This window comes from Equus caballus, chromosome 8, assembly GCF_041296265.1.
Source record: "Equus caballus isolate H_3958 breed thoroughbred chromosome 8, TB-T2T, whole genome shotgun sequence".
In the NCBI taxonomy this organism is placed as follows: domain Eukaryota; kingdom Metazoa; phylum Chordata; class Mammalia; order Perissodactyla; family Equidae; genus Equus; species Equus caballus.
Genome location: NC_091691.1, coordinates 37,805 through 107,477, shown reverse-complemented (window position 1 = coordinate 107,477; position 69,673 = coordinate 37,805). Strand labels below are relative to the sequence as shown.

General features: G+C 52.1%; 2 protein-coding genes and 1 pseudogene across 10 annotated transcripts; 1 reads left to right on the top strand and 2 right to left on the bottom strand.

Annotated features, from left to right (window-relative positions):
* The first annotated feature begins 15,703 nt into the window (after positions 1-15,703).
* PRODH (proline dehydrogenase 1) lies at positions 15,704-36,757 on the top strand. 6 transcript variants are annotated; one of them, XM_001487926.5, is made up of 14 exons: positions 15,704-16,019; positions 20,512-20,720; positions 25,335-25,369; positions 25,781-25,930; positions 27,267-27,331; positions 27,537-27,653; positions 28,066-28,145; positions 28,852-28,933; positions 30,309-30,401; positions 30,493-30,639; positions 31,412-31,587; positions 32,930-33,028; positions 35,984-36,072; positions 36,143-36,757. In XM_001487926.5, exons 1-14 carry the CDS (start codon positions 15,750-15,752, stop codon positions 36,328-36,330), a joined length of 1,800 nt encoding a protein of 599 aa, XP_001487976.3. In that variant the 5' UTR covers positions 15,704-15,749; the 3' UTR covers positions 36,331-36,757. The 6 variants fall into 6 exon arrangements, with proteins under 6 accessions (XP_001487976.3, XP_070131235.1, XP_070131238.1 ...); XM_023646617.2 differs by lacking the exon at positions 15,704-16,019 and adding an exon at positions 17,618-18,272; XM_070275134.1 differs by having other exon boundaries at positions 15,716-16,019; positions 35,984-36,757.
* On the bottom strand, positions 35,356-44,104 carry DGCR6L (DiGeorge syndrome critical region gene 6 like). Of its 4 annotated transcripts, none has more exons than XM_023646620.2 (5): positions 43,384-44,104; positions 43,137-43,297; positions 39,134-39,234; positions 38,623-38,763; positions 35,356-38,101 (listed from the first exon to the last, which is right to left on the bottom strand). In XM_023646620.2, the coding sequence occupies exons 1-5, from the start codon at positions 43,491-43,493 to the stop codon at positions 38,018-38,020; spliced, it is 597 nt and encodes a 198-aa protein (XP_023502388.1). In that variant the 5' UTR covers positions 43,494-44,104; the 3' UTR covers positions 35,356-38,017. The 4 variants fall into 4 exon arrangements, with proteins under 4 accessions (XP_023502388.1, XP_023502387.1, XP_070131239.1 ...); XM_023646619.2 differs by having other exon boundaries at positions 38,623-38,909; positions 43,384-44,089; XM_070275138.1 differs by having other exon boundaries at positions 35,356-38,216; positions 43,384-44,081.
* Positions 63,137-63,928, bottom strand: OR14AD4P (olfactory receptor family 14 subfamily AD member 4, pseudogene; annotated as a pseudogene).

The window sequence follows — 69,673 nt, the reverse complement described above, 5'->3', positions numbered from 1 at the left end:
TGGCATCCAGCAGCCTCATCTTCCCCCCCAGCTCGCCCCTCACTGCCCACACCCTGTTCCCTGGGCCCCCAAGCGCAGGAAACTATATCTGGCGCCACGAGGGGGGACCTGACCCCCAAGACCTGGAGAGCAGTGCAGAAACCACCACCGTGGGGCAGAGATTTTATTTCACTTCCAGAAATATCTGAGCCCAGCCCAGTTGAGGGGAGACAGAGATGGAGGAGAGTGTCACGGCCTCGTGGTGCTTCCCTGAGCCCCCGGCAGCTCCTGCGCCCCCATCCCGGCAGGGAGCGTGCCCATCTCCTTTCCTGGTAAATGTCTTGATTGGGGTCCTATTTTGTGAAACTGGGGGAACCGCACTGAAAATTCAACACCAACACGTGCTGTGAGCCACACATGTGCCCTCTGCTTTGAGCCGAGGGAGGGACGTTGGAGGGCGCCCTCCCCTGTGTCCTCAGTTTAGTGAGGAGTCTCTCATGGCCTGAGAGGGGTTTGCAGGAAACGCTGGGTCCCCTCCACCCCAGACCTGCACTTGGCAGCACTGGGAAGCTGCCAGCCCTTTGAGAAACCAGAGCCTGAGACCCCTGGGGCCCGTCTGAGCTTTCATCCCCTCCACAACGTCCCCCAGCTCCTAGCCCCGAGCGCTGGCCCCAGGGCAATTTAGGGCAGCCTGGATGTTCCTCCCATCACCTCTGGAGACAACACCCCCTTCACTCCCACCACTGCCCCGAAACAGGCTGTCTGCCCCCCTGGCTGCCTGGTCAGCTGGGTGTCCCACATTCAACTTTGGGGTCTGAGCCCCGAGGCAGGAGCCCAGGCAGGACTGAGGGGAAAGGGAGGGGACAGGGGCTCGTATAGCACAGAGCCACACACTGCAGAGGAAGGTGGCCCAGGCAGGGCAGGCGGCTGGCTAAGCCCATTCTCCGACAGGCACCATGTCTGGAATGTCCCCTGGCCCCTCCACTCCAAAGATGGGACCCTCCAGCCCAGGGAGATGGGGAGATGTTCCTCTCCCCCAGAACGCATGGTCTGTGGCAACAAATGCCGTGCCTGGCTGTGGCCACGGCTCAGCCTGTGGGGCTCCAGCCCAGCTCCTCCGAAACAGGCCATGGCTGCTGTGAGGCTCCAGTCACGCTGAGGGCTTTCTCCTGCTGGGCTTTCCTTGTCATCTCGTTTCATCCCACGTCAGCTCCATTGTAAAGACGAGAAAACTGAGGGATCAGCAGGGGAATGAAGTTTGGGGTCAAACAGCTGGCAGAAGGGAGGCAGAGTTCAGGCGAGGCCGGCCTGACTGCAGAGGCTTCACGGGACCACCGATGAGGTTGGGACCCTGCCCTCCTAGCTGTGGTCGGGGGGGCCCTCGACACCGCCCAGGCCACGCCACATCCCGGCCGGCCTCTGTGTGACCAGACTCCCCGGCACAGCTGAGGCCCCCATGCCTCCGCTCCCCGAGCTGCTGCTAACCCAGGCTGGGCGCCCGGGGTGCCCTCTCCTCGTCCCTGAAGCGCTCTGCTCTGGGATGATCCTGGCACCTGGGAGACCCTGGTCCCTGCCCTGCCCCTTGCTGGGAAGGGGCACAAGCTGCGCCAGCTGGAGGCCTCAGTGCCCCTGCCAGCCTAAATCATGAGTGCCTGGGGAAGGGCACAGAAGAGCAGCCTCCAAGGATGGAGGAGATGAGGAAGTTCAGAAGCCCAGAGACAGGACGGGAGGCTGAGGCTGGCGCTGAGGGCAGGGGGGCACTTGGCCAGCTGGGGGATGGCAGGGCCACCTTGCCCAGCCAGAGAGCAGGGCCGGGTCATGGGGCCTCTGCTCTGCCCTGAGAGGGGCCGCGTGCTGGAGCTTGTGGCGGTGGCTCTATTTGATTTTTTCTAAGTGGGAAGGTGCTTCCATTAATCATCAAACTCTTTCATTACAAAATGCCCCCGGCCTTGAAAACGCTGTGCTGTGGGCGGAATGAGGGGAAGGAGGCTCAGCTCTGCCTCCTGTGGAGCGGGCCTGAGATGCCCACCCTGCCCGGCCCTCGCCTGTGGGGCTGCTCCTCGGGGAAGGCGACCTGAATCAGGCAGCGCCACCAGCAGCCCCCAGCCCAGCCGCAGACCCCGCACCGCACGCAGGGCTCATCAGGCCTGGCCTGGCTTCCTGGAGTTCCCATGTGGATTAGGGGGCTGCAGACTCTCGGTGTGGGCTCGTGAGGGCCGGTCACAGGGCACAGAGGGGCTGCAGGCCCCTGAGGACGAGGGTGTGGAACCAGGTGGGGCAGTGCCCAGGACCAGGGCCTGCGGGAGCCCTTCTGTGTGGACATGGTGTGGGGGCTGGAGGGGCTGCCTGGCCAGGGGGTGACAGGGAGGGAAGTGGGATGGTGGGGGTCCCCCTACAGTCTGGATCTGAGTGGGTTGAGGGCGTTCTCCTCTTGGGTGCAGCGACCTCCAGGGAGCATCCGCTCCGTCCATCTGTCCTTCAGGATCAGCGTCCCCCTTGGCCGGAGCTGGGCCCTCGGGGGCCACCAGGCATCTCGAGGGCCCACAGTGGGCAGCGTGATGGTTCTGAGGCCAGCACCGCCCAGCCCGCGCCTTGCCTGCCTCGTCCAGAGGCAGAGGGCCTTGCGAGGAGCTGCCGGGAGCCGATTATTCCCAAGGCGAACCGGCCACAGATATTTGGGAGGAGAACGAGGCGCGCTTGTGGAGTCGAGTGCCGGGTGCGTCTGCTGGCACCAGGACTCGGGGACTTGGTGGCTGGCTCCTGCGCCCCGCCGTCGGCCAGAGGAGGTGGTGTTTTCTTGGCAACTGAGATGTGGCCGAGTGGACGCCTTGGGACCCTGGAAGCGAAAATGGTGCTCCCCAACTCTCCTCCCCCACCTCCCAGAAGGCCTCTCTTCTCTTTCTCTGAGAAGCACAGTGGTCCTTAAACCTATAAGCGCCCCTCCCTGGTGGCGGGGATGCTTGCATCTGTCCTGTGGGCCACGGGGCCGCCGCCACCCCCACTCCCAGGCCCCCCGACTCCACTTGGGCAAGGGAAAAGAAATCCAAAACATAAGTTTCCTATTAGAACAGGTGGAACCTTCCTATCTAGGTCCTTGACACGGTCCCCCTGCAGTGTCACAACACCCCCTGCCCCAAAGAAGGGCATGGTCCAGCATGGGTGAGCCCTGGCGGAGTCTTGCCCCGGTGCTGTGCCAACCTGTGGGCCTGGGTGGGGGAACTGACAGAAGGGAACCCTCAACTGTGAACTCCAGAGCTCCAGGGGGGTGCGCTGCCCCCAGCCGGCCTTTCCTGCTGGGGATATGGCTCCCCGGGGCAGCTTGGGTCTCCTCCTCACCGATCTCCCTGAGGGGGAGGCTGTGGGTGGTGCAGACCCAGCTCGGTCCCCCCTCACCCCCAGCTTGCTGCATGAAAGCTGACTTGGGCACCCCAACTTGAGGCAGGGGTGAGGGATAAATGAGGAGCGACCAACACTTGGTAAGAAGACTGGTCAGGGCGGTGAGGGAGAGAGCATGGAGCCAGCCATGGTGGGGTCTCAGGGCACATTCAGGCAGGGGCAGTAAGGGCAAAGGTGTTACAGTGGGAGCTCACTGTGCTTGCTGCAGGAGTGGGAAGAAGCTCTGGGCTGGGGGAGGGGCGAGGTGGGGGTAGACATGGACCTTTGGCTCCAAGGAACAGAAAGCCCACTGGAAACTGGGTGAAGGGAATGTGGGCTGGTGTAACTGGGAAGAGTCACGACAGGGTGGACTTCAGGTGCTGTGTGATCAGGGCTCAGCTCTGCTCCTTGGGGTTCCCTTGGCCGTGCTGCCCTGTGGGCCTGCTTCACCTTCCTGGTAGCCCACAGTCTGTGCCTCCCACCCTAGCTGTCTGGTAGCCAGCCTGGGCTTCACCTTTATTGCACCAACCTGGACTATCACTATGCCTTGGGCAGGCCACAGCCACCTGGCTGGCCTGAATTCTGCCCGGTCCAGACCAGCTACAGTGGCAGGATCAAGTCTGTGCCAATGAGCTGAGCCAGCCAGGCCCCAGTCCTCAGCGGGAGAGGGCCTGCCCAGCTAGGTCACAGCTGCTGCAGCTGGGGTGGGAGTTGTGCCAGCCTGGCTGGGGGTGGGGGACAGCTGGGGCTGATTCTAAGTGCAGTGGGCAGCCCTGGGAGATTTCTCAACCATGAGTGCGGGAAGGAGGGCAGTTAGGGGCTTCTGTCCAGGGTGGACATTGGGGCCCACCAAGTCGGGTGAGGGAGTGGGGAGAGGAGGCCGGGGATGGGTGGGTGAAGGAGAATGAGGGTCGATGTCCCCAGGCCCAGTGTGCTGTTTGGTGGATGGAGAGGCGGTGCGGGGCTGGTTGTAGGCGTGTGGGGCCAACAGCGGGAGCTGGGCGCAGAGGTCGGGCCCGGGAGTGGCTGGCTGGACAGAGGGCAGTGTGCCCCACTAGTCAGAGCGGTGGATCCTCGCTGAGCCAAGACACTGGGTGTGTTCACCAGAGAGAGAATGTGGATGGTGAGGGAGGGGCCCAGGACGGAGGCGGCGCCGGCAGTGGGGGGAGGGAGGAGGAGGAGGGCTTGAGGGTGTGCAGGACAAGTTTGGAACGCCACCCCTGGGGCCGAGGGAGCTGACAGAGCCGAGCCTGGGCTGATGGGAAGAAGCTGTGGAAGGTCCTGGAACCAGCAGCCTTGAAGGAGTGAGCTCCCCATCACCAGAAGATGCAAAGGGACTGACCATCAGCCGAGGTACGGGGCTCTGCAGCTCTCAAGATGCTGGGCTCCAGGAAGCCTCGTGTGGGCTCGGTATGCGGTTAGCTCTGTTGGGAGAAGTCGGACCCTATGGATGCTTGGTCAGGCCCTGGAGGCCGAGTGTCGCTCTGTGAAGTTGCTGCCTCATCTATGGAGGAGGACTTCTCCCAGAGTGGCCGCTCCTCCTGTGTCCACGCTGACAGCCTGCCGTCCTGCATGCTGAGCAGGCGTCTCTGCTCTTCTGGGAGGCCCCCTTCAGGATGCACATGTTGTAAATGTGCTTTATGGCCCCTGGGATGCATTCATCACGAGCGCCACCCAGAACGTTCTGCAGGCTCACCCTATCCTCCGGGCCCAGAAGTGTAGGAGGGAGGCCCTGGGCTGGGCTCTGGGCTGGGCCAGGACAGTGTCCAGGAGGGTGACCCGTGGTGTCTGCGGTGGGGTGGTGAGGACAGGGTAGGGAGCCCTGTGCTGGGGGCAGGCAGCAGGAGAGATGCCTGAGGGGAGGTGGGGGAGTGGGAGGGGTGAGGATGACCTCCCCCTGCAGCAGCAGCAGGTCAGGGTCTGGGTGTCCTGGGGGTAGGACAAAGCTCCAGGAGGTGGGGAACTCAGCATGGATGGCTCCATAGGCCTCTGCTGCCCTCTGCTGACCGGCTCTGTCACTGCGGGCCCGGCCCCCTTGTCCCCCATGGGCCTGGACCCTCCAAGTCCTGGCTGGCCAGTGCCAGGAGCAGGCATGGGGTTGAATTCCCGAAGTCTGAGGGGGCCAGGAGCCTCTGCCAAGGCTTCTTCCCAGCCTCATCCCGGCCAGGAGCTCTCGGTGGATTCTCTCTTGGGGACAGCCTGGGGCCTTGCTCCAAGTGGCCTGCACCGTGGTTCCCCATTCTCCACCCTTGGAGGGTCTAAGGGACGCTAAGGGCAAGAACACCACCTGCCTCCTGCCTTCCGCCCCCAACTGCACCCTGAACACAGGCCAGCTCCCCGAGCTCCCTCTCAGCGTGAGGCTGAAGAGCTGCATGTTGAGGGGGAGCCTGTCTTTATGGTGGACCTCTCTCTGTGCACCCCAGGGAGCTGTACGTGAAACAATAATTCCATAAATTTTAATGGCATTTGATATGTGGTTAAAACAGACCCTTGGGTGGTTCTGGATGTCCATGACTTTGATGCCGACCCTGGTGCCCTGCACTGGCGAGAAGTGAGTGAGTGGTGGCCACTGTCACGAGGTGATGACCGGTATGTCTGTGGGGCTTGGTGGCTCTTGGAGGATGGGGGGCTAGCCCACAAAGTGCACTGCCGGGCCCAGGCTGTCTGCCTGCCTCCGGGCTTCCTGGCGCCCTACACGCAAATGAAAAAGTGGGCAGGTGGACAGGCAGGCCTACCGCGTGCAGACAGCAGCAACCGGAGACCAGGTCTCTGCCTGTGGGCACGGGGGGCTGTGAAGGGCTCAGGGCAAGAGCACTGTGGGTCCAACAGGTCCTGTTTGCTGAGAAGCCCTCGGTATCCAGGGCCTCCCTTGCAGCCTCCCTAGGCACCCAGGGGCTCTGCCCCTCCAAGACATCACCCAGAATCTGCCCGGCTCTTTGAAGGTCGGCCTGTTGGGTGTTCCTCATTGCATGTTCCTGATCCCACCCACCCTCTCTGGGTGCAGGCCACCCCCCACAGGCTGCTGGTGGGACAGTGCTGAAAGCGTCTCTCGGCTTCCCGGAGGCCTCTGCACCCACCGAGCAGCCGTGAGTGCGCTGGCTGTCCAGCACCCTGAGAACTTGTCCTCAGGTAGACGCACCACCGTGGCTTGTCCCACAGGCCCCCGTGAGGACACCGCTGCTCTGAGGGAGTGCCAGGAGTACAGGAGCTCGGGGCCAGGAGGGGTGGGAAGTTCCAGAAAGGAGGGAGAACATGGTTGGTGCTGGGAGGCAAGGCCTGGTACAAAGACATCACGGAGAATTGTGAGGAAAGGGGGACGTGCCTCCCAGGCAACACACAGGGGTCTGCTGTGCAGTGGCCTCGAGTGTAGGGTGAGTGTGCACACAAACATATGTGTAGGGCGGGCAAGAGTGCTGCGTGTGCGCATGTGGGTGTGCAGGGATCTATGCACACACGTGTGTCATGCCTGCAGAGAAAAGAGACGGGAGAGACACCCGAATTTCAGCTCTGGCTCCTGCCCTGAGTGCTGGGGTCTCAGACGACGATGTTCTGTCCCTTGCCCTTCCTTGCATTTGTCAAGTTGTCTACAAAAACGTGCACTAGTTCTACAGTCAGAGCGGGAATGAGCTTTGTCAAAACATCAAGTGGTGTTCAAAGCACAGAAGGCCTTTGAGAGCTGAGGGTGAGGCCTGGGTGGTCCGGAGTGAGGTTCCCGGGACCTAGAAGGTGGTTGAGGCAGAAGACAGGGTGGCACCAGGGCTGAGGGGCCCGCAGGGCCCTGGTTTAGAACCATGTGTTTGTGGGCTCCATCTCTCCACCAGCCCCACCCCCCCACAGCCTTGGGGCCGCCCCCCCAGCTCATGTCCTTATGACCTGGAGATGGGGCTTTCCCACTGCACCCTGTACCCTGCTGTGCCCTCTGGCACCCAGCCCAGTCCTTCCAGACCCGCCCCTGGACCAGGAGGATCTCACTGGGGCTCATATGGGTGGGCGCCCTCCCTCCCCAGGCTCAGACTCCAGAGAGGGCATGAGACCCCCAACATCTCCAGTCTCCTGCTTCCCCTTCAGCCTACCAGCTGGCAGCACCTGAGTGGGAAAGGGACACAGCTCTCCTCCCCGACTCTCCTCCTCCCCAGCCCCCCACCCTCCGCTCCCTCCTGGGTGCAGGGCAGAGCACAGATGCTGGGAAGGTGGCATCTTGGCTCCCTGTTTCTGTGGCATGGCCACTGCACACTTGGTCTGTCTCTTCTGGGTAGGGGTCTCAGGTAAGCTAGAGGTTGGAGCCCACCTGCTCTGCTCCCCGGCCACAGGGCTGGGTGTGCAGCAGCCTCTCTAGAAAGGCGGCAGGATGCACAGGAGGACGTCAGCCAAGTGCTCTGCAGGGGGTGGGGAGGCCAAGGTCAGCACCTGGGGGGACAGTGTGTACCACCATCAAAGCCGGGCCTGAGCGAGGAAGGAAGATCAATGTCAGGCTGAGGGACTAACTGCAGATGCATGGGGAGAGGACAGGGACGGTGGCTGGGGTGCTAGGCTGCCCTGGGTTCCACACACCCTGTGCGTCTGTCCACCTACTGTTGGACCTGCAGAAGGGGCAGGCTGCTGAGCAGCACTGGGGGGACGGGCCCCTTCGCTCTGGGCGTCCCCAGTGGGGGTCCAGTTCTGGAGCAGAGCTGCTGACCACGCACAGGTGTTCCCAGAGAGGAGCTGAAGCCCTCGAGCAGCAACCCAGAGCACTCCCAGCCAGGGCCAGCTGGGCCTGCTGAACCCGTCTGCGCAAGCGCTGGGGAGCAGGGTCGAAGGGCACCAGCCGCGGGCCTGCCTGCACCTGCCCGACTGTTTCATGCTCCAAGATAAGCTGAATTACTTTATGGAGTTATTACTTTTGTCAAAACTTATAAAAACTCTATAAAAAAGCAATTGATACAGAAACGTTACCATGAAAAACAAGTCAGAGGCCTGCCCAGCGGCGCAGCGGTTAAGTGTGCACGTTCTGCTTCGGCAGCCTGGGGTTCGCTGGTTCGGATCCCGGGTGCGGACATGGCGCCACTTGGCAAGCCATGCTGTGCTAGGCATCCCACATATAAAGTGGAGGAAGATGGGCATGGATGTTAGCTCAGGGCTAGTCTTCCTCAGCAAAGAGAGGAGGATTGGCAGCAGATGTTAGCTGAGGGCTAATCTTACTCAAAAAAAAAGATTGAAAAAAAAATTTAAAAATTAAAAAAAAAACAAGAGTCATCCTGAAGCCTGCCTTCCTCAGTTCACGTGCTCTTGGCCCACTACCACCCCTTTCTGTGGCCTTGGGGGGCACCCACCTTCCCCTGTGTGGGCATTCCCCTCCCTGTGTGTCAGAGACATGTGTCCCTGTGGCTAACACCCAAGAAGTTGCCCACCGTGTTATCGTGTTCTCACCACTGGACGCCCCATGATGCTCCAAGCCCATCAGCCCCTGTGGTGACATTTAAGGATGCCCTAAACCTTCCTTATCAGGGGGCTCAGGGTGAGGCCCCAACCCAAGACCCCACCCAGAGCCCAGAGTGCCAGGCCTGCTCTGACCTTGTGCCGGGCGACCCCCAGTGGCACCTGGGGCTGAATGCCTCCCACTCAGCCCAAGGAAATTGCCCTGCAGGAGGCCAGACCTCCCAAGAGGGCTGGGGCAGCAGGAGGGAGCGGAGCCTCCAGTCATGATGTGTGCTTGACCCCTACCCAAGGGAACCCATCTCGGTGACCCCAGTGGAAGTTCTGATGCACCTTCTGGAGGGCAGACAAGGAGGGAGCCCCCGACTTCAGTCCATGCCTGCCCAGACCCCCAGGAGAGGCTGTGGTTTGGTACCACCAATTTGGGAGCTGGGAGGAATGGGAGTGCACGGGCCCGGCTCATCCCTGCATGGCTGGAGGGAACGAGGGAGCGTGGGCGCCCCTGTGGTAAGGGCCGGAAGTCAGATGCAGAGGCTGCCAGGCCCCCTGACCCCAGGACACTCTGCTGGTTGGAGAGGCAGGATGGGGGTGCATCTGGCTGGGGGAGGAGGGCAGCCGGCCCCCTGTCTCTGGCTCAGTTGCACCGTGGCTCCCTGAGACTCGAGCTCTCCCACGAGCCAGGGGCCTCTGCTTCTCAGCTTAGCTGTCACCTTCTCCAGGAAGCTTCCAGCCCCTGCATGAGTGCCCAGGAAGCACAGCCAGCGGTGAGGCCCCTGCTGGCAGCCGGCTTGGCACACAGAGCCGGGTCAGGCTCTGGGAACACTGGACAAGCTCTTCCTTGCCCACTAGGGGCTGGCCACCTCAGGGGGACGGACTCCCATGCACAGGGAGCTGGGCGGGTCCTACCTGTACAAGGCACCTGTACGAGGGACATTTCCACCCGAGTCCAAAGCCACGAAGGGCAGTTGCACAGCCCTGAGCCCGGCCAGCCCTCGCGCGGCCAGGACTGCAGTCAGAGCTGCCATTTTGCCTTTGCTTTCGATGGCTATTATTTGCGCACTTAAAAAATATTTTTTATCACATGTTACATGCTTGCTGGGATAAAAAGCTCGAAGTGGACAGAGGTGTGTAGGGTAGCAAGTGTCTTGGTCTGTCCCCTGCACTCCTCCTGGGAGCCCCTCGCGGGCCTGGGGCACATGCAGAGACCACCAGAGCAGCTTGTCGCAGGCATCGTCCTGCATCCCACCCATGACTTGGGGAGAGGCCAGCTGGGTTCCCCAGAGAAGCCACAAGGGCCAGCCTGGCTCTGCTCCCTGGGGAGGTCTCCCCCAAGGTGGGGTGTCACCATCACTGGGCTGGAGCAGAGAGGACATGGCCAGCCCAGTGTCACCAAGTGTCTTGGCTCTCGGTCAACCCCACAGGACCCATGTGGCATGTCTCTGACATCCTGCCCTGGTCTGAGGGTGTCAGGTACCCAGGCTCACAGGGTGTGTGTGGGGGGTCCCCTAGGGAGGGCTGCAGGGAAACCAGAGTCACGGCTTCCCAGGATGGCCTTGATTCTGAGACAGCCCAGGACCTGTCGGCCCTGCACAAGGTCCAGGTACTTAGTGACGTGCCACTGCTCCCCAGGCAACCAGCCACCACCCAGGAAGGCTGTGCGGGGCGCTGCCCTGTCCACGTCTGTGGGCCTGATGCCAGCAGAGTACCACATTCCTCGTAGAGCCCCTGCCTGTAACCTGCGCACCTCTAAGCCCGCCTTGGCTTCTCCAAGGCGGCAGCCTGCAGGGGGCCTGCTCTCCTGAGGCCCGCTCAGCTCTCAGGTGCCCTGTGCAGGTGGCGAGAGCACAGCTCTGGTTTGTCAGGTGCTTAATGGGGGCCACGGCTTGTGCCTAACACTTCTGGTGCCCGTGGAGTCTTGGCAGTGACCCTGAGGGGGTGTTATCCTTCTTCTCACTTCCCCACAGAAGTCCCAAAGTCTTTCTGGTCCAAAGCTGCCGCCTGCAGCCTCGCTCTGCAGTCCGTGTGCTCCCAGCGCAGGGCCGAGCCCGGGGGCTGGGCTCGCTGCTGCTGCGATCACTGTCACCTTATTCCTGTCTTCACGTAGCGCACGCCCTCGCGGTCCTGTCAAAGGCGTCTCAAGCCCCGAGTCGGCCGCCTTCACGCAGAACTCCACTTCACTGACCCCAGAGATGCACGTGTTTATTCAGCCTCGGCCCCGGCAGCGGGCCCTCCCTGCCTTGTCAGGGGCCAAGGGTCCCTCCAGCTTGGCCCCCTTTCAAGGCCTGTGCACATGCTGAGCTCCCACATTCCTGCCTCCTCAGCTTGCAGACTCCCAGGATGCCGTCAGCCGGGGCTCGCCTGCTGCACCACCTGCGTCACTGAGGGGGCGGTGGGCTCCATGGACCTAGCACACACCTGGCAATTAGAAACGGTGGAAGAAGCCACCTGGGGACAGCAACCCTGGCTTCAAATCCTGCTGGGGGCCTTTGGCAAGTTGCTCCTCCTCTCTGAGCCTCAGTTTCTCTTGTATAAAATGGGGCAATAATTGTAGCTTCTATAGGGAAGGCTGTGCTCACCACACTTGTAGCACATAGAGTACACCGGATTTTACCAGGAAGGAATCTGGGGGGAAATCTGAACGCCTGTCCTCACACAGGCGCTGAAAGTGACCCTGTGATGCGGTGGGTGGCGGAGTGTGGCCGCCTCGTGGAGACGCAGCAGCATGTTCCGGGATCTAGCAATCTCAGCGTCTCAGGAAACGTAATCGTATTTTACTAGCTCTGAAGAGAATCAGTAAAAATACATAGCTAAACAGTGCTCAAGCCAAGCCTGTGAGTGCCGGCGTGGAACAGATAAGGGGATAACGTGCTGAGGAGGGATTAACGCGCCAGTAGAGCAAATACCGGCCTGTGTTTGGTGCAGGCTGATAACAGGAAGACAAGCCCCAAATTAAACAGATGTGAATGAATTCCTCTGCGTGCAGGCAGAGCAAATATATCAGTAAAAATGGGTACAGTGCAAGAGGCAAAATGGAATATATCAGAATGAATTTCGACGCAGGGAGTCACGATTCGGGCAGACAAATATTTAAGGAAATACGGGTAAGAGGCACAGGGCAAAATCATAACTTTGACAGAGTTCCAACGTCATGCTCACGGCCAAAGTGAAAACAAATACTTCACCAAGTATCCACATGAGACAGAACACGGGGGAACTTGGAGGCAAGGCTGTCTGCAAAGAGCTGCGCCACACAACTGCGGCAAAGGGCGTCTGTAAGTGACTGGGGTGGCCAGGCTGGCTGCCTAACGTATCCACAAAGTGGAGCAAACATCAGCACTATTTAGTTCCAGAACATTTTCATACCCAAACTCCATACCCATTGGCGGCCACTCCCCATTCCTCCCATCTCCCCTTCTCCAGGCAGCCACTAGTCTACCTTCTCTATAGAGTTGCCTGTTCTGGACACTTCACATAAGTAGGATCATCAAACATGTGGCCTGGGGCTGGCTGGTGGCGCAGTGATTAAGTTCACACACTCTGCCTTGGTGGCCTGGGGTTTGCGGGTGAGGATCCCGGGTGAGGATCTGGCACCGCTTGTCAAGCCATGCTGTGGCAACATCCTACATACAAAATAGAGGAAGATGGGCATGGATGTGAGCTCAGTGACACTCTCCCTCACCAAACATAAATAAATAAATAAATAAATAAATAAATAAAACATGTGGCCTCTTGTGTCTGGCTTCTTTCACACAGCACATTGTTTCCTAAGTTCATCCATGTTCTGTCATCCATCAGGACTGCATTCCTTTTTTATGGCTGAATAACATTCCATGGTATGAGTGCATCACAACTGGCTTCTCCATTCATGTATCGGTAGACACCTGGGTTGCTTCCACCTTTTGGATGTTGTGAATAGTGCTGCTATGAGCCAGGATCACTTGCCACTGTGCCCATGACTGCTTGCCCCAGGTTTGAGGGAGGGGTGATGGTAGGTGATTGCTAAATGTGGACATTGATGGAAATGGACTGAAATTTACCAGTTTATTCATCAAGCTGTTCTCTGGAGGTTGCAAGCAGTCTACTAGGATCCAGAGTTGCAAAATAGTTGCTTAAGACAGTTCCTTTGTGCTTGCTTGTTGCTCGGTGGATGCCTGGATCCCTGCAGCTCCTGCTCTACCGTCTTCACTGCCATCAACCCCAAGCCCTGTGCTTGCGAGCCACAGGCTATGGAGTGAACATTGTACTGCAAGACATGGGGCAAGGAACCCATGTGACCTCCCACCCACATGGGGCGGGACTAAGCACACCCCTGGGGACTGTCCAGGTGGCTGAGGTTCCCGTGCCAGGCTGGGCTCCAATGCCGATCACCATGTGACAACGCCATTGCATCTGTGAGCTCTACCTTGGCCTTGCCTTGGCCTTGTCAGCAGTGTATTGGCTTAGACTCCACCCCTCTATTTCCTAAGTCAGAGCAGCGATGGAGATGTCTGGCGTTTGTCATGAATGTCAGGGGAGAGGTGCCTGGGACAGTCAGCCCATGAGCTGACCTGACATTTCAGCGCTCAATCATTTTGCCAAAAGTGTGTGTGATGTGGATGGTTATCAGCCGTCTCCATTATCAGGGCACAGCTGGTGGTGCCAGAGGAACCCCCTCTCCCTGCACCTGGTGTGAGTGCCTTAGAGGGAGGTCACCAGGCAGGGGCAGAGGAGAGCAGCAGGATTATCCTGAAAATGAGCTGAGCACAGTACCGGCTCCTGATGGGGAGGGTTGGGGTCAGCTCTTCCCACCTTCTCCAGACCTGTGTGTCAGCTGGAAGCAGGTCACCACCACTGACTGGCGTGTGCACATGCCCTTGAAGCAGGATTGTGCCTGCCTCAGGTGCTCTATTTCTCCTGACACACGGTGCCTGAGCAGAGGCTGAGGACTGGGAACCAAGGTTCAATCCTGGTAATTGGGTGCAGATGCTCTTGGGGGAACGCAGCCCAGGGAGAGTAGAGAATGTGGCATTAAAGGTGTGTCTGCATGGGAAGCAGGAGCCAGGGTACTGGGCAAGGGCTGGGTGTGGTTCAGGGTGCCTCAGGGGTCAGGGTAGAGCTGGAGAATAAGTCTTGAACCTACAGTCTCCAGACTAGAGCCTGGGGTCAAACTTCCCACATCACACTTGCTCCTTCCTTCCTTCGTTCAATAAAGACACATTAAGGAGGCAATGTGGAGGACATGGCAAGTGGCTGCAATGTGGCAGTGCAAGAAGAAGGAGTTGTAACCAAGTCGGTGCCCAGCCAGGGACGTGCCTGCCAAACTGACCCTGGGGAGGAGGAGGAAGGAGGCTGGGAGCAGGCGGAGGGGCAGGTGCCCTTGAGCAGCATGCAAAGGACCCAGAGCTCAGAGGAGTGACCTGCAGAATGACCAGCATGGGTGAGAGGTATGGTGGGTGTGGGCAGGGGCCTGGCCACCGAGGGCCAATGAGCCAGGCTGAGCCATGCAACCTTGTCCAGATGGCAGTGGGGAGCCCCTGAAGGGTTTTCAGGTGGAGGGAAGTTCATCTATGAAAGGAAAATGGGGGAGTCTGGTGGCTGTGGCCAGCTGCCACGGCTGTGGTGTTCCCTTGGTGAGCTAAGTTTCTGAGGTACCAGAGGGACAGTGAGTTGCTGCCTCTGGGCCTCAGCTCTTGTGCCCCTTTTGTCTTTCCCTTTTTCTCTTCGACTCCAACAGGAGGAAAAGGGGCAGAAAGACTGTGACTGTGTCAGGAAGCTCCTCCCATGTAAGCAGTGGTGATGGTGTCCTCCAGAGGACATTAGCAAGGACTGGGGGAGGGGTGCTACTGGAATCTGGTGGGTAGAGGCCAGGGATGCTGATAAACATCCTGTGATGCACAGGAGCACCCCACAATAAAGAATTATTTGGCCCTAAACGTCAGGGTGTCCAATGCACTAAGGTGCATGGAGCACCTGGTGAACCAGGTAGGCAAGGAGGGTGAGGCAGGGAGTGAGGCTGCCCCCACAGCCACATCCAGCACCTGTGGGGGTGCAGGAGTGTCCTCAGGAGATGCACCGGGGGTGGAGGGGTGAGTGATGGGGACGTGGGCACTAGGGCAGGCAATCAGGGCAAGTCCCTCCCAGGAGGTGATACCTGGCACTCTAGCAACAGGTCACTCACAATGTTGGAAGGAAGGGCATCCGAGGCAGAGGCAGAGCGTGGGAAGGCCTTTAAGAGTGAAGAGAGGTCCGAGCGCAGTTGCAAAGCAGGTGGCTTTGCTATCAGCCCCAAGGGTGGCACTGAGGGCCTGTAGGGAAGGCTGCAAGGGGCATTGGAACCATGCGGGCTGTAGGAGTTCCACAGGGAGCCTGGAGGTCCGCGGCTGCCTGTTGGGCTGGCGGTGGGGCTGGGAAGACGGGGAGACGTTCAGAGTTGGACAAGCTCCTAAGGGGCCTCCTTCCCACAGTCGCGCTTTGGGCCCAGGGGAGAGGACGGATGGCTTCCCACACGCCCTTTAAATGAGAGAAGGGGGACTGCCTTCTGGCCTTCCCGGATTCTCCGCGGAGAGTTCGTGGGCTCAACGACCAGGGAGGAGCCCAGGTGTGCAGGTGTGCCATGGAGCTGACCGGCGGGCTCACCTGGCCAACTGGGCTACCTGGGAGGAAATCCTACACCCGATCGTCCGCTCAGTCCCGGGAGCGCGGGATCTCCTGCGGGGAAGGCGGAGCTGGGGGTGAGCAGCCAAGGACACAGGGTTTGGCTCGGGGGTGTGGCCACGGGCTGAGAAGGAGGATTTCAGGCGCACCTGGGGCTTCTCGGTGGGCGAGGCCTCCAGGGAGAGGCGTGGCTGCAGGGCGATGGGCGGGGCTTCCCGAGGAGCGGGCGCGGGGGCAGGGGCGGGGTGGGGCGGAGCTTCCCGGGGAGCGGGCGTGGCGGAGCGCGGGGCGGAGCCGACGTGCCGGGCGTACTTAAGCAGCCCCGAGACGCGCGCGGCCGCCCCACCATGGCTCTGAGGCGCGTTGTCTCCGCGCTGCGCCCCGGCCCCGCCCGCCTCGCCCGGCTGTCCACGGCGCCCGTGACCCGCGAGCAGCCCGCGGGCCCGAGGGCGGTGCCGGAACCCCGGGAGGCCGAGGCCGCGCGGCCGCCGGTGCCCGCCGTGGACTTCGGCAACGCGCAGGAGGCGTACCGCAGCCGGCGCAGCTGGGAGCTGGCGCGCAGCCTGCTGGTGCTGCGCCTGTGCGCCTCGCCCGCGCTGCTGGCGCGCCACGAGCAGGTGCGCGGGCGGGCGGCGGGCCGGGCGCGGCTCCTCTGCCCATCCCGGGACCCTTCGGAAGTTTCCGAGTGTAAAGCGGGGGCCCCTTGAGCGTCGCCTGTTGGGGGGCAAGTCAGCAAGGAAAGTGTTTCCTGCACTCCCTTTGGGCCGTGAATTTTGCTACATGTCAGTTACCACCAACTAAAAACAAAGACCAGTTTAATTTTTAAGCTATATACCCCTTGCAGTAATACAAAATTGTCACCTGAAATTTAAAATTAGGTGTCCTCCATGTTGCCCCCAGGGAAGTCTTGATATCGAACCTGAAGTGAGTTCCCTCACCCTGAGCGCAGCAAGCCGATCTCTGACGCTGGGTGTGGTGGAAGAAAGCAGGAATTTTATGGCAAAGCGCTGAGCAAGCAGAACCGGCAGCTAACGGCTGTCATTCCAAACTGCCCGAAAAGCTACAAGCAAGGGTTTTTATTTGGGGTTTTAGGTAGGGCAGGGGGAGCATATGGCCTTGGGGGCTGAAGTTGTAAGAGTCCACCGCACAGGTGTGACTCTGTGTGTTGCACGCGGGGGATTTTCAGTCTCTGACGTCTAAAGTTTACAGTCAGTCACTTCAGCTTTTCAGTGTTCCTGGGAGATGCTTAGTCAGGCAGGGCTGTCAGCAAGTTCCTCTCTCGTCAGCGGTCCTCCTGCTGTTCTGCGCAGCAGGCTCGGAAACTTGGGTTATTTTGTTTCCCATGTTAACCTTGTGGGTACAGGTCCAGTTTCACCCTAATCCAGGGAAATTTTAACTCCTGCATCCCGTTTCGGTTTGGTGGTAATTGAAGGGCTCATGGCCTAGGACTCCAGAGTTCTGGGAGGCTGTGGCCCGAGGGCTCCCCAGACATGGCCACTTCTAAAAGACAGCGTTGGGGGAAAAATGGGAAGCTGCTGAAACACCCAAATTTAAAAGTTTAACTTGGTAACAAAGTGTGAGGGCTTTGGGGAAAGTAAAGAGCAGAACACCGTTTTAGCTCCTGTCAGTTGGAGATATAGGGGTGATAGTTTTTTCAAGGTGTTCCTTGGGGACAGTTCGCAAGGGTCCGCTTGTCGGTGCCGAGGGTCTGGAAGGCTCCTCATGCAGGTGGTGTTGGTTTCTCAGGTGAGACCGTACTGAGGGCATTGTGCTGCCTCCCTCTGCCCCTGGGGGAGGTTGGACGAGAAGGAGCATCCAACCAGGTCCCAGGCTTAGGTGAAGGCTAGGCCATGGCAGGTGGGAGGTGAGGGCAGAGCCCCCCCAAGTCAGCGTCGGGCGGCTTTGAAGGAACTGTGAGGTCAGCAGAGCTACTGGCCTCGATTCCTCCCAAAGCTTCCTGGACAGATTCAGATTCGGAGCCGAGTGTGGGGGGAGGGGTGGAGGAGGAAGAGGCTGAACTGGGGAGGGAGGGGGAGAGGGCTTGGAATGGACCAAATTTCTCTAGGTGCAGCAGTGAGTTTTCTCCGGTTTCAAAACAAGCGGGAAAGCCAGCAGAGCTGGGGGTCCTGGGCTGCTGTGGGAGGGACGTGTCAGCCCCACTCTCTCTGGGGTGCCTGCCCGGGACAAGTGCCAGAGCGCAGGGACCATGCTGCGGGTGCCTGGAGGAGGTGAGAAGCTCTCGTTGTGTCCCTCTTGTGCCCTAGGGATGCCTCAAGGAGCGCCCTAATGGTGTGAGGTGCTGTGTGTGCCCCCTGTGGGACCTGTTCTACCGTTGTGATTGCTGTTGGTCCCACTGGTGACAGTGGCCTCGGTGCCTGGTGATGGAGGACATGGGGCAGGGCCAGACTGCAGAGTTCTGGGCCACCCAGCAGAACCGCTGGTCCTTCCCCGCCCTCTGGCCTGCGGTGAAAATTCCTCCTGCTGAGCCAGGGCCGGTCTGTGCATTTCCTGTCAAACCTGCTCCTGGCAGGTAGTGTCAGCCCGCAGGAGCCTGGTGTGAGCTACTATGCTGTCTGCGGACCCAGTGGGGGCCCACGCTTGCCAGAAGGCAGGCCTTTTTAAGAAGAGTTTAGAAAATCCAGGTCTTCCCTGACAGGTTTCTGTGCTTGGGTGTGAGCTGGAGCAGAAGCCGGTGAGTGGGCCCGTGGGGCAGGGCAGAAAACCAGCAGAGAACTGGCCGTACCTGTTCTTGCTCTGCAGGCGTCTTTCGTCTTTCGCAGTGGAAATGACAGGAGGTGTTACCCTTGCAAGTTTCTCGACCTGAGAAGAATGCCCCACCTGGAGAAGGGCTGAGGCTGCCCTCGTCTCAGGTAGTGCCACCCGGGGCACACCTGACACCAGGATGGTTTTAAAGGGGCTGCTTTGCTCTGAGTTGGCTTTCGAAGTGCCAGCCCGCCCCGTGTGCTTCCGCACCCCTCTGTGACAGGCCGGCCTCCCCTTGCCAGGGAGGCTGAGAGGGCGAGTGACTGGCTCGGGGACTTGGGTGGCCGTTCCCTCTGAGCCCTGCCTCCTCTTGGGGAGCAGGTGGTCAGCCCAGGTGCAGGATGTGTGAGAGCTTGCTAGCCCATGCCCTGGGCCAGATTCCAGCTGCTGTCTTTGTTCAGTTAGTGTTGGCTGTGGCTGCTTCTGCACTACAGCGGTAGAGTTGAGTAGTTCTACCAGAGGCCGCATGGCCTGCACAGCCTAAATTACAGTCATGCGCCCCATAATGATGTTCTGGTCAACGGTGAACCGCATATACAAAAGGGTCCCGTAAGATTAGTACCACAGAGCCTAGGTGTGTAGCAGGCTGTAGCACCTAGGTGTGTGTAAGTATGCTCTGTGATATTCAGATGACATATTCCCTAACGATGCATTTCTCAGAATGCATCCCCGTCATTGAGTGATGCACGACTGTGTTTACCATGTGGCTTGGCTGGGAAGGTTTGCCAGCCCGAGAGTAAGTCACCCACTTCACGGTGTGTTTCTGACAGTCCACAGAGCTGACGTGTGTGGTGTCAGGGGTTCTTTTCTAGAACCAAATGATGGTTTTCAGGTCCCCAGTTCTGCCTTGCCTGCCACTGGGTGATCCTTGATCTGTTTAAGACCTGGCTTTTCCTCTGGCCCCTGGGCTCCCTGAGTTTGGGCCCCAGCTCAGGGCGAGATGGGGAGGAGGCCTGCCCGTCTCCCATGTTGGCACTTTCATTTTCGTTTTCTAATCCTCTTTATAAAAACAACAAGATGCGAGAAAATCAGACACAGAGGCTGCAGTGAGGCGGAAGTGATGGCCTGGAAGCCCTTGTCCTTGGGGCGCCCGAGGTGTCCCTGCTGAGTGCCAGCCTGCACCCAGACCAGTGTGGGCCGCTCAGGATTGCTTTGGGCTGAGGGTGTTTGACTTGCTCGTACTTTTGCTTAGACTAGAGATTGTTCCCTGACACCCTGATCCCAAGAGACCTACCCCCCAAGAAAGGGGATTCTGTGAGCCGTCGGGCTTGAGAGACCTCCGCTTTCCTGTCTTGGAGCTGGAAGTGGCAGGCAGGGACGCAGGTGAATTCCCAGACAGCTGGTGGGCGTGCCCTCCCATCAGTATCCCTCCCAACCCCAGGGGCCTCTGGTTGTCCTCATTCCTTCCTGCCCTGTCTGTCCCCGCTGCAGGAGCTCCATGTCACCCCCCTCTCCTTGGCATGCACCCCTCCCCAGATCTAAGTTAGCAAACACATCCCACCCCCACCCGCCCTGGCAAGTGCTCCCTCATCCCGCATTCTGAATCAGTCAGTGGATCACTTGCTCCTTCCTGTTTCGGGGTCTCTCCCCAACTAGGCTGTGAGTTCCTTACCTTTTTTTGTTCAGCTTAGAATTGTGCTGGGCATGAAGTAGCTGCTCGGGACATTTGAATGAACGATGGCAGAAATTTGGCATGTGGCAAAATGTGATTGGAGGAGAAAGCTGAGTAGTTTATGGGCAGCTGTCTTCACGAAGGGCAGATCCATCGGAGCTGCTGGTCCGCTGTGGCCCTAGATGACTGTACCAAGTCCCCACTGGTCCCAGGGTGGGCTGTCATCTCACAGACCTTTGTAGCTGGTCACCTGGCTGATCGTCAGCCTGTGCCTTGCTGCCGCTGAACTTGCACGCATTCTGTGCTGTGGACGTGTTCATCAGTTCAGCAGCCATTGGAGGGCCGGCCCTTTGCCAGGCGCTGAGGTCTGGGTACAGGGGATGTTATGAACATGCCCATTGCTGTCCCTGGAGAGACCAGCCTTTCACTTCTTTATCCACCAAGTCATGGTCAGGCCCCCGCTGTGGCTGCTGGGGTCACCTGTGAGCGTGCAGGGAGGGAGGCAAGAGTGGCCACCCGGCATGAGGAATGGGTGATTGACAGTTGCTGCAAGCAGAGAAGCAAGCTGCTTCGGGTGGTCTCCACTATAAAATCAAGGCTGGGAGCCAAGTGTGGCCCTGGGGAGAGCATGTCATGGCTTTGTGGTTGGAGTGAAGGGGCTGGGAAGCGGGGAGTCCAGCTGGGGACAGGGGAGTCCAGGTAGCCCAGGACAGGCGCTTCCTTCTGCCTTTCAGCTGCTCCTTCTCGCCAGGAGGCTTCTGGGGCAAAGGCTGTTCGACAAGCTGATGAAGATGACCTTCTACGGGCAGTTTGTGGCTGGCGAGGACCAGGAATCCATCCAGCCTCTGATCCAGCACAACAGGGCCTTCGGCGTGGGCTCCATCCTGGATTATGGAGTGGAGGAGGACCTGAGCCCCGAGGAGGCAGAGCGCCAGGAGATGGAGTAAGGCCTGCACCGGCATCCAGTGGGAACCCCAGAGAGCCCTGGTGGCCAGCGGCTGCCTGCCACCTGGACGAGGAGCAGCCAAGGCTAGCAGACCCTGATGACCAGTGGCCCTCCTGGGCTCTGCCTGGGCTTCTTGCATTTTTGCGCCATGAGGACAGTTCTGGGCTTTCCCGGGAGGCCTCGTGTGCACGAGGCCAGAGGAGGGGTGAGGATGAAGTCGGCAAACCACAGTCCACAGCCTGTCCGGCCTGCCTTCCTGGTTTTGTGCAGTCTGCAGGCTGGCTTGTACATTTCTTAAATGGTTGAAACAAATCAGAACCAGGATATATGGTGATAATGTGAAAATTATGTGAAATTCAAATCGCTTTTGCCCTGCAGGGCAGAGTTGGGTAGCTGTGGCAGACACCGTGTGGGCCACAAGGCCGCAAAGAGGTGCTCCTGGCTGCCTGCAGAGCACGCTCAGTGACCCTATAGGAAGCGCTCTGGCTCCCTCTCTGCATCCCTCCTGGGGCTTCCCAGCCCGCTGGACGGCCTGCTGCCCCACCCTTACCCACTCTCCGAGACAGCTCTCTGATCTGCAAGTGGGCCCTGCCAGGAGCGTGCGGAGCCCGCCAGGCCTGGCGCCTGCCCAGGGCTCCACAGAGAACGGCCTGTGCGGCCAGGAGTGCTGTGGCACGCCAGCCTGGGAGCCTGCTCATGGGAGCCGCCACTGACATGCTGCAGGGCTCGAGTGTGGGGACAGACGGGCCCTCCCTGACCCACCCTCCTGGGCCTTAGGGCAGAATGACAGGACGAGGTCACCCTCTGCTTCCCAGAGTAGTGGCCTCATGGGAGGTCCAGGCAAGACCAGCTTTTCCTTTTTGTTTCGCAGGCTGGGCCCTCCCTTGCCTTTGGGGCCCCTGAGTCCTGACAGCAGCCGTGCCTGCCGTTAGGCCTGGGATAGGTCGTCTTGGGCCGCGGTGTTTGCTCTGGCATGGGGAGGGGAGGGGAGGGCAGAGGAAGGAAAGGCATCACGTGGGCCTCCTACCCTGGGAACGGAATGTCCTAGCGGGGCCTCAGTGCCGATTGGCCCAAGGGGCACAGCCCCTGCCTAGTGGTTCGCTGTCTGGAGGGCAGGGTTCTCCAGCTGGGCACCCCCTCTGTCCCCGTGGGGCTGTGGGCCAGGGCTGCAGCCTTCCCTGGGGCTGCCTGTTGAATTACGAAAGGGAACATGGGCCCTCTGTCCCCGCTGCCTCTCGGGGGCTGGGCAGTCTCACAATGGGACTCTCTCTCTCTGGTGTGAACAGACTTCTTTCCCAGGGCAGCCTCTTGGCTTCCTCCTTGCCCTGCAGGGGAGTGTTGGGAGGCGGGCCGCCCTCGCCCTCCTCCCTCCGTGGGGCCGTGGAGCCTGTGCCCCTGGGCCAGCCTGCGGTTGGCACCCCTCGTCCTGCAGGAGCACCAAGCTGGCAGGCTCTGGGATGTGAGTGGCCATCCTTCCCTGTCCTGACGGCCAGCAGCAGGAGTCGAGGACTCATGCCCAGCTCTGCTGCTGGCCGGCCTTGTGCCTTCAGAGGGGCCTGTGCCGAGGGGGCCAAGCCAGGCTGGCCAGCGCTGGGAGAATATCTACCCTGTCTGGTTGCCTGACTGGCTCACCAGCTGTTTCTGGCCTGGAGTGGCTCTAACCATGTAGCTCCCTGTGGAAACTGATTCTGTGTCCGGGGCGTGCCCAGAGATCTGTTCTCCTAATCCTGTCACAGGACCTGTAGACCCTCTTCTGGGGAGTGATGGAGAAGCCACTGCCCAAAATTAAGGCCATGGGAATGGGGGTGGGGGGTTGGGGGAGCACAGATGGTGCTGGGCCTGCCTGGGCAGAACTCTAAGAGGCACGGAAAGGATGGAGGCATCTGAATGTGCAGGAGGCCCAGCAGCCCTCCTGAGGGCATGAGGAGGGGACCCAGGAGGGCCTCCCAGGGTAGGAGGCAGAAGGTGGAAGGCCAGAGGTGCAGGAGGGAGAGAACGGCCACCCAGGGAGGGGTGGACGGCACTTTCTGGACACTTGTGAGAAGCAAGAGGCCAGGGCCACGTCCCGGGGGAGGAGCCCCGCGGGGTCCCTCAGTGGGCTGAGAGCTGCAGGGACAGGGAAAGGGGTTAGGACACCTCCTGATGACCGGCTGCAACAAGGACACCCCAGGGACAGTGTGGGCGGCAGGTGTGTCCATCCTGGCTGTGCAGACCCAGGGCTGCCCCGGCCTTGCTCCTCAGGGTGGCGGCCGCCCCCTGGGAGTGGTGTGCGCAGTGTCTCAGTGGGCCTGGAGTCAGGCCCTGGGGTGTGGGTGTGCGGGTGTGTGGGTGGGAGCAGGCTCTGTTGCGCTGTCTCCCCTCCTGCCGTGGGAGCTGGAGGGAGGATGTCTGGCATGCTCTCCCCTCGCTTTCTGCTTTTCTCTAAAAGGCATCAAGCCAACCAATTACCCAATGCAGCTGCTGAGAGCTGAGCTTGGGGTTGGCCGAGGTGGTGTTCGGGGTCTTCCTGCCCCCTCCGCAGATCCCGGGGCATTGTGTTCATTGTCCTCTGTCCCCCTGCCCCTGGGCATGCCCTCCTCCACCTTCTGGGCCATGCCCTGTGTGTGCGTACACGTGTTTGTGTGTGTGTGCATGCACACTGGGTGCTCCTTCCTCTCCCCCATGACGGCGTGACCCCCACTGTGCCTGGGAACTGACCTCTTGGTCTGCTTGTGACCCACCCACCAGGCCTGGTCCAGGGTGTGGCCCTGTCCCTGCCAGGTGCCGTCCGCTCTGAGACAGGCCTCTGGCCACTTGGTGGGGCTGGTCCGGCTTCTCTGCTTGGCCTATTTCTAAAGTGCTTCCTGTCTGTGCCCAGGAGGTTCAGGGGTGGAAATAGCCTGTAAATAGCCACGGCCTCCAGCTGCCTTCCTGCTGCTGAACCTGCTGGGAGCAAGAAAGGAGTGGCCCTTGCTTCCCTGTGCCCTTGGAGCCTGGCCGGGGCCAGCTGTGGAAACGCTGAGCAGGGACCTTGCGCATAATGGTTTCCCGTCTGCTGAAGGCGTCTGCCCAGGAGGCAGATAGCTGTGGGGTTACTGTGGTCATCGCTGTGCGCTTACGGGGCAGGCTTGCCCGGTCTCGCCCTCGAGGCGTTGCCTCCCCTGCAGTGGTGGCTTCCGCCTGGTTGTTCCTGGGCCACAGCTTGGAGGGCTGGGGTCTGGTCTTGCGGGTGCCCTTGCCCGGGGGCCTTGGGAGAGTCTGGGGAGCTCCTTGTTGCTGGCGGGGATGTCATGTGGGGAGCCAATGCCTCCCTCAAGTTACAGAGCCAGACTTATGTGACATCTCACCTTCTGTTGCCTCAGGCACATGCATCTGGTCACCACAAAGCGGCTGGAGCAGTGGCTGCCTGCCCAGCTCCCATCCCCAGGCCATGGCTGTGGGCTGTGCTGCTGCGTGGGGAGTCCCCGGCCTCTGTGGACTGGCCTGGCCTGGCTGCTGGCACTCCCCGGTCTTGACCTGGGTGTTCTTGTTCAAAGTCCCCAGATATGGATCTGGGGTCACACAGAAGCTGGGGCCTGGAGGGAGGGCTCCCTGGAGGCAGCTGGGCAGCAGGACTTGCTCTGGGAGCTGTGAGGTCTGAGCCCACCGTGGCCCGGACGTCACAGGTGTCGTACCTCTCATGGACTTCTCTGGCACCCCTGCGGAGAAGCTCTGTCCCTTCCCTGTGGGGCGGGGCAGAGCTGCAGGGGCCCCCGGGCGTCTGAGCATTGGGGAGGTCACTGATGTAAGAGGTTTTATGTACAAAGTCAGAGGATAGACACAGCTGCTGGGTGCGGCGCTCGGGCCGGCGGCCAGTGACGAGGGTCCCTTCATCTGAGTAGGCTTAGCCACAGCTCTTGTGTCCCAGACACCACAGCCCCAGTGAGGAGGAGGGTGGTGTCTGCTGTGATTCTGGCCGGGGTGCCAGGGCTGGTGGACACGGGTGGGGCAGCCAGGGCCATGGGCTGACCTCACTGTTGTGTCCTCATGAGGACTTGGAGTGTTATTCAGGTGCAATGGGAGGCCAGGGGATGGTTTGCATTTTAAAGGAAAAATTCTGGTTGCTGCTTGGAAAATAAGCCCGAGGGCCCAGAATGCAGTCGGCGCTGCGGGCGCTGGGGCCCTGTGTGCGGAGGTGGGCGTGGGGAGCAGAGGGTGAGCTCGCGGCTCCCATCCTCGTCCCCCTCAGCCTGCCTGGCCCCTGCTCCACCTCCCCGTCAGCAGCGGGAAGGCCTCAGCACTGGCTCAGGGCCTTCCTCCCGGCTGGTGGAGCCATCTCCTTCCCCTGAGTATCGCAGGGAGGGTCCACCACTCAGGCACCTGAGACTTCTCCAGGCACAGGGCTTGTAGGCCCGTTGGGGCGGGTCAGCGTGCAGCTGCCACCCTGCCAGCTCAGGGGTAATGGGGAGGGGCGGGGAAGGGATGCACACCCCCGCTGCTCACCACCCTCCCTCCATCACACACAGCCTCTGTCAGGCCAGGCGCTGGGCCTAGCCTCCCACTTCTCTCCCCTCTGCCTCCTCCATGGGAACACACGTGTCATTTGTGCCCGTGGTGGCCTGGCCTGACCTGCCCTCTTCTTCCGTCCTGTAGGTCCTGCACCTCGGCTGCAGAGAAGGAGGGCAGCGGTGAGTCAGAGGCGGCCGTTCCCAGCAGGCGCTCTCCCCCTACATGCATCCCCTGCTCGTGCGCCAGGCACCTGGGTGCAGGGACTCAGGCAAGCCTCAGGGCAAGGGGCCATGCGCGGCGCCTCCCTGGTCTGTGGGCACCCAGCCCACCGCTCCATGTGTGCTGACATGTCCCTGTGGCCCTCGGTGGTCTGGGCTCTGCCTTTCTGGGTTTGCCCCGTGACTAGGCCTCAGCCAGGGAGGAGGAGCAGTGAGTGCGGGGTGGGGAGCAGTGGGCAGCACAGTGCTGGGGTGTGGGGCGTCCACAGGGCCTGTGGGACACGGGGAAGCCCTGCGTGTGCCCGCAGAGGGGCTGGAGGCCGAAGCCCAGCACAGGGCCTGGGTGCTCAGGCCACGTGCCCACCTCTCCAGGCGCCAGCAAGAGGGAGAAGCAGTACCAGGCCCACCGGGCATTTGGGGACCGCAGGGACGGCGTCATCAGTGCCCGCACCTACTTCTATGCCAGTGAAGCCAAGTGTGACAGCCACATGGAGACCTTCCTGCGCTGCATCGAGGCTTCAGGTGGGGCCTGCTCTTTGCCGGCTGCCCTGCTGCTGGGCCTAGGCTGAGCCCTGGCTTGCGGAGAGCTGGTGGGTGACAAGAGGCCGGAGCGCACTCTCGGGACCTCCTTTCTGGGTAGACCGGATGGTTGTGGGGATGACCTATGGTGACTGTCAAGAGCCTCCAGGAAGGCGCTCCTCTCCCCGCTCCCAGGTACCAGGCACCTGGGTGTGGACCTTCAGGAAGGCTGTGGGGGCCCCCGAGTCCCAGGTGGGGGCTCTGCTCTTGTTAAATGTGGTTGCCACCGAGAGCTGTGCTGTTCTGGGAGCCGGTGCCACATCCTCTTTAGTGGAGAGACCCTCCCCGCACAGCCTCTGGGCGGGAGCGTTGGCTGAGGGAGGTGAGTTCAGCTGGGAGGTTGCTGAGGCTGCCTCATCCTTTGGGCCTTAGAAACCGTCAGCTCACAGCGCAGCCCCTGTGCATCCCCAGCAGCCTTCCCATGAGCTGGTCTCGCACCTACTTGACACTTTCAGGAATGGGAGTGAGTGGTGCTTAGAAGCAGCCTCCAAGAGCAGTGTGTGGGGACCCGGGCAGTGTCCAGTGCAAGGGCTGCCTCCTTGCCTCCCTGCCTGCTCTGACGGAGGGCACATCGATGGGGAGGGCCTGGCAGAAGCCGAGATGTGCATCGTGGGCTCCGGGAGCCGGAGGAGAGACAAATGTGGTGGTGCAGTGGCTTTTGTGCTGCAGCCCGTGCTCTGCTGCGCCTTCCTGGACCCACATGGCAAACTTGAACCCTCTGTGGTGGGGCATCAGGAGCAGCCGTGCACACGGGCGTTTACGGGCTGGGTAGGATGGTCCTTCTGCCCGCAGATGGTTAGCGGCCCAGGGCGTCAGGGTCCTCGGTGAGCTCGCCTCTCCCATTCAGGGCTGGAGGCTGGCAGGGGCCGGAGGGGGGGCCACCTGCCTCAGCCTGAGACTGCCGAGCAGTCACCAGACCTGTTTTCAGGGAGGGCCAGGCACACGAGCCAGGGCCCAGGCAGCTGCCGTGGCCATCCCTGCGGCCCCTGCTCAGGCGGGTGGGGAAGGGAGGAGGGGTCTGCTGGGGCCGCTGTACCCTCGGCAGTTTTGGTGACTGGATTGTTCAGCGCTTCCCACGGTCTCAGGCCCATCTTCGGGGTAGACCCGGTGCCCTGGGGGTTGTAGGGAACTCATGGGAAGAAGGATGAGCACCAGCCCCCTGCAGACTGTCACATGTCCGACGAGATGCATCCTAACTCTTGAGTGGCACCGACTCTGGGCGCAGGCTCCTGGCCTCCTACTCTGGGGACCTAAGGGCTCCTCTTGTGGCTTCTGACAGGCAGAGCCGGCGAGGACGGCTTCTCAGCCATCAAGCTCACTGCACTGGGGAGACCCCAGTTTCTGGTAAGTGGCAGAACCTTCCGCCTGAAGAGAGTTTGCGAGAACTTGGGGCTGCCGTGAGCATTAAAGGAAAGCTCCTCTGCTTGTACCGTGGGGCTAGGAGGCAGGGACACGGGCGGGCCAGGGAGGGGCCCAGGGGCCTTGCGGGGGTCCTGGGGCAGGGAGCGGGGTGTGTGGCCCAGGTGGTCACTCAGGCCTGCATGTACAGCTGCAGTTCTCGGATGTGCTCACGAAGTGGAGACGGTTCTTTCACCAAATGGCTGCAGAGCAAGGGAAGGCTGGGCTGGCTGCCATGGACACAAGGCTGGAGGTGGCCGCACTGCAGGTGGGACAGCCCTTCCCTGGGGTACTGTGGGGTCTTGGGAGGAGCCTTGCCTGGGAGGAACCAGCCAGGCAGTGTCTGAGGTAGGTTCCCAGAGCTGCTCCAGGGACTGCGGCCTGTTCACAGGTGCTGGGAAGGAATCTGAATAGAGACTGAGGATGCGCCGGCAGGAGGGTTGGATGGGGCTGGCCCTGCGGGTGGCGGAGCGCTGCGGAAGTGCAGGGGTGAGAAGGGGCATCAGGGACTCGCGGGCACAGACCTGTCTGTGGAGCAGACACAAGCCAGAACTGTTGTGTTCTCACGAACAATATAATAAAGTCAAAATAGCTTCTCAAACCAACGGGCGGGGGTGGCTGGAAATGTTAGTGAATGGGGCTGGGGACATTGCAGGACTGACACCTTCTCACCTCTCCAGGAAAGTGTGGCGAAGATGGGCATCGCGTCCAGGACGGAGATTGAGAACTGGTTCACTGCGGAGACCCTGGGCGTATCCGGGTAAGAGTACCCCCGGTGCTCCTCCCACTCCTGGCCGCCCTCCTAGGTGTGTGGGCCTCGGGGTGACAGTGCTGAAGGACCTGCTCCTCTGAGACATGCAGAGAAGGGGTTGACAGGGGGCTGGGCGGCAGTGTGGGTGCAGGGCCAGCCCCGACTCTGTACCCCTCCAGTGGCAGGGCTTCTGACAGAGTTCTTGGGGTGCTGGAGTGAGGGTGCACACCAAGCCCTTCCTGGGATCTGCATGGCAGGCAGGTGAAGGGTTGGGGCCGCTGAGACCTTGGAGAGCCCTCCACCTCATGCTGACGGCTGGCGCCGAGGTCACCAGGCCCCGCTGGCAGCAGTGTGCCGTCCCCTTGCACGCTGCGTCTGCCTCCTGCCTGTCTTCCGTGTTCGGCTCTCCCCCAAGCCCGACGTGGCCCGGGGTGGTCTTGGTGTGCGCCCTGGGTTTTTATAGCTGCCGCTGCCCCAGTGCAAGAAAGTTCGCGATTTGGTTTCCATTTTTAAACAGAGGACAACATTTACATTTTATCTATCTTAAAACTGAACTCGTAGGCGGGTTTTTGGGATTGGGTTTGGGGATGCTGTTGTAGGGACTGGGCTCATTTGGGACCTGGGCCCCCAACAGACCCTAGTGCCTGTGGGTCAAGCTGCGTGGCTGAATGGGGAAGCTGCCGCTGCCGCTGTGCTGACTCGCCTTCTCCCGCAGCACCCTGGACCTGCTGGACTGGGGCAGCCTCATCGACAGCAGGACCGAGCTCTCCAAGCACCTGGTGGTCCCTAACATGCAGGTGACTGCCCCCCTTGCCACTGAGCCCTGTCTCAAGGTGCTGGGTGGAGGAGGGAAATGCTCTCTGTCACCTATGCTGGCCCAGCAGCTGCGGGCACAGCGGGCCCAAGACCCCATCCTCCCTGGCCCCAGGAGATCCCTGTGGTCTGGGGGAGGAAGACAGACCCACTTAGTGCCCCACAGAGGGGGATGGGCACCCACAAGGAGAGGGGTGTCTAGGGGCCTTCCTTGTCATCTGTCCTTGTGAATTGGGTTACCACAAGCCTCAGTGGCCTGAAAGGACACCGGTCATCTTATGCTCCTCTTCACAGTTGGGCTGACAGGGCTTGGCTGGGCGGTTCTCGCTCAGGGTCTCCCGTGCAGTTGTACCGAGGCTGGCAGGCCTGGGTTGTTGTGGGGGTCCCAACGCACTGGGCCAGCCGTTGATGCTGGCTGTCAGCCAGGGCTTCCTCATGGAGTGGTGGCTGGGTTCCCAGTGCAAGTGTCCCCACGAGCCACGCAGAAGCTCCGTCACCTTTGCTAGCCTAGCCTGAGTCCCCGGGCGTCACTTCTGCTCAATTCTGTTTGTTAAAAGCGAGGCGCTAGGCCGGCCTGTGTGCAGGGGGAGTGGATTGAGACTCCGCCTGCTCGTGGGAGGGCGTCTCGGAGTGGGCTGCCGAGTTTGAAGCCGCCCCCTAAGCTGGGAGGTGAAGCAGCAGCAGAAGGGCCTTGGGAAAATATCCCCCAAACACTGCCTTCCACAAACTTCCACCCTGGCCGACTGAGGGCCAGCCCTGACACCGACACTGAGGCTGATGGAGGGACATGCCCTGGGCTGAGCAGAGGGCCTCAGTGCTGCACAGGCCCAGCCCCCTGCAGACCCCCGGCTCCTGAGGCCACCATCTGGGGAGGGCGACTCCACCTCTTGCTACGCGGTGGTCGGTGCTGCATGGCGGTCCTCGGCTGCCTGTGGCTGTGGTTCCTCCTCTGAGCCCTCTCCCTTCTAGGGGTGGAGCCTTTCCCAGCGATCGGATGGGTCGAGGGTCACTTCCTTAGCATTGTGTGGGAGCAGAAGGGTGCCACCCTGCTTTGAGGACCCTGGGGAGGCCGTTGGAACACACACCCTGGGCACACAGGCCTGACCTGGGCAGCGGGCCCTGTGACAGGAATGCCCTGACAGGCAGTGGGCTTCCAGGGTACCATGTGGCAGGCCCTCCTCAGGGTAGGGTGCTGATCTTCATATGACAACAGGGACAGGACAGGGGAGGTGGGGGCGAGGTGGCCTCGCTGGTCCTGGGGACCAGGCACCAGCTATTGGTGGGCCCTGCACATGGGGAGGGAGGGTGCCCATGGGCAAGGGCATGCTCTGCTGTGGCCTGACTGAGTGCTGTCCCCAGACGGGACAGCTGGAGCCTCTGCTGTCGCGGTTCACCCAGGAGGAGGAGCTGCAGGTGACGAGGATGCTGCAGCGGATGGACGTCCTGGCCAAGGTTGAGGAACCCGGGGGCGTGCCGGGGTGGGGAGGGGGTGCTGTCTCACCTGAGCCCAGACAAACCCTCTCTGCACCCCCTGCACTCTCAGAAAGCCAGCGAGGCGGGCGTGCGACTGATGGTGGACGCCGAGCAGACCTACTTCCAGCCGGCCATCAGCCGCCTGACGCTGGAAATGCAGCGCAGGTTCAATGTGGAGAAGCCGCTCATCTTTGGCACCTACCAGTGCTACCTCAAGGTGCGGCCCCCCGCCTCCCACCCGCCTGCAGGTGACAGGATGCCCCTCACCTGGCCCCGGTGTTGGGGGGAGGCCCCAGCCCAAGCATGATCGCCTCTAGCAGAAGAAAGGCCCCAGAACCTTGTCCGCCACGTGCAGGCCCCTCCTCTGGGCCCCAGATCTTGGACAGGGTGTGGAAGGTGTGGGAGGAAGGCAAAGGAGTTTTTCTTGAGCCCACTTAACATGCCTTAATCCCCACGTTGACCATTTTCTCCCACCCGTTCTCAGCCCGGCTCCCTCTCAGGGTCTGTGGAAGTCTCAGCCCCTCCCCAGATAGACTTGCTCGGAATTTTGCATGTACCTCAGGGCCCAGGGGTGCAGACCTGGGCTGGGCTGCTCGAGTCCAGTCAGGTATTTGGAGGTGGCGGGGTGGGTCAGCGTCCAGGCTGCAGGGGTTCCAGGTAGGTGCCACAGTATGCAGCACCTCGAGTGGACTCGAGGAGATGGGTGTGCCATGGCTGCTGGCACCTGCCTGTCCCCACAGGGCTGTTCCCAGGCCAGACAGGGCGCAGGTGTCCTCACTGTCACCATTCCTTGAAGACAAGAGCTCAAGGGCCTTCCTCACCCACACTGTCTCCCAGATCCCGTGAGCACCCCACAGGTGGACAGGGGACACCTTCCTCAGGCACTGCTGCCCCATTCTGACCACAACCAGTGGGCCTCACAGAGGCCCCGGGGGACACAGGCTGGAGGGGGCTTGTCCTGGTTGTTGACTTTGGCCCCGGCCCTGCAGGACGCCTATGACAACGTCACCCTGGATGTGGAGCTGGCTCGCCGTGAGGGCTGGTGTTTTGGGGCCAAGCTGGTGCGGGGCGCCTACATGGCCCAGGAGCGTGCTCGCGCTGCGGAAATTGGCTACGAGGACCCCATCAACCCCACGTACGAGGCCACCAGCGCCATGTACCACAGGTGCGCCAGCCCTCCCAGAGCCTCCGGGCTTCCAGGGGCGAGGAGTGAGAAAACAGGGCGAGGGCAGCTTAGCACCCAGTGCCAGGGCTGACCCCACGTGGCCCTGTCAGAAGGGCGAGCAGCCCTCAGGGTCAGAAGCCTCCACTAGGAGCAGGACTTCTTCCCTGAGGCCAGAACTGATGTCTCCTCTGCTTTTGTTTTACTTTTTCCAAAACCATTAAGGGCTTGGTTGTTTTTTTGCTGAGGAAGATTGGCCCTAAGCTAATAACATCTGTTGCCAACCTTCCTCTTTTGTTTTTGCTGAGCTAAGATCTGTGCCAGTCTTCCTCTGTTGTTTATGTGGGACATCGCTGCAGCCTGCCCAGCCTGGCTTGACGAACATTGCTAGGTCTGCCCCCAGGCTCCGAACCTGTGAACCTCAGGCCGTGAAAGTGGAGTGCACAAATGCAACCACTAAGCCACTGGGCTGGCCCCAAGGTTTTTTTTTTTTAACGTGGAAAAGTCTACTGAACAGACTGGCTCAGGTGGCCCGAGCCAGCTCCCGCGGACACTTAGGACTCAGGAGAGATCCGTTGATCTTGGTGGTCTTGTCCTGCAGCACAGACAGGCTGACCTTGAGCCTTTCCTCTCTGAGGCTGCGTGCGCTGCCTCCCCTCGCTGGCTCCCGCTCCCTCCCTGGCTGCGCCCTGCTTCCTTCCAGGAGCTACGCGGTTTGGGCACTTCCTGGCCTTATGTACTCAGTCCTCTGCCCTTGCCTTTCCACGTACTGCGTATCTGAAGCCTCCCGAGTCGGCGTGCAGACCCACAGTGCTAACCCAGTGCCAGAGTGGGCTGCTCATGCTTCCATGCCAGTCTCTGCGAGCTTTCTGGTGGTTTGCCGTCCGTGGTTACAGTGGTGACTCAGGGCAAACCCTGTCCCTATCTGTTGAACCCATGGGCGAGGACATAGTGGTCACAGGTTCCTGGAGACGGAGTTGCTGGGTCAGAGAACGTGCACCCTGCCCAGCTGTCCTCACTGCCAGACCATGGCACCGTTCACCCTCCCCTGGGCACAGGGAGGCCCCTTGCTACCAGGCCTTTAACCTCCTTGCAGACTCCTTCCCGGAGGTGAAGCCGTGTCCGTTGCACACAGGGCACTGGGCCTCAGCTGGCTGTGAATGGCGAGTCCCAGGGGCTGCTCACTTTTTCTTTCTTACTCATGAGGTGCTGCGGGCGGGTGCTCCTCCCTTGGTCCTGTTGCCGTGCGCACCCTTGGGAGAGTGGGCTGCTGGATGGCCCTGGGCTGCCTGTGGCCTGCCCCCTGGGGGCCTCTCAGGGCCAGCTCACGGGGCGCTCTCCCCAGGTGCCTTGACTATGTCCTGGAGGAGCTGAAGCACAACTCCACGGCTCAGGTGATGGTGGCCTCCCACAACGAGGACACGGTGCGCTTCACGCTGCGCAGGTAGGTGCCGCCCACTGTCGGCTCTGCTTAGGGCTGGCTCTGGCCAGTGCCCCGAAGCTGTGCAGTGACCTGCCGGAAGCAGGGGCATGTTGGGGGAATGTGTGTGGAAGGTGCTCAAGTGGTGTTGGCGCTGTAGTAGCAGAAAGGCTGTTTGCAGTTACCTTGGTTTTTAAAATTAATATCGACTTGTTAAAGTTTCAAATTCAAAAAATAAATTTCATTAGGTGATTTAAATAGCTTGCTGAAATGTACAAATACAGTGTCAAATGTTGGGGCCCTTCAGGAGGCCTTTGATGTGTCCCCTCATTTTATGAACAGTTTCTCCTGACACTTTAAACTGCATTTGGCATTTAATATAGTCTGGTTTCTCTGCTCCTGTGGACTAAAACTTTGGTAGAATCCATACAAGTCAGATATAGGAATAAGATCAAGTAAATTCTTAAGTACTCCAGTGTCATCACTGTGTCCTTATATCTACAGAGTCCTAGCTGACCCCCGACCCGTCTCTGCCTTCCTGATGTTTAGGTCCCATAGGAAGCCCTGCGGGCAGCAGCTTGCTGGCCCTGACCTTTCCCAGAGCAAAGCAGGGCCCCCTCCCACAGCCGGGCACCTCAAGCTCAAGGCCTGTGGCCGAGTGGGGCCTCGTGAAGGAGCATTGAAGGTGCGGGCGGGGCGGGGATGCGGCCCAGGCTGGGCACCTGCAGGGCGCTGCCTGGAGAGCTGACTCTGGTCATTCCAAACCCATTCGGTAATGTGTCATCGGTACTTCAAATAGCAGCAGGGTCACCCATGGTCGTAGACAGGTTTCAGCAGAGCTTTCAGACTAACACAGACCAGGAAGAAGGACCTGGCCACCCACTTCCAAAAAGATTGGCATGAAACCCTATGAATAGAGGCGGAGCGTTGTCTGATGTAGCACCGGAAGGTGAGAGGACGGCACAGAAAGACCAGGCAGGGTCCCGCTCTGCTGCCCCACTTGAGGGCACTAACAACAACAACAAACGCTGGCGAGTCCACTCAGACAGACTAGACAGAACAGGGAGACTTCTAAAAATAGAACCTGCCCTCAGAAGGGCTTCCTTTCTCCTTTCTTGATTTCTAAACCTTCACACTGAGAACATGAGTGTCCTCACCTGCTTGGCACCAACGGCCTCCTGCCCTGGACACAGCTTCCCCCATCCTGAGTGCCAGGCGAGCACACTCTCCTTCCTTGCAGCCTCCACAAATACCACCATCATGGACAGGGCTTGGCCCCTGCAGCTGCGGTTCTCTGCTTTTGCCCTGGGAGCTGGGGCCTGCCTTCCCTGGGGAAGCAGTGTGGGTCTCTGACATGCAGCATCAGGGGTCACAGTCACAGCCTGTGTCAGCCTGGGCTGAGTAACAAACCAACCCAAGACTCAGAGGCCTGAACAAGTGTGTTCTGTGGGCCTTGTCTGGGGTCCCTCCTGCATCTGTGGTCAGCTGGGGCCTGCTTGGCTATAAATGGCCTCATTTGTGGCTGGGACAGCAAAGGAGACTGCATCACATGTCTAGCGTCCAACAGGCCAGCCCAGCCTTCACCACATGGTGGTCTCAGGCTTCCAGAAACACTAGAGAGGGCAAGCCTCTGCCCATGTCACACTTGCTACTGTACCCTTGGCCAAAGGAAGTTATGAGGCCCTGCCCAGACACGAGGTGGAGAGCGTTCATCTGCACTGGGCAAAGCTGCAGTCACATGGCACAGGGCCTGGACACCAGTAGGGGAGGGGTCTGCAGCCATCTTTGCAGAATGCCACCTGAGTGTCCCCACCACATCAGGAGCAACACGGTGGCAGCTCTGCATGCGTGGGGTTCATGTTCTAGTGGATACCAGGGATCCACTAGATGCATAGAACAGGGATTGGGGTGACATGGTAGATGTCAGGCCCCAACATTGGAGCCCAGCCCGGAGGGAAGGAGGCGAGTGGCCTTGGGGAGGACCCTCGTGCGGAGTCCAGGGTGAGATGTACTTTGTGCTCTGGGAGCCTGGGGCCCTGAGACAGTGAGAAGGGAGGTGAGCCTGGGTATAGTCAGGGTGGGTGTGAGGAGGACCCAGGTTGAACTTGCTGCTAGTGGGGTGGTGGAAGGACAGGAGCTGAGTGCTGGTGCAGACAGGCTCAGTCTGGATATGTGGCTATAGGAGGCCAGGGAGGAAAATATGAAAAACATCCATCATAGGTATTTCAAACCCTGAGAATTTTTGTAAGATCCTATGAAGGTTGATGTGAGCCCAGGAGAGGGTGCTGGACAGAACTTGGGCCCCCCCTCCCCCAACATCTAAGCACTAATAGAAATGCGAACCACATGTGTTAATTCTAAATGTTTCAATAGCTACGTTAAAAGAAAAAGATGAAGGTAATTTCAATAATACATTTCAATTAATCCAACATATCCAAAATATTACCATTTAAACGTGTTCAGTATTTCAGGAAAACAATGAGAGATTCTGCATTCTCTTTTCATACTAAGTCTTGAGAATCCCACTTGCGTGTGACGGTTGCAGCACATCTCCACTTAGACCAGCTGCCTTCCAGACTCCATGGCTGCTGGTGGCTGCTGCATGGGACAGAACAGCCAGCAAGGGGAGGACAAGAGGCTGGGTGGTGGACTGGGGATGTGGCACAGAGGGAGAGGGGCTCGAGAGCTCTCCCGGGCCATGCCATGGGGCAGGCCGCTCGCTGGGTGGGTCTGCCTTGCTGGGTCAGGGCAGCAAGAGGGAAAGGCTGGGGAGTGGGCACAGAGGAGGGGCATGCTGGCTGGCGAAGGAGGGGACTTGGTGGCAATAGCCAAGGTGTAAGCAGCAGGGCAGAGGCCTGGTCTGGGCAGGACAGAGCCTATACCTACACCTTACCTGCAGGGGACGGAGGCTGGGGTCTAGGGGTGCAGGAGGGGCACAGAGGTAGCACAGGGCTCACCCACTGCCTTGCCCATTCACAGGATGGAGGAGCTGGGCCTGCACCCTGCTGATCGCCAGGTGTCCTTTGGACAGCTGCTGGGCATGTGTGACCAGATCAGCTTCCCACTGGGTGAGCTGGGCCCCCCTGGGGGCGGGGGTGGGGCCTCCGGGGCCGGGACTCACTGCCTCTGCCTGTGCAGGCCAGGCAGGCTTCCCCGTGTACAAGTACGTGCCCTACGGCCCTGTGATGGAGGTGCTGCCCTACCTGTCCCGCCGTGCCCTGGAGAACAGTGGTGTCGTGAAGGGCGCCTTGCGGGAGCGGCAGCTGTTGTGGCAGGAGCTCTGGCGGAGGCTCCGCACAGGCAGCCTCTTCCACCGCCCGGCCTAGCACTCGAGGGCCACCACCACCCAGCGCGACTCGGCCTCCAGCTCTCCCCAGGATGTGGCGTCCCAGGGCCCTCAGGCTTACACTGCAGCTACAGCCAACCCCAACCTCACACGGATTTACCTTTTTACACCCAAGACTGTGCGACCTGCTGGAAGTGGGGCCTCAGTGCCTCCTGGACCCTGCCCAGGATGTGGGCACTCAGGTGTGAGTCAAGTCTAACACCTGCCAGGGCTGCTGGGAACTGTCAGGAACTGCCTTACCGAGTGAGCATGGCCCATCTCTGCCCGCCACCACGCCCCTGGACTGGAAGGACCACCTTCCGCTAGGATCCAACCCACATACCCTGAGCCCCACAGGTGGGCAGTGGCCAGGCTGGGTAGTCGGCCTGGTCAATAAAACACTTTCTGGGGGCCGGCCCCATGGCTGAGTGGTTGAGTTTGCACGCTCCACTTCATCAGCCCAGGGTTTCACGGGTTCAGATCCTGGGCGCAGACACGACACTGCTTGTAAGGCCATGCTGAGGCGGTGTCCCACATAGCAAAGCCAGGGGCACTCACAATTAGAATATACAACTATGTACTGGGGGGCTTTGGGGAGAAGAAAGAAAGGAAAAAAGGGATTGGCAACAGATGTTAGCTCAAGTGCCAATCTTTAAAAAAATAAAACTGTCTGCAGCTAAGAGGCGTCAACTCGCCGCCTGCAGCACTCTCCCTCATGGGGGGTTGGCAGCAGACAGACAGCTCTGACAGCCTGAGAAGCTCCCCTCAGGCTCTGCCTCTCCTGCGTCATGTGCCCCTGGAGCCAGGCCCACTGTGGGCAGGGTGGACCCACCAATACCTCCCTTCAGGCTGTATGGCAGACCTGGCCATGCAGGGTGCTGGCCACCCCCGCGCCCCCCCAGACGAGAGCAGGACCCCTGTGCTCAGACCAACGCAGACAGCTGGCTCCCAGGGTGGGCTGGATGCCTCACCACGCTGGGTTTCTCCCTCCCTCAGACCCTTCCTGCTGCTTGATACCTTCACCCCAGCCACTCCACTGAGCCACCCCAGGCCCCTGCTGCTCTGACAGGAGCAGGCCCACGGCTGCCCCCACCCCCAGGCTGCCCTCGATGCCCTCCAGCCCCACAGAGCTGACTGGATATGGTCCTAGTACCCTGAGGCTTGCCTCAGGGGAAAAGGTGGTAAGGCTGGGCCTCACACGGGCCACATGCAGGCCATCCTGAGGCGTCTTTATTCTCTGGGTCATACAGGCCTTCGGCCTTGGAGCCTCTCCCACTTGGAGGCTGCATCTGTCAGGGGGTAAGGGGGTGAGACCAGAACAAGCACGAAGCCTGGCCGTGGCAGAGGGCGGGATGTGCCTGGTGCAGTGAGGTGCTAGGACCTCCAGCCCCACTCTTCAGCCAGCTCTGGGGAGACAACTGGCAGGCTGGGCCCCCTCTGCCCTTTACCACACACACCATGCTAGCTTTGGACAAAACAAACCCAGACGAAGATGGGTGGCAGGTGCAGCCAGGGTCCACCTGGCCTCTCCTCAGAGGGGGAGCCGTCCTGCAGGCAGCTGGGGCGGTGGTGGTCAGATGTCAGGAAGATGAGCTCCACTCAGCTTGCTATTGGCTGTGGTGACAGCGGGACAGGGCAGTCTTCCCAGCCATGATGGGCAGTGGGTAATTTGCAGGGACCCCACCTGGTCACAGGGCTGCACCCCCTGCCTGGCAGCCCCTCTGCTGCAGCTTCCGGATGAGTTCCAACAGGTTCATCTGCAGCGTCAGCTCCTGGGATGCAGAGGGGCCGCTGAGAGGCCAGAGGTACAACTGGTCCCCTTTTGCCCTGGCAAAGGCTACAGGCAGAAGCCTCCTTTTCCCAAGGGCCAGAGGCCGATATCAGGGCCTAGAGGGTATGAGACAGTGAGCCCATGAGGCTGACTTGCTGTGAAGCCTGGCCACGGCCTGCCAGAATGGGGCAGAAGCTGGGATGCTACCCCGTAGCAGGGCCTGCAGTCGCCGGGCTCAGTGCGCACAGAGGTGTACGCAGCGGGAGCAGATGAGGGCCCTGCAGGGCGCAGCAGGTCTGGGGAAGGTGGGCAATGCCCCTGCCAGCAGCAGTTCACCCTCCTGTGGGCAGAGGCAGTGAGACTGGCCTCTGTGTTGAACACAGCACCGAGGCCCTTCCTGGAGCCTAACACACCACGCCACAGCCCCTGCCAAGGCCTGGCTCCCCGGAGACCAGCCAGATGGGTTGGGCTTTTGGAGACCAGCTCTCCCAGGCTGTGCCAGGGCAGGCCTGGGGCACTGACCTGTGGGTTGGTGGTCACATAGAAGCCGGTGACCCCCGCCTTCTCCAGTGTGCTCTGCTGGTCCGCCACTTTCCGGTCCAGCTCCAGGACGATCTTCTGGTCCATCGCCCGTTGCTCCTCGCGAATTCGGTGCTCCACTGCCTGCCGCGGTGAGGGTGGCTCAGCCCCTTGCCCATCAAAGCCTCAAACACACCTTCCTGGCCTACCACTTCCTCCGAGGCCACGGGGCACAACAGCGCCCACTGAGCACTGCCCTGCGCAGGCCCAGCCCACGAGGAAATGCAGTCCTGAGGAGCAGGTGGAGGGGAGCGAGGGGATCACACACACTCTCCTCTGTCCCGCGCCCTCCAACCTCCCACGGTGAAGAGAACCTGCAGGGATGCACCAGGCCTCCAGTGGCCCACCCCAGGCTGAGGCCCAGGGCAGCCAGCAGCTCCCAAGCCACTTGAGCCCCTCCATCACGGCCCAGGCAGCAGAGCCCAGGTGGTACCCACCCTGCCCACGCTCCTACCTCTAGTTCACGCTGCTGAGCTGCCTGGAGCACAGGCAAGTTGTGGGGCCGGCAGGCCTGCTGGGCTTCCTGGTGCTTCTGCCGCAGCGCCTGCCTCAGCACTAGGAGGGGACGAGAACAGAGAGAGAGCACTAGGAGGGGCTGAGAATGACGGGGAGGGGCCGAGAACGACGGGGAGGGGCCAGGAACACCTCCCACCTGAGCACCTGCCCCAGCTGTCCCATCAAAGGGCAGCTAGGCCAAAGGTGTAGACGTGAGGCCCCATTTGATGATCCAGCTTGCCTAAAGCCCCGCACTGGAAGCTGGGTGAAGCTCTGGGGGACACCTAGCCCCCCAGCCCACTCATTCCTGCCTGCACACAGGGCAGGGCCCTTCCCAGCATCAAGGCTCCAGGGGACTCTGGAAGGCACAGGGCACTAGAGGAGGTGAGGCAGGGCAGGCTGGCATAGGGGTGGGAAATTGTGGTCTGGAGGCTTCTGGGCTCAGATGGCCACAGGCCAGCAATCCTGGGTATAACCTGCCCAGCATCCATAGGATATCCAGTGCTGTCCAGAAGACCAAAAGGCAAAGGCCTGGAAAAGGAGGCAGTGGTGAGGGGTCGCTGTGCCTGAGCGTGGTGTGGCCTCTGCCCAGCAGTGGGGGTAGTGTCGCTCCCTGCTCAGTGCTGGCCCTCAGGGTAGGCAGAGCCGCCCTGCCCCATACACAGCTCCCAGAGGGAGGAGGGTGGGCACAGACCTTGGGAGGCCAAGGAAGTGATGAGCCAGCAGAAGCCCTATGCTGGGGAGTCTGTTGGTGCTCTGAGAGGGGCTCACCATGGCCACTGAGCAAAGCTCCCATGGTCCCTACTAAATTGTACCATGGATACAAGCATGTGCAAAATTGTCCAGACTGATAGGACTGGACAAAGGAGAGAGGTATTATGGGATGGAAGGAAACCAATCACAAAACAGAATACTCACTACGCAGCCAAATCCTAGACCAGCAAGTGGCAAGATCACCATATGGAGGGGTCCCCAGCCGTAAGGGAACACGGACCCAATACTCATCCGAGGCAGACACCTCACATCACAGCCGTTCTCAGGGAGGCCCTGAGGTCCCCTGCCAGGAGTCTGGCACTGCTGCGCTCACAGCCTTGCCCAATCTCCTGTTCCCTGGTATTTTGTAAGCATCTCGGCTATGGCATTTATCACATTAAATGAGTCTGAAACCAAGAGCCACCCTCAAGACATTTCCATAAACACAGGGACAAGGAAGAGGCTCCCTAGTGAATGTTTACACCACGTGGCGCCGATTCAAGAAGACAGCTCAGTGCAGGGAAACGAATCCCCTCCACTCCTCTATCAGCTGTTGCTACAATTCCCAGGTCAACTCTCAGATGCCACTGGGCGAGCAACCAGAGGGGAGCAGAGGCCTGCACCCGCTGCTCAGGTGGGAGGGGCCTGGCTCAGTGAGGAGGGAGGAAAGCAACGGCTGCTGCGAGGCACCACCTGCTAAGTCAGAGGGAAGGAAAAGCAGAAAGTCACAGGCTGCTCACCCATGGCTGGCAGCACCAAAATCTGCCTGAACCTGCCACCCGCATTCGGCAGAGCCTCAGTCAAAGGCAGGAGTGGGAGAGCTTTATGGTGGCAAAAAGAGAAGGTCTGGCCCAACAAGAGGTTGTTGGCGTGGGGAAGCTGGAGGCGGGGGGCTGACAGGAGAGGGGCTGAAGCAGAGAAAGAACAAGAAAAGATGAGCCTGAACACCCTCCTGTATCAGAAAGCCAGGAAGTGCTCAAAGAACGATGGGGACACATGAAAAGGGCACAGGAGCCAGCCTGAAGTTCTCCCAACAGCCGATGTGGAACAATTGAGCATTAAAAACAATGAGCTGGGGGGGCTGGCCCCGTGGCCGAGTGGTTAAGTTCGCGCGCTCCGCTGCAGGAGGCCCAGTGTTTCGTTGGTTCGAATCCTGGACGCGGACATGGCACCGCTCATCAAACCTCGCTGAGGCAGCGTCCCACATGCCACAACTAGAAGGACCCACAACGAAGAATATACAACTATGTACTGGGGGGCTTTGGGGAGAAAAAGGAAAAAAAAATACAATCTTTAAAAGAAAAAACCAATGAGCTGTGTACTTTGTATGCAGCCGATAGCTCAATAAAAATGTTTACAAAGACACCACCCAAACACTCAGGGTGGAAGTAATACCAATTCTACACAAACTCTTCTGAAAAACTGAAGAGAACACTTCCCAACTCACCCCATGAAGCGAGCATTACCCTAATACCCAAACCAGACAAAGATATTACAGGAAAATTTCAGACCAATGTCCATGTTGAACACAGATGCAAAAATTCTTAACAAGATTATACAAATTCAGTCCAACATAGAGAAAAAGGATAATATATCATGACCAAGGAAGATGCCTCCCAGGAATACAGTTTATCCCAGGAATTAAAAAAGTCAGTGCAATTCACCATAGTAACCAAAAATCCACGTGATCATCTCAATAGGTGCAGAGAAAAGATTTGACAAAACACAACATCCGTTTCTGGTAGAAGCACTAATCCTGGGGCAAACGCACATCGCCAGCCCCCTTAGGGAAGGGACTTGGCATCACTAGGAGGAATTTTTGCCACAAACGTTTCACCTGCGTATTATTAGGCCTCTATGTGCTGTTCAGTTTACAGGAAACACCGAGGGTAGAGAAACAGGTTAAATGACAGCATGAGGAAGCAATGCGACCAATTCAGAGTGGGGACTTCCTACAGGTAGAATGCCCTGAACTTCTGAAAAAGTCAACGCCACAATAAATGATGGGGACTTTTCCAGAAATAGAGAGGCCAAAGTAACCAAATGCAATGCATAACTGTAATGTACACTGGACCCTTATAAAGTGAAGACAATTTGAGACACGTGAAGTAATTCCACTGTGGACTGAATGTCAGAAGATTCCTGGAATAATTAATCCCTCAGGAAGTTGTCCACTGTGGTTATGTAAGACAGTGTTCTTGTTGTCAAGACCTGGTTCTCAATCCTGTGCCAAGGCTGGCCCCCAAGGATGTCTGCAGACATTTTTGGTTGTCACGACTGGGGGAGGGTGCCTCTGTCATCTAATGGGTAGAAACCAGGGATGTTGCTAAACGTACTGCAATTCACAGGATGCTACCTCACCATCAAGACTGGTCTAGCCACCAATGTCAACAGTGCTGCGGTTGAAAATCCTGGTCTAGAGGAATGCTGAAGACTCCAGGTGAAACCCTTTGGTGTTGCACATATTTAGGGGTTGACAAAATGTTAATTATCGGATCTAGCTGGAGAGCATACGGGTATTCATTATACTATTCTTCCAACTTTTCTAAGTGTTCGAACTTTTTTTTATAAATAAGAAGTTGGGGAAAAATAACAAAGCTGGGAAACCTGATGTGGCAGGGAAAGCTGCTCAGCATACCCTGCAAGAGGGAGCTCCGGAGCCCCAGAGTGGAACGTCTGGGAGGGGCCAAGGCTCATGAGGCTGTGGCCAAGCGTGTGGCTCCAGGGGGGAAGTTTTCAGGTACCGGAGGGCACAGTGCGTGGGAATTCGACGCACAGGTGGTGTGCGGCTCTGCGCCGCTGGAGGGCACTGACCGTAAACGGAGCTGCAGAGCTGTCAACACTGAGGGGCATCACTGGGGGCTGACAACCACTACGCGGACGGCCGCCACGAGGATCTGCCCGTGGGCCGACCAAGCACCGAGGCCTTGGGCCGTCCTGCTGGGAAGAGAGTAGGGGCACGGGGAAACCCAAGCAAGGAGCTTCTGGATGTTATGCTCAAAGGGGACCGTGCAACTGACAAAATTGGCTTGACTCATCTGTCACCAAAAAAGCGCTGGCAAAGGCTCTGCGCCCTTGATCTGGCCAATTTTAGGGACTTCTTCCGAGCGACCCCCAGGGAAGGGCTCAGCTTGCACAGAGACGGAGAGCTCCCTGGGCAGGCCGAGCTCCCGGAGGAGGAGCGCGCGCCGCCCCGCCGCCCCGCGCACCTCGGTGCTCGTTCTGCAGCCGCAGGCGCTGGTTGTACAGGCTCTTCTCGGTGAGGTGCTGGATCTCCAGCAGTCCCTGCACGATCTCGAACACCGTGCCGTCGAGGAGCGCCAGGGCCAGGTCGCTGAGCGTGGTGTAGGACAGGCGCTGCTGGAAGGAGCTGCGGCAAGGCGCGCGGTGAGCGCGGGCGGGACCAGGCCGCCTCGGCCGCCCGCCCGCCCGCCCGCCCGCCCCGCGGCCGCGCACCTGGGCAGCTCCTTGACCAGGCTCTGCAGCGCCGACAGCAACTGGTAGTGCCGCTCCTGCTGCCGGGCCCCGTCCACCGCCTCCTCCAGGGCGCCCGCGTAGCGCTCCATGGCGCCCGAGCCCCGCCAGCCGCTGCCGGCAGCAACACGCACGCCCCTCCTCAGTCCTGAGCGCGGTGCGCCCCGCCCCTTACGTCATCCCAAGCGCGCCTGCCACGCCCCCTTTTACGACAGTTCTGAACACGGCCCGGCCTGCCTTTTGCGTCGTCGGGAGCTACGCTCGCTCGGTCCTTCTGAGGCTCCCAGGAGGGTCCTGCATTGTCCCCGCCCCTTACTCTGCCCCTCACGCTCACGAGACCTCCGGGGAGTAACTCCACAGCCTCCAAGTCGCAAGATTTTGACGTAGCTTCACAGAGTCAGCTCCGGCCTGCGCCCCAGGCCCAACTCGCGTCTCGGACCGGGCAGCGCTGGGCTCGTATTGCGCATGCGTCGCGGGGGCGGCCTGGAGCCGCCACGTCCTGGCCTCTCGCTCCACCGGGAAGCACTTGAGTCTTTGAGCCCCGAGGTCGTCAGTACAAGCGGCGTGACCTCCAGCCAGCTTCGTCACCTTCCAGCCTCAGTCTTGTCTTCCGCTTACGCGGCGGCGGTCCAGACCTCCTGTCCCGCGGGCCTCTCCTGCCGGGCCGGATGCTGCTGCCCGGGCGATCGGCAGGGCAGGGCCTGCGTCCCCCACCCTCGGCCTCGTGGGCGTGGAGAAGTAAACCTGGCCCAAAGCCTCATCCCAACCTTGAGGATACATTCCCTGGAATCCACAATTATACTTTCTATAAGTCACAAAAATCTATAAAAGAAAATTCAGACGGCTGTCAACGAAAATAATCTGTAACCAATCTATAAATGAAAATTTGGGTGAGTTTATTCTGAGCTGAAATCTGAGGACCATGGCCCGGGGCCTTTCTTCCCGAAGGAAGAAAGGGCACCGAAGAAGTGGGGTGCACAGTGGTTATATACCCCGAGAGAGGATGTTTCACATAGGATTGAAATGTCCATTGTCGACGAAGATAATCCATAACCAATCTATAAATGAAAATTTGGGTGAGTTTATTCTGAGCTTAAATTTTAGGATTATAACCCGGGAGAGTCTTTCCACGAAGCAACAGAGCACTCCAAAGAAGTGGGGGTACACAGGGTGGTTATATATCCTCAAAGAGTATGTTTCACATGTGATTAAAATGGTCCCTTTTACAATAGTCATGAGGCTGCTCTGTCAGCACAGCAATTGATGGAAAGGGTAGATAGGTCTGCTGTCTTAATGAATGCCGCGGGGTGGCAGGTGTGTTGCCTCGGGCTGGGCGGTCACAGATGAGCGCTGCAATCGGTTCCCAGCCTAAAGAAAGATGCTTAATCTTTAAGGAGATGCCAACGTTGGGAGAGGGAGAGAAGTTGCACCTTTATCTCAAGGGCCTTTTGCTCTTGCCGTAGGGAATCTCTAAAGCAGATATACAATGCACGCTCAATGGCCTCGGTCAGGCCCTTTTGGAAAGACAAGGTCAGGCTGAATTAGGTTTACACAAAATGGCTTCCTCATATACTCCAATATATCCTATTACTTGCCATTTTTATTTGTCACCATTTTACAATAGTCATGAGACTGCTCTGTCGGCACAGCAATTGATGGAAATAGCAGGTAGGTCTGCTGTCTCAGTGAACACAGCAGGGTGGCAGTCTGCTGTCTCAAAGCTGGGTGGTCACAGCTGAGCGCTGCAATCAGTTCCTACCCTAAGGAAAGATGCTTAATCTTTAAGGAAATGCTGATGTTGGGAGGGGGAGGGAAGTTGCACCTTTATCTCAAGGGCCTTTGTTCTTGCTATGGAAATGTATATACAATGCATGCTCAACGGCCACAGTCAGGCTCTTTTGGAAAAAACAAAGTCAGGCCGAATTAGGTTTATGCCAAATGGCTTCCTCATATACTCCAATATATTCTATTGCTTGCCATTTTTATTTGTCATGGCTGACCCTCCTGCTGGCTCGTGGGGACAGGAGGCAGGGGTTCTCGCCACGGAGTGCTAGTGATGCGGGGTCAGTGAGCCGAGGAGTCAAAAGAAGGATTTCTTAGACTCTTAAGATCTGGCAGTAGTGCTCTTTTATTTAGAGAATAGTATGGAATAGCATGGGGACAGGACCCATGGGCAGTCAGAGCTGCTGTGTGGGGACAGGACCCACGGGCAGGAGGAGCTGCTGCTGCAAACATGGGTGGAGAGTAAGGCTAAATTTAAGGCATAGGTATGTGAGTTATCTCTTTACAAGACAAAGGAAAGAATATGTAAAAAGAGTTGTTAAAATGGTACGAGTGTCAGTAGAGTCTGGTTATTGGGCGGTCCTATAACTTTTAGATAAGCATCAAACCAGATTAAGTAAGTGGCAGAAGCCACCGCTTAAATATTATCTTCAGCTAAAGACAAACTAGGGTGTTGGGGGGGGGGGGGCGGCAGGGTGAGGTTGCCAGACAGTAAACAACTTAAGTCCTTGTCTTCCCAATTAAGAGTTTCCAGAGATAAGGCCATCCCGCCTTCCTCCTGGTGCAGTGGGAGACACCCCCCACAGATGGAGACTTCCTTCACAAATGCAAATGTCTCTCATCAAAGGGCAAGCAAATCCCACTCCTCAGAGCCCCCTTCTCTTCTGCAGTTTTAAAATTAACCAGCCTAAATCTTCATCAAGTTGGCTGCAAGATGGAGGCCTAAGAAAGCTGATGGTGGAAGAGCTAATTCAAGTGCAAGAGAAGATAAATGTCCTAGATAAACATTCAGACAGAGAGAAAATTCTTTCTTCCTGTCTTTTAGTTCTATTTAGGCACTGAATAATTTGATTATGTACACCCACATGAGGGAAGGCAACATGCTTTACTCATTCCAATGATTTAAATAAAAATCTCCTCCAGAATAAAACCTCATGAACACAGTCAGGAATAATGCTTAATCAGGAAATCCTGTGATGCAGTAAAGTTGACAAAGAAAATTAATCATCACAGTTGATTTTGTGAAAATAAAGAAAACCTAATTAAAAATTGAGCCAGGAAGCAATGAAGGGACAGTTCTTATGCATGTATCACTCATCACAGCTTATTTTACATACCCCAACGGGAAGAAAGAATATTTTTTCCATATCCAGCAAAACCTCAGCCAATGAGAAACTGCCACAACTTAATCAATGAGAAGTCACCACAGCACTGAACTCTTGCTCTCCTCCAATAAACTTTCATTCAAAACAACCCCTCCCAAATTTGTCTTTTCCTGTATAAAAGCAAGCCCCACTACTTTGTCCTTTGGACTTACCTATGGTTTTCCATATTTTTCTTGTTCCAAGTTGCAGTTTCTCTACTATTCTCAAATAAACTGCTTTTGTTATTAAAGAACTTGTTATTTTATTTTTAAGGTTGACATTGCATGTTGTCAGAAGTGGGATCCATAGGAGACAAACACCTAAGGAACTAATGACCTCTGGAGCCACTTGAGCCCTTTGTACTCTCTGCTTCCATGAGTCATCTTCTTCCATTTAGTTCAATAAGTCTCCTCTCAGATTTGATCTTGATTCTCCCAAACCTAACCTCTAATTTTATTATTTTTTCTGTTTTTTCCAATCTCTGCCTTTTTGTTCTAACTCATGTTCTCCATCATCCTGATTTAAACATTCAAGAACTCTTTTAGAGGTTATGTCAGCAAGTTGGAGAGCTGGGAGGTGCCAACGCTAATCTTCCCCACAAAAACAAACAAACAAAAAAACAATAAATAATCAACCAATTAAAATAACTCAGGGAAAACTCTGGACTAAAACAAACATGGGAGAAAAAAAAAAAACACTGTGGAGCTCAAATATCTGGGATAACCACACACAAAAGTGTAGGAAACATATTACTTGTGTCAACACATCCCCTAGTTCAAAGCGGCTTGGACCCAGGAAGGATTTCCTCAGAGTAATTTTACCCTCAGGGGAAAAAAGAGAGGAGGAAATCCCCAGCAAGCCTCACCACTGTGGACTCTTACAGGTTTTGCTACTGAGAACTCCCCCAGTCTTCACCAATGCTGATCCCAGCTGACTGGGCTGCTCGTAATCCTCATCAGCACATCTCCTCACTAGGTCTGGAGGTGTTGCTGAATTGAGAACTTCCCCTAGGGGTCTCAGTTACTGCTGTGTTCTGATATCTAGGATCAGGACATCACAGTGTCTCACCATATATGAGACTGGAGCTGCTGCTGTTCACCCTGCCCTCAGTCCCAGGTCATGGGTCTGACACATAATTGCTGGGTAAGCACTGCTGCTGCTCTCAGTCCTGTCCTGTGCCATTGACGCCTTCCCTACCATAGCCCAAGGCATTGTGGAGAGCCCAAATACCAGACCCTAGTTTCACAGATCTACGTACACTCACACATTAGAGACCAGTCCCACTGCCACAGCAAGTGCACCTGCACCCCCAGACCCAGGAGCTGTGATTGTTCTGCACGTGCCCAACCCTGCGATACTAACCATGCTACTGCTCTGAGTGCCAGTATGACAGCCAGGCCCCAAGAGCCATAACTTTGACTAGAACTTCCTCCCATGTGAGATTAAAGAAAAGAGAAAGGCCTCAGCAGCATTCACTTCCAAGGATCACAATAGCATCCACAGGGCTTCTGCAATCTTGGCCAGAAAAGTTGCCTGCAGTCTGTGTCAATGTCGACCTCAGCTGATGAAACTGCACAAAGTCTTGTCCACTATGCCCTCCTAGAAACCAGACACTGCACATTACCCACGTGACACGTTCACAGCTATCTTCACTTGAAAGTCTGTTCCATTGAAGGTAGTCCAAAAAGGTTGGAAGAAGTGCCTGAAACTGCAAATGCACAAAAATCAGTGAAAAGCCAAGAAAAATATGAAAAACAAAGACAACATGACACCACCTAAGGAATACTGTGATTTTCTAGTAACTGACTCCAAAGAAGTGAGATATATGAATTACATGAAAGGGAATCCAAAAGTATTTATTTTAAGGACGTTCAAGGAGATTCAAGAGAACACAGATAAACAACTCAATAAACTCATGAAAACAATGCATGAACAAAACAATAAGTAAAACAAAGAGATAAAAAGAATAGAAGTGACCAAATGGAAATTCTGGAGATGAAAAATGCAATGAATAAAACGACAAATGCAATAGAGAGTTTCAAAAGCAGGTGCAAAGAGGCAGGAGAATAAATCTGAAAACTTGAAGATAAATCTCTTGATATTATCCCATCAGAGGAGAAAAAAATAATTGAGAATAAAAAAGTGAAAAAAACCCTACATAAATTATGGGACACTATAAGCAAAACTCTATTGTGGGTGGGATCCAAGATATCAGCATAAGAAGACTCTAAGCTGACCCCCTTCCACAGACACACAAAATTTACAGCTACATATGGATCATTTCCTTCTAAAAAAATCTAAAAGCTAGGTGAACTATTCTCCACAAAGAATAAAAGGACCATAGTGAGACAAGCGAGAATGGCAGAGACACGGTTTCACAAGCCTGACCCCCAGTGCAGGGACACACAATAGAGAGATATCTCACCGGACAGGTGCTTCTTCCAGAAGAGCAAGAAGTTGGTGGCCCACATCAGGTCCCAACCCCTGGAATCTGCACCAGAGAGATGAGCCCCCTACACGTCTGGCCTAGAAAACCAGTGGGGCTGACATCTGAGGGATGCAAAATGCTATAGAAAACTGAGCCTCCCCTCTTTAAAGAGTTCAAGTTTAGTCTCTCTCCCTCAGAGACACGGCAAAAAACCCCAGCAGTTTGTAAATTGCCTAGACTATATATAAAGGAGATTCATTTGCTAACCAAAAGTCATTGGCTACAGGGGTGCGGGACAGTTGAAATATGCCCCAGAGACAAAGGTTGTGTCAGATAGCATTATTTCACTCCCCAACTAAACTGCTACCACAAGAAGGTAACCTCAGACAGCACCCTCTCTCTGCCTAGCTAGGACACACACAAGTGAGTGGTTGCAGCAATATCTCACTGCCTGCTAAAACTGGATAGCATAGGTGGTTGCAACACTCCCCTGCTCTCTGGTAGGAGTGGACAAGTGCAAATGGCCATGGCATCCTCTCATTCCATAGCTAAAGTCTGGGAGCACGGGTGTTTGCAAAACTACCCCACTCTTCGGCTGGGGCTGGCAAGTTCAAGTGTTTGTGGCATTCTCTCACTGCCAACCTAAAATCAGCATGCTCATGCAGACAAGGCACTCTCTAGCTGCATTGTTAAAGTAAGTGGGCATGAAGAGTCAAGACATTTTTCCACTGCCTTCCTGCCCTCTACAGACAACAGACAAAAACAATCAATTTTCAGTAAAAGAGGCCTATTTACTTAGCCTGGAGCTTCAGCTTGAGGGAAAGGCTTTAGGTTTCCCACATACCTAGAGGCTAAGGAGGTGCTCCCAGGGAACATAATCAGGGACACACCATACTTGTGAACCCTCTTGGCCTAACTAAAGTTTGATAAGACTTCTCGAAAAGGAGCTTACACACCCATCTGGAGACCCAATTTATGCAGTGATTGCCAAAGGGACATCTCCAGATCTCCTGCTGTGAGGACCAGCAGTAATAAAGATTGTGGCTGCAGAAGGCCGTTTATATTTGTATACATTAAAAGCTACTGCCTGAGGGTCTGGCTCCAAATCAAGCTGAAAACAGGTGCTAATTGAGATTCCTGCCCTTAGAACACCCTCAACAATGGGCGCACACCAAGAATAAATCAGGGGTCCTAGACAATTACAAAAATTTGAGAGACAACCAAGAACTAGGGCAAGGTTGAATAAGAAGGATCATCACAAGAATTATATAAGGTCACTTTTTAAAGACTGACAAAGGTGCCTATTTTGCCTAATACATAAAAACAAACATGAGGATTCAAGCAAAATGAGAGAACAGAGAAGTATGTGGCAAATGAGAGAACAAGACAAACCCCATAAAAAGACCTTAAGGATATTGAGATAAATAACATACCTAATAAAAATTTCAAAGTAATGGTCATAAAAATGCTCACTGAACTCAGGAGAAGAATGGGTGAACACAGTGACAGCTTCAACAAAAAGATAGAAAATACTAAAAAGTTTCCAAAATAAGTAACAGAGCTGAAGAATACAATAAGCAAACTAAAAAGTACACTAAGGGGGTTCAACAGCTGGCTGGATCAACAAACTGAAAGAGAAAACAATAGAACTTAGACAAAGCAACAAAAAAAGAATTTTATAAAATAAAGATAATTTAAGGGATCTATGAGACAATATCAAGCAAAATAATATTCACATTATAGGGACATCAGAGGAGAAGAGAGAGAGAAAGGGATGAAAAACTTATTTAAAGATGTAATAGCTGAAAATTTCCATAACCTGGGGAAGAAAACAGACAACTAGGTCCAGAAAGTCCAGAGAATTCTAAATAAGATGAACTCAAAGAGATCCACACCAAGACATGTTATAATTAAAAAGTTAAAAGTTAAAGATAAAGAGAGAATCTTAAAAGTAGCAAGAGAAAAACAAATTGTTATGCATTAAAAAAACCCCATAATGCTATCAGCAGATTTATCAGCAGAAACTTTGCTGTCCAGGAAGGAGTAGCATGACATATTCAAAGTGCTGGAGGGGAAAAAAAGATTCCAACCAAGAATACTCTATGCAGCAAGATTATCATACAGATTTAAGGAGAAATAAAGAGTTTTCCAGACAAGTAAAAACTAAGAGTTTATCACTACTAACAAAGGCTTACAAGAAATATTAAAGAGACTTCTTTAAGCTGCAAAGAAATAGTACTATTAATAACAAGACAACATACAAAAGTAAAAATCTCACTGGAATTGCAAATATATAGTAAAGAAAGTGGATTAATCACTCAGGCTATTAAGAAGGTTAAAAGACAAAAGTAGTAAAATTAACTAAAACTACAGTAATTAGTGAAGAGATACGTAAAATACAAAGATGGAAAAAATGACATCAAGAAACACAAAACATAGGGATAGAGTTTTGGGATGTGTTCAAATTTAATTTGCTATCAACTTAAAATAGACTGTTATATACATACATATATGTATACGTATATCTATACATATACATGTATATCATATATATATATACATGATATATGTGGACCATATGGTAACCACACACACAGTAAAACTTATAGAAAATACACAAAAGAATATGAGAAAAGAATCTAAACATAACACAAAAAAAAGTCATTAAACCACAAGGGAAGACAGAAGAGAAGAAGAAAGAAACAGGGAGTAACTAAAAAAACAGCCAGAAAGCAATTAACAAAATGGCAATAAGCACTAATCTATCAATAATTACTTTAAATGTAAATAGACTAAATTTTCCCGTCAAAAGACAGAGTGGCTGAATGGATAATAAAACAAAACATATCTATATACTTCCTACAAGAGACTCAATTTAGATGTAAGGACACGCACAGACTGAAAGTGAAGTGATATAACCTGATATTACATACAAATGGAAACAAAAAGAAAGCTGTTGTAGTCATACTCATATCAGACAAAATAGACTTTAAAAGAAGTCTGTGACAAAAGACAAAGAGTAACACTATATAATGACAAAAATGTCAATCCAACAAGAAGATATAACATTTTAAAATATATATGCACCCAACATAGGAGCACCAGAATATATAAGCAAACATTAACAGACCTAAAGGGGGAAATTGACAGCAATACAATAATACTAGGGAACTTTAAAACCCCAGCAACATCTATAAATAGATCATCCAGACAGAAATCAGTAAAGAAACATTGGCCTTAAACAACACATTAGACCAGATAAATGCAATAGATATATACAGAACATTCCATCCAAAAGGAGCAGAATACACACTCTTCTCAAGTACACACGAAACATTCTCAAGGATAGATCACATGTTAAGTCACAAAACAAGTTTGAATAAATTCAAGAAGATTGAAATCACAGCAGACTTCTTTTATGAACACAATCATATGAAACTAGAAATCAGTTTCAAGAAGAAAAGTGGAAAAACTACAAATAGGTGGAAATTTAAAACTTTTTTTGTGAACAACTACTGAGTCATAGAAGAAATAAAAAGAGAACTAAAAAATACCTAAAGAAAAGTGAAAACAGAATTATGACATATTAAAATCTGAGATGCAGCAAAAACAGATTCTAAAAGGAAAGTTCATAGCAAACCTGGACTACATCAAAAATCAAGAAAAATCTCAAATAAATGATTTAAGTTTATACCTAAAAGAAGTAGAAAAATAAGAACAAGCAAAGCCCAAAGTTAGTAGAACAAAGAAAATAGTAAAGATTAGAGTGGAAATGAATTAAATATAGACTAAAAAAGACAATAGAAAAGATTGGTGAAACTAAGAGTTGGCTCTTTGAAAAGATAAACTAAATTGACAAATCTTTAGCTAGATTCACTGAGAAAAAACAGACGAGGCTCAAATAAAATCAGAAATGAAAGAGGAGAAGTTACAACTGATACTACAGATATGCAAAGGATCATAGAAGGTTACTGCAAAAAATTATATGCCAAGAAATTAGAATACCTAGGAGAAATGGATAAGTTCCTGGAAATTTGTAATCTTCCATGACTTAATAATAAAGAAATAGAAAATCTGAATAGACAAATTACTAGTAAAGAGATTGAATCAGTAATTAAAAACCTCCCCCCACCAAAAAAATCTAGGACCAGATGGTTTCACTGGTGAAATCTACCAAACATTCAAAGATTTAATATCTATCTTTCTCACACTCCCCCCCAAAATTGAAGAAGATGGAAAGCTTCCAAACTCATTACAAGTCCAAAATTACCGTGATACCAAAACAAGAGGACACTGCAAAAAAAAAAAAAGAAAACTATAGGCCAATACCCCCAATAAACGGATGCAAAAATCTTCAACAAAATAGTCACAAACCAAATTCAATAATGCATTAAAAGGATCATACCCCATAATCAAGTGGTATTTATTCCAGGGGTGCAAGGATGGTTCGACAATCACAAATCAATCAATGAGATACACCACAATAACAAAATGAAAGATAAAAATTATTGATTATCTCAATAAATGTAGAAAAAGCAGTTGACAAAATTTAACATCCATTTATAATAAAAACTCTCAACAAAGTAGATATAGAAGGAATGTACCTCACCATAATAAAGGCAATATATGAAAAATCTAAAGCTAACATTACACTCTTTTCCATCTCTATCATAAAGAACTAGAAACATTCTCATTCACTTGCAATGGGCAATGGCATACATGTATAGTCTTGTCCAGTATAACAGTGTGTATTTAGACCTCCATACTTATCTGTTCTGAAAGATGGACCATATGGGCAACCCATAGAACATCACGATGCCTCACTACATCAATGACACTGTGCTAATCACAGTGGATGAAAAACAATTTCCAAGTGTGACGGAGGCTCTAGATGTGCTCAAGGGTGTGAGATAAACAGTGAATATTCAGTGACTGATCACATCAGTAAAAGTTTTAAGAGATGAGTATCCTGGGATAATAGAAAATATCTTCTCCAAAGCAAGGGGCAAATTACTGTATCTTGCACTTTTCATCATAAAGAAGGAAGGATAACGACTGAAAAGTCTCTGTGGTTTTGGAAGCAACATTTTCAACATCTTCAATGACTTCTCCAGCCAATAACCTGGGTGACATAGAAAGTGGCAAACATGACGGGATACAGCAGGAAAGGACTCCAAATTAGATCTTGGCTGAAATGCTAGTGGCCCTCATGCTCACAGTAGTGTCTTGCAGATCCAAAGTTATTGACGATGTTAGTGGTGGGAAAAGATACGAAGAGCAGTTTGTGGAAGACCCCAATAGGATAACTGAAATGCAGACTTCCAAAATTATGGATCCAATCTATATCATGGAAACAAATATTCTTTTAAAAAATAAATAAAGCTCTGACATCCTACTGAACCAAGGTGAAGAGAAAATATGGCATCAAGTGACCATGAGTTCTCTCAAATCTATCAAGTTTTAAAACCAGGTGTTCCCAAGAGTTATTAATCATAAAATGAAAATGTTAAATTAAGGATTGGGAATAAGTAGAAAAATAAGCACCACAAGCTACACAATCAGTTGTCACAGATCCCCTGTGGCACATAACTACTCTTGTATCCATATTTCTCCATTAGCTCATACCTATGGCAAAATGGAATATTCCTAATAATTAGCTGATGGATGAGAAAAAAATCCAAACCTGAATTATGGGTAGCACATCTTCATATGTGGTGGCCTGAAAGACAGCAGTGATGGGGAAATATGTCCAATAGTCAGAGCTTCAGGTTATTCATTTTGTATATTCATGTGGTCATTCACTTTGTGTGAAAGCATAAATGCCTCAAGGTTAGAATATACACCTACTCATGTGCAGTGGTAAATGGCATGCTCGTCGCTCAGGGACATGGATGCAGAATGATCAAAAGACAAGAGATAAGGAAGTCTGGGATAAAGGGATATGGCAGTGGGCACAAAGAGAGAATATTTAGGTATTCTGTGATAACACCCACCGGAGAAGATCAACCACAGGTGAAGTGCTAAATGATATAGTAGAAAATGAAAATTCTACTTGTTGGTGTCCATCAGCCTCTGTAATTGGCTGCAGGATGGTTATAATAATGCAGTAGGCACATTGCAAAGGAAGAGTTTATGCATCATTCCTCCATCACAGGCTCCAATACACCAAGCTTGATCTAAATACAGTCACTGCCACATCTTCAACCTCTCAGGTATAGAGACTAATGCTGAAACTTGACAGGACATAATCCTTGGAAGAGACCAAGTGAGTAATTTGTGGAAAGTTGACTATATTGGACTTCTCCTCCTGGTAGTGATTGATATTGACTAAAGTAGGCAAATATTTGAGGAATGGATTTTCCTTTCCAGTTTCCTAGGTTTTAACAAGCAACCGCAAGGGCTTGCAATGTGTTTGATCCAGAGACATGGGCTATCACATAATATTGATCAGACCAACTGACTTACACTACAGCGTAGGAGATTTAGCAGTGGGCACTACCATGGGATCCACTGTTGTATTGCACACGGCACTTACCAAAAGCTGCCAGCCTGAATGTGCAAAGGGACAGCCTGCTGAAAACACAGTTGGGGTGACAGGTTAGAGATGACATCTTGAGAGAGAAGCATGTCATTCTCCAGAATGAATTATCCACTCTCAAACTTTAGACACTATATGATTCATATACCTATTGGTAGAAGACATGAGTCTAATTATCAAGAAATGGAAGTAGGTGTGACAGCACTTACTGTTGTTCCAAGTGACCCACTTACAGAATTTGTTTGCTGTCTCCTCCACTTTGGGTTCTACTGTTGAGAGGTCCAGTTTCCAAAAGTGTGAATAATTCCATCAAGGTGAGCTGCAAAATTTCATTAACTATTAAGCTATGGCTGCACCTACAAACTTTGGGCTTCTCATGCTAAGTAAGGAGCAGAAAAATGGAGAAGTCACTATCCTGTTTGAGGAAACCGACGTTGTCATCAGGAGGTGTTGGGGCTAATGTTGAACAAAGGGGACTGGAGAAATATGCTCTGCACTCAGGTGATTCTTTTGGTATTACCTTTTCCAGTTATGACAGGAAATGCACATGTTTGGCAGGCAGAGGAATGAGATTTTAAGTCATGCTACCAGTTAAACTATCTGACCATTGGCTGTGGACTCAACATCAAGCTGTCCCATTAATCTTTACTTTAAAGATTATTGAAAGAAGCAAGCTCCATTTAATTCTTGAGCTTCTCCCAGAAGAATTATTATTCTGTTCAATTAATTAGTGTTATACTATATTATATTCTATAATTACTATTCTATTATTAGAAGAGAGTTTCTTCCAGAAATTATACAAATAAATAAACCAAGTGGTGCAATCTGTGAGATGACATGCACATATGCTTACAGTGTTACAGAAGGTCAGTCTCTGAACTTGGTGCCAATACAAACAATGAGAACAGAGTTTTGGGTGAAAAGGAAAATCAGCTTTTATTTTCTTTGCCACACAAAGGGACCATGCGACAGGCTAGCACCTTAAGAATTGCTGGCTCCCTGTTAAGAAGTGGGTAAAGGGTTTTAAAGGTTTGCTGCTTATAGGGAGTGGGGTCGTGTGACTTTTCTGGTCAGTGTTTTCCCAGCAGCCTGTGTTTGGCCTTGTGAGACTGCTTGCAGGAAGGGGGATGGTGAGATAATGGAATCTGCAGGTGGATGTCCTTGGTTGTCTGCCTCCATGGTGGATGGCAGATTCTGGTGCCAGGAAGCTGAGGGGTTTGGGGCCTGGGAAGCTTCAGTTTCTTGATATTCTCTGGACATCAGTTTCCCTTTAATAAACTTCAAGGACCTGTATTTAGTCAAACCTTTAGTGTGAGCCCAGCATGAAGCCACTTGGTCTTTAACAATTTGTAACTTCTATTGGCATTGTGATGCTCAGGGATACAAAGGTTACAGACACAGATTTTTACATATGAATGTAACTAGAGAAGCAGGGAAAGAGGATGAGTGCTTTTGCTTTTAACCCCGCATATGCTGGGTTTAATGTAGGGGAATGAATATCACAGCCAGTATTAATTAGAAGCCTATAACAAGAGGACTGATGAGTTGATTCCCCCAGTTCTTGGGAATGCTGTATGCACATAGCCAGCTTTTTGCCTACTTTAGGGAATTGACCTCACAGGTAGACTACTGCTTCATCCATGTTCACCCTCTCTTCTTGGGTGTAGCATGCATCCTATGGTCAATGTGGAAGTATAAATTCTGAGCTAATTATCCCAACATGGTACAATTCTCAAGGGCCTTTTGAGCTCCCTGGGGGTTCAGAGAAGATTTTTGTAGCACTTGCATTGCAGTCCAACTTTTCCTTCTGAATCTCTTCTTTTTCCTTTCTCCTTAGGTGTTAGGATCAATTTCTGGTAAACACCTGGACTCTAATCTCCATCCCAGTATCTGTACCATGGGCATCCCAGTCTGAAGCAGCTTTTTCTTCACTCCTGCCAGTGTTATTTGAAGGCTGGGAGGAAAAATAATTATCTAAATTATATCCTAGCTAATATTCATTATCAAAACAATCATATTTAATATACATGGTTATATAGTTTATATATTTTACAATAAATAAAGATACGTTGAAAGGGAGAATTAGTACCTTTAAGCAGCGCTAATGTTTGTTAGAGCATCTTTTAAAATATGAACAGTACATGGATTATACAACATGTTTATAATATCCAAACAAATAATTTACTTGAAAATTTCCATTGCTCTCTTTATTCACTTAAAGCAGTAATAGATAAAATACCCATCAGTATTTAAGTGCCAAAGGGTAGAATTAGACCTAATCTCATTTCTCCTAAAAGTTTTTTCAATATAAAGTCATGATTTTTAAAGTTTATTAGTTTTGGAATTTTTAAGCGTTATGATAATCATAGAAAGTCCATACCGAAAATTTTCTTTACTTTTGGAAGTGGATAGGATTGCACATCCATGAGTGGATTTTGAATATATATATATAAATAGAGTTTAACTTTTAATGAGGTAACCATGAGTGTAAAATTGAAGCATAGGTATAGTAGCACTAATTCTCTGAAAATGGTCCTCTAGATGACTTTATATCCCCTGTACCAGGCACCATGGATTAAGTCATGTTCCAATAACAAAATGCCTCAGTATCAGAAGAGTTTACAGTAACGCACTCATGTTGCATCATTGCTCAGGGGTGATTCTGCTCCACGTACTCTCCATTCCAGAACCCAGGCTAAAATAGGGAGCCACTCTCTGGTACTTTGCCAAGCTAAAGGCAAAGGGAAAACATGCCTATCTGTGAAACATATAATGGCCCTGGAAGCTTGTACTTGGAAATGCATATGCTACTTCTCTTCACATGTATTGACAAAAATGTAAAGTCCAAGCTTGACAATGTAGAGGTGAATTAAATAATTCTGACTTAGTCTTGGACTCTGTAGGGTAAAGCAGGAACGTTTTAAACAACCTGCTATATACCATACCACAGTAGAATATTACAGAGTTTGGCAACCCACAATGTTTCTTTATTGGAATGTTGGAAATATTTGCAACAAAATTATCAGCATCAAAGTGTCAGAGTGGACCTCACTACCTGTGTGTTTTCACAGCTCTGCGAATATATGTGTGCAAGTATGAGAGACAGAGAGAGAGGTTATTTGGTTTCTTTCAGACTTAACCCTTCCAATGTTATTTGTGCCATTTATTTAAATAATTAGACATAAGTAAATGTAATGATTGGTATAAGTACCACTAGATTTACATTTAATTTTATTTACTAACTTCTTCATAGTGATGTGTTACTTTTCCAGATGGAAAAGAAGAGAAAGTTGTGTTATGACTCCAGCTTTATTTTGTGCCTGGCATCTTTTTGATATATTCTCTCAATTAGTTTCTCTTTCTTTCTTTCTTCTTCAGGATGTAAGGAAAGATTAATGATTGGTGTGAGAATTCCATTAAGAGGGAGAGGAATCTACCACAGTGTTTGAAAAACCTCTCTGGGAACTATAAGTGCATGAATGTCTCTTGTTGTAAAGAGACACTAGTGAGAGACATAGATACAAAGTGGAAAATCATATTCCAAAGGTCCTAGGATGACAATGGGCAAAGCTGATGTTTGATAAAGCATAAACAATGCCATGGTGGGAATATTGAATCTGTTTTGCAGACACAGTAGGATAAATGCCGCCATGATTGCCGTGACAATTTAATGGAAATGTCATATCACAAGAAGAATGAATAAAATAAGGCTTTGAAGAAAGAAGCCAATCTGATCTTACGTTAAAAATAATTGAAGCTAGTTAGAAAAGATTAAACTAAGAAACGATTACCTTGATGAACCCATTCACAGTCTCCAATTAGATAAAATATGCTCAAGACAACAATATACTATATTGTCACTAACAGGAGCTCATTAATACCAACATATCAATTTAGTATCAGAATAGAGAGAAACATATGTTCATAGATATCAAGCACATCAATTATATATTGCACCACTGACATAGAGAATGTGGAAGCAAGTTGTTCAGGAATGTCCACTTTTAAAAGTTAATGAACTGTTCACTATTTATACACTTTTAAAGCCATTGTAATTATACACACTAATATTTCTCATGTTCTTTTTGGTAGATATTGGGTATTCATACCCTTGTATAGCACTGTATTACTTCAGGCTACACAGATGTGAGTTTATATTTAGGATAAATTTATTGAGGTGCATGGTGAAAAAATTTGTGCATTTGATGTTAAACTAATTTATGTTCTCCTCAGCAATGTATGAGAGTGCCAGTTTCCGCTCACATTAGTTAATGTTGAGTTCCAATTGACCTGTAATATGCAGCTACTGATAATCATTTTAATTGCATGTTAAAACTTTTATCTGATTGGAAAGACTTTTTTTTGTCCTTGTATAATAAAACTCTAAATCTTCAACCATATGAGTGACTGATATTTTCCTTTCTACTTTTGTTTTTTCCCTTATTCTTCTTAGATCTGATGCCTATCCTTACCCAGCTTAAATCTCATGGTCCATCTTTATAGTGAAGACTTGCATACAGTCTCATCTACCTGTCCCTCCCTACCCTCAGAGCGATGTCCTTGCAGCCTCACTTCTATTTAAGTCTGGCCTCCTTCATGTCTGATTTAACACTACTGACTATGACTAGAAAAAACAAAACTATACCAAATGCCAACACTTAAAGTTTTTGGCAACTAACAGCAAGTGGGCTTTGAAATCTCCGAGAGTAGTAGTGCACTTCGACAATCCATTCACTCTTCCTCTTTCTAGATGACCACCTCGCAAATTTTCAGTTTTTCTGAATCTTCTAATGCCTCCTCTTTCCTCATCACTCCCAGATGGTGACTTTCTTCCTATTCCAATGAGCATAATAAAATGCTATTAAGAAAATTTCAAAATGTCTCCACTGCTATTTCCATCTCCACACCTGCAGATATCCATATATCCTTCAGATTCTCACCTGAGAGTATAAAGACCTTGTGCATGACACAAGATAAGCCTAATGCTCACATAAGGTTAATTTTCATCCCTTTCTCTTATACAGGGATGGTCTTAAATCTGGTCTTCCCTACTTTCTCTTCCACCATTTTTCTCCCTTTTCACTGGACTATTTCCATCAGAATACAAAGCATATATTATACCTTTCAGGGTAAATAATATATGTGTGTGTGTATATATATATATATATGTTTTTTATTTATTTATTTTGACTATATTTTATCCTACACCTGTCACAAAATTTCTCAGCTCCAATTTAATGAAAAGACTTCTTGAAACATTGTAGATATTATTCCCAATTCTTTCCCTTTAATTCTTTTTTAAGCTCTATCCATTTAGGAATTTGACAGCACTATGTCCTCAAAACTCATTTTTTTCTGGTCACCAAGGAGATTTATCTTGTTACAACTGAAGAAAAATTCTAAGTTTTTTAATGCTGTCAACAACCTTAGACAAATGTATAACTCCATGTTCTTTGAAATGATTTTCCACTCGGCTTAATAGACATTGAAAGTTTCTGTTTTCCTTCTCCCTTGTAGGTGGCTCCTTTTTTGTCTTGTAAAGTTCTTTCTTCCCCCCTAATTTCTTAAACTTGAATATCTCAAGGTTCAGTGTTTTCATCTCTTTTATTTTGAGACTAACTCTTGGTGATTGCATATACTTTCTTTGCTTTCCTATCATCTCTATGTATTGACAGGCAATTATAAATTTTCATCTCAAATCTCTTTTCTGAGTTAAGGTTTGCATATCCAACCACCTACTTCACTTCTGCAGTTGAGTGTCAAATAAACATCTCAATTTTCCCAGACTGAGCTCCTTATCCCATCATTCCACAAATGTGTCCACCAAGCTCGCTTTATAGAAGTTCATCACCTCAGATGCTAAATTGTCTCCTTCCATCAATTGTCAACTATCTCCCCAGTGTAATATATTCAAACCCAGGCAGAACATTCATCATCTGTTCAGGACCTTCCAAAAACTCTCCATTTCACCCAGAAATCTCTCAATGGTCTAGAAAGTCCCTAAAAATTGAGTTTATCCTGCATATTTCTTCTTAGACCTGACCTCCTACTGCTCTCTCTTGGTCAGCCCACACCCTTCCTACCGGATGCCCTGACGCCCTCAGACAGACCAGGATATCACACCTTAAGACTATTGTTTGGCTGATCTCTTTGTCCAGATTGCCTAACCCATAGATGTCTGTACAGTCACCTACTTTTCTCCCTTCAGTTATCTGCTCAAACACCACCTTGTCCAGAAACTTCACCCTTTAAAAAGTACAATCCCCTGAGAACTCTCAAATCACTTTCTCTTGCAGATTATACATTTTGTGTTTTTCTCATACTATTTATCATTTTTTAACATAATATTTAAGTCAGTTTATGTCTAACACAACTAGATTCTCAGCTCCCTATGGTCAGGGATCTTGTGTATGTTTTGTTTACTGTTGTATTCCACATACCTGGAATAATCCTGGGCACATAGTAGTCATAAATATTAATTGAATAAATAAATGAATGACGTCCATATAGGTCAATTCATTCTACTTCTGGATATTTATTCAAAGAGCAGGAAAACACTAATTAAAAGATGTATGTAACCCTATGTTCATTGCAACATTATTAGAATATCCATGACTTGGAAGCAACGTAAGTTGATGAATGGATAAAGAGAAGGTTATAAATAAATAAATAAATAAACACACACAATGAAATACCATTCAGCCATATAAAAGACAAAACCTTGGGGCTGGCCCAGTGGCATAGTGGTTAAATTCATGTGCTCCACTTTGGGGGCCTAGTGTTTATGAGTTTGGATCCTGGGCATGGATTTAGGCACTGCTCCTCAAGCCATGCTGTGTTGGTGTCCCACACACAAAGTAGAGGAAGATTGGCACAGATGTCAGCTCAGGGACCATCTTCCTCAAGGAAAAAGAGGAAGATTGGCAACAGATGTTAGATCAGGGCTAATCTTCCTCACAAAAAAGGGCAAAATCTTGCTATTTGTGACAATATGGATGGAACTTGAGGGTATTATACTAAGTGAAATAAGTCAGATGGAGAAAGAAAATTACCATATGTCTTCAGTCACGTGTAGAAGATAAACAAATTAACAGAGAGATGTGGGGAACAGGTAGGTGGGAACCAGAAGGGAAGGGGGGTAGGGAGTATGAAAGAGGTAAAGGGGCACACACGTACAGTGACGATGGTAACTAGACTTTTGGGGGCAAACATGAAGTAGTCTACAAAGAAGTCAAACTATAATGATGTACATTTGAAATTTATATAATGTTATAAACCAATGTGACCTCAATAGAAATAGATATATTTAAAAAATTTGCTTATTTTTAAATTTGGTGTTACATGAGAGGAATTGCAGATAATAAAATATTAGAGTGTTAATCATCTGGAGGAAATTTTAATTGGGAAAAAATGGACAAACAATTTGAGAGGAAAATTGAAGAAGTTGAAAGACAAACAAGGAATATTGTGGTAGAAACACAAGTGTTAAAAATAAAAAAATAATAATTTGGAGAGTAAGACAGTTATGCATGGAAATAAGAAGTATTATGTGAAGAATTCCAGTGGGCTTTTGTTGGCTTTAACTCATTATTGGGTGACAGAATCAAAATATGTGATCTTTAAATATTTCTTCAGGGGAGCCTTCATATCCTTCTTCCTTGGGTTGTAGATAATATGGTTCAGGGTTGAGGAACTACTGTATAGGATGCAGACACCTGCAGGGGTAAAGCAGAGAAGACATCTGAGGACAACCTCAAGAGACCACTTCAGTGGCACCAGAAAAAGAGTCATAATGACTAGGTGAGGAATATAGGCGGAGAAGGATTTGGACTGGACTCACAGTAGATGAGCTCTTCAGCACAGTAGAGATGATGTGACTGTGTGAGAGAGAAATGAGGCTAAAACAGACAAAGCTCAATGAGTAGCTGATGGCAACTGCTCCAAGCTAAGCCAACTATTCATCTGAGCAAGACAGACTGAGTAACTGAGAGATTTCATAGAACTGATGAATGAGACTGAATGCCCTGAGGATCAAGGAAAGGGTGGCAGTTGTGTGCAGCATTGCAGCATTGTACAATTGAATCAAAGACAGGTGGCCATTGATGCAGCTGCCCCTTTTCATTATGACCTCATAGTGCAAAAGGTGGCATATAGCTACACTGAAATGACAGGATATCTTCATAATAAAGGCCATCTCTGGACAAGCAAAGGAAGTAAAGGAAGACCTGAAAGACAGCGGAAAGAGATCAAGCTGCCATTGGTCAAATTGTCTCCAATGGCCTTTGTGGGGAAGTGAGATAAAGCAGAGAGTAGTAAGATAAACAAGTGCTTGAGCAAGAAGCAGATGAGACTATGGAGATGCTGGTTTAAAGTAGAAACTATGATGATGAGGAGATAGCCAACAATGGTCACAAGAAAAAAATTATTACAGATAGCACTCCAGACAGCAATTTCTGTCACAAAAACCTCAGAAAAATCCCATGGGTTGGAATGCCATCAAAGATGTGTAGTTTGGTTGACTTTTTTCAGGATGGGAACGGGAGATGTTTTTAAGAGAGAACTCCTTGGGTACTAAAAATATTCATTCTATAGCCTCTAATTCACTCAGCACGACGTGATGAAGTCTTTCCTGCCTCATATTTTAATTTAGTTTTTGAAATTATCTCATAAAATACCATGAGTGAATTCATGTTGCAGATCAAACTAATGATTAAACTTTCTGTTTTTCTGCCTATGTTTTTCCACTTAGACAAAACATTTTCTGCAAGCGTATTCTTTCGATGTTTGTCATGTCATTCTTGGCTACTCATCGCCAATCTGATGGTCTTCCTGAGGAGACAACAAGGTGAACTGGTCCATCAAGCTGAAGCGGGGAAAGCGTAGAACTTATCTATGCATCCACCAAGAAGATGGTCATTTTGGTCCTGAACAAACCAAGATCTGTTAGAATAGTGAGCTCAGTTGTCAGCTTTACCAGTGAGTAAACGTGACGCTGAAAAGACCCAATTTATCCAAAGGCTTTGTATAAAGGTAACTATGCTAATGGGTTGATTGCAATCATGAGATAAATACATTATTTCTAATAAAGTCATTATATTTCAAATAATCCTCATGAAAAATGAGAGGAAAGAAAATCTCAAGAGGCTTAAGTCAATAACTCACCAAATGACTAGCAAGTGTGTCTGCGATGGATTAGCATGATAGCTGACGCTTCCATCATGAAAATTGAAAAAGACAGGATAGGTTTTGCCTATTATACTTCCAACTATTCAAACAAAATAAAAGGTCTAACATTAAAAGTCGACTGCAAAATGACACAAAAGAACACTTTTATATGATATTCAAACACAGGAAATGTGTTGAAGGAATGCTATACAGTGATCAAGTGATGATCATTAGTTCTGTTTCCTTTTATGTACTACAGGAGACGCTATGCCCATGCCAACAACATTAACCCCTTCAAGTTCATTTATAAAATCTTCAACTTACACATATTAATTGGCAAACTTTGTCATCAGCATAAAATTTTGAAAATTGGACATTTGTATAATCCGTAAACTTTTTTACTTCTCACTATTATTTTATCCTATTGATTATTACCAGGACCAGTCTCCCCAAAGTGGGAAAATCATATCTATGTAAATGAAAAAAATACTGGGAATTAATTAGGCCAAATGTATAAGGGAAGAATCCAAAAGAAAAAGAGTCCCACAAATTAGCAAATTATTTTTCTCCTCAATCAACAGTGTTTCAAAAATAAGAGATTTGCTATGGGCTGTATTGTGTCCCCACAAAATTCATATGTTTAAGCTCTAATCCCCAGTGAGATGGTATTTTGAGATAGAGCCTTTGGGAATTAATTAGCTTTAGATATAATCATGAGTGTGTGGCCCTCATGATGAGATTAGAGCCTTTAGAAGAGGACGAAGAGGTACCAAGCTCTCATTGCCACCAAAGGGTAACAGTGAAAAGGTGGCTATTTGCAAAACAGAAGGAGAGCTCATGCCAGAATGAGACCATGGTGGCATCCTGATGTCATACTTTCAGCTTCTAGAACTGTGAGAAAATAAATCACGTTCTTTAAGCCACCCAGTCTACAGTACCCTGTTATGGCAACCTGAGCCAGCTAGTACAGGATCCACACTTTATTTGGACTTCTCTCACTTTTAGTCTTTGTGAAAGAAAACAATGAGTGTCTTAAGAAAAAAAAAAATGAACCTAGGTTTGAAATTGAGTATAAAAATAGGCTTCTTGGAGCATAAGAGATGGCTCAGTGGGTCACAGTGCTGACTAGCCCCAGTAGATTATGTTAGTAGAGAATAAATATTGTCACCTACTCCAGAACTTTAATTAGTCTTGGCCTTGGTGACTGTATCTACAATTTTGGAAATACTTTTTCTCAAGATCCCTTAGAACGCAGATGTGTCAGTCTCACGCAGGACACTTTCCATTTACCAGCACAGAAAACTTCATACAGTCATTATGCTAGTTTGTTAGTGATTTCCTAGTGGTTATTATGACTAACAATCACATTGGAAAATAAAAATAATGTGAAAAATATACAAGGTCACATAAAAGAAAAGGACCACGGAAATTACAAGAACGTAAACAATATCATAAAGGAATACGAAAACTAAGACTATATCTCTTATATCAATAATAATTTATGGGATATATTGATCTGTAAAAATCAATTAGGTGGGGACTTCAGTTTCTGATTTAATATGTAAAGAGCTTAGAAGTCATAACTCTTTCCTCAAACAAGAAAAATGATGAACAGAATGAAAATCAAACATTCTTAGATCCATCAGAGAATTGAGGTCACAGGGCAAACTGCTGCCCTAAAACTGGAGTGATGGGAGGTCGAGGGCAGAGAAGCCTCAGCAGCTGGAGCCAGTACCAGAAAGAACACTGAAACTGGAATTGATGAATTTCCGGAAGCTCACATGAACTAACTTGAGATATAAAAACTCTCTTGGGGACTGGCCTTAGGGACGCTTCCACACATTTATGAAATTTAACTCCAGAATTTCCGATGTGTTCCTACTGTGAAGACTAGAGGAAAAATTCCCTTGAGCTTCTGGCAGGGGAAGGGTGAAAAGTAACCCATTTGAAATATGCCCAGAGCTCTCTGTTCTCCTAAAAATGCCTGTCCTCAATACAAGCTGCTGAGGAAAGCCTAAAGTACTTGTGCTTTTCCACAGCTTAACCAACTGGAGGAAGGCAAATACCCAACTCCAGCCCCCCATAACCTGCATGTCACACTTAAGGGGTGGGGAGAATTTGGACAGCACTTGTGAAGCTCACAGTCCAGGAACACAGGACGACAGAATGCACCTGCTCTGATCTGCACTTACAACCAAATCACTTGGGCTGCTGTACGATTAGAGGGGATTGCACCTGAAAGAATGGAAACCTCAAGTTCTATACAAGAATGAGCCTCCAAGAACCCAAAGACAACAGGGACACAAACAAAGACACTGTAGGAAATTATACCCTCTGACATCACAGTTTTAGCAAGCAGCAAACGTAGTGTAACCCATAGTCAGATAAACATATACTCACACTAAAGGCCTATTTACTTCAGTCCATTTTTCATGATGCATCATGAATATTTATTATGGGTTGAATTGTGTCTACCTCAAATTCATATATCAAAGTAATAACACTCACTATTTCAGAATGTGACATGATTTTAAAATAAAATGGTATTATTTGATATGTAGTTAAGTTGAGATTAGGGCCTCGCCTTACTCCAGTGTGAGTGGAAACAAGATTCCCCCTTTAACCAAACTCCAGTCAGGCTCCTCTGATCCCTGTTCTCCACTAGGCTTCAAACTTGGCCCCTAAAACTTGAAAAAAAACAGTCACATTGCTTCTAACAGCTTAATGTCACATTCTTAGGGTGACCCTTGTCCCCCTGTAAAGTTCCTGCTTGAGAAAACTCAATACTACCAAAGGAATTCACTGTTTATTCCAGCCGACACCTGAAGAAAGGGGCCGTACCTCCCAGCCTCTGTTGGAGGATAGGATCTTATCTTGTATAAGCGCCAATTGACAAACCCAGATGAGCTTCACATATGCCAATTCCTCCTTCACACCTCTCATTTTTCACATCCCTCACTCTACAAAGCCTACATTCTCCTTTCAAATGCTGAATCATGGCTACATACATCAAGATTGAGTTTTGTTCCTTCTGGACTGCTAGACTCTTTACCCTTTTCAGTAGTATATTACTGGTGAAAATCTATCCTTATCACTTTAACTAGTGTGCAGCTTTGTTCACCTTTCAATGTTATCTTGTTCTTTGACTCACGTATGAATTCCGATGCAACAACTGGGCCTTTCAGCACTCACAGAGAGATCTTGATCTCATCTCTAATTTGCTTGATCATTTCAGTGTCTAGTGGTAAGTCCAACTCCTGATCCAATACTCCAGACAAAATCTGTTGAAATATGGTGAGGATGGATTTTTTTCTTAAAGATGGGCACCTGAGCTAATGTCTGTTGCAATCTGTTTTTTTATTCTAGCTGTGGGTTATTCTGGTTGTGCTGTGTGAGGATGCTGTCTCAAGGTGGCCTGATTAGCAGTGCCACGTCTGTGCCCAGGATTTGAACTGGCGAAACCCTGGGCCACTGAAGCAGAACACGTGAACTTAACCGCTTGGCCATGGGGCCCCCCTGTGAGCACAGATTTTGATTCTTATAATTTTGAGCGTACTCTCTGAAGCTGGATTAGTGCCCCAAGCTTCTTGTAAGGCATCTCCTGGGCTGTAAATCTGTCCTGGCTCTTTCCTTTGAGTGGGGACTCACTTTGAATCCTGGGTTGGCTGGGTCTTTGTTTTGAGTGAAGATTCACTCTCCGTCTCCTGGGCTGGAATCTTTTCCTGACTCCTTGTGAAGCCTCTTTTTTCTCCATATTTAATTCTGCTCCTCCTGTAGGAACCTCTCAGGACTGATACATCCATGTCAAACTCCTACTGACTATATGCCACTACAGCACTGACACTATCTGCTTCTTTTCTTGGTGGCGTGACTTTACTTAGATAATCTGGAACTTCAGTGGTTTTTGTGGGATGCTCTTCTAAGACCTCTGTCTTCCCATTACCTGCACTCTCTTCCAATTACCTCCACATCTCCTTCCTCCTTTTACCACGTTCAATCTTTGTTTCAGCTTCATGGCACACTTTGATATGTTCCTCTTCAAGCCCTTACTCTTCCTCATCTCCATTCACCATTAAAAGACCTTTACCTTCCCATTCAAGTTCCTCAAATTCCTATAGTGACTGGAACTTTAATCCTCCAGCCTCATTGAAAGCACTCAAGAGACTCAGGAACCCGCAAGCAACCATCTGAGAGAGAAAAAATAGCTAACCAGAAACAGCATTTAGTCCATAGCCTGCAAAATACTGTATATCAAGGCAATCAAAATATTTTTATGGTCTCCTTCACATATATTGGTGGAAAGCTTTAGGCTACATATTGAACAGGTAACCTTTAACTTACTCCATCTACCAGAAACCCAATTTGGATAAATATGTAAAATGGATGAAAAATTTTTAAATGAGAACTAATTTTTCTATAAAATCATGAGGTTTATGTAATTATCTTTATGCTTAACACTTGCATAAAATTTTTGAAATAAAAATCATAAAGTTTCTTTTGTGTGACTGTAAGTTTTGGTGACTGCACTACATGTATTTATGTGTGAGTGTGTGTGTGTGTGTGTGTTTCCCTACCCCTAGACTGTAATACTAAATTGATTTACAAAATCCTTTAAATGAGATCAATCATAAATGGCTTAAAGGGACATAAGTGCTTATATAATTTAAATCTTCCCTAAACTTACAGAAATGTTAGAACCAACTCAAAAGTTCTTCAAATTCATGTATTTGTGTAAACCTTGGCAAATAAGACTAAATTTTTTCTTGTTGTTTAGTAACACACGTATGTCTTCAGAATTGTCAATATTAAATATAATGTAAGCACACATTCATTCTATTTGGGTTTCCTAGTCAAATATACTAATAACATATCTCCCAGATGTTTAAGATTATACAAGTGATAAACTTGACTTTAGTAAAATTGACATTATTCTGATAAGCTTTATTTCAACAATACATGTGTTTTATAATACATTATCCAAAAAAAGCTTCTAAA

Bases quoted from the DNA above. Each gene is read 5' to 3' on its own strand.
- PRODH (XM_070275134.1), top strand. From the start codon at position 15,750: ATGGCTCTGAGGCGCGTTGTCTCCGCGCTGCGCCCCGGCCCCGCCCGC. The intron at 30,640-31,411 runs GTGCGGCCCCCC...CCGGCCCTGCAG, and splicing joins CCTACCAGTGCTACCTCAAG to GACGCCTATGACAACGTCAC. The intron at 31,588-32,929 runs GTGCGCCAGCCC...CGCTCTCCCCAG, and splicing joins ACCAGCGCCATGTACCACAG to GTGCCTTGACTATGTCCTGG.
- DGCR6L (XM_070275138.1), bottom strand. From the start codon at position 43,493: ATGGAGCGCTACGCGGGCGCCCTGGAGGAGGCGGTGGACGGGGCCCGG. The intron at 43,298-43,383 runs GTGCGCGGCCGC...GCCTTGCCGCAG, and splicing joins CTGGTCAAGGAGCTGCCCAG to CTCCTTCCAGCAGCGCCTGT. The intron at 38,217-38,622 runs GTCAGTGCCCCA...CATACCCTCTAG, and splicing joins ATGTGACCACCAACCCACAG to GCCCTGATATCGGCCTCTGG.